Here is a 72089-nt window from a genome sequence, read left to right on the forward strand (position 1 = left end):
ATTAAAACTGTCTGAAATGCAAAAGAGGTAGCATGATCTTTGTATTTAAGCATTTTAAAATATAAAGTTCTATATGTCATATAAGGAATTATATATAAAATATTTTTAATTTGATATTGAATTGGCTATTATACTTAAAATAATTCATTTTCATAAGTAATAAACTGTTATGTAAAATTCATTTAGCTAAAATGATTATACCAAGAAATTACTTTAATAATTATTAGAAAATAAGAATACCTAGTTTTTGTGTGTGCCAGTCCTGGGGTTTGAGCTAAGGGCCTGTGTATTGTGTTTTAGCTGTTTTTGCTCAAGATTCTAGTGACAGATCCACTCTGGCTTTTTGGTGGTTACTTGGTGATAATGGTCTCTCTTTGTCATGCTGGCTTCAAACAGTCATGCTGAGATCTTAGCCTCCTGAGTAGCAAGGATTATAGGCATGAGCCACAAGTTCCAGTCAAGAACACCCATTTTTAAGAGCTTTTAGTTTTGAAAAAAAGGTTCTTATGATTAAAATGCATTTATAGGTTATCACTGGGAAAAGCAACCTAACTGTCCTACAGGTTCTTATAACGTATTAGATGTCAGAGTAGCTACTGACATGACTTTAGAAATGCAAACTGGGTTACTAGAAACTATGCAGTGCATCTGTAGTCTGTAGTGCAATGTAAGGTGTGACTTACACCTGTTAGCAGTAATTTTGTCTTTCCTGTCACTGTGGTTAGCAGCTTGTTTCCAAGAGTGGACAGGGTAGGGGCCCTTCTGGTGTTTTCATATGTGAAAGCACCCCAGCGGCCCTTGAAAAGTTGCACGGGGAAGCCCATCTATCTGCAAAAAAAAAAAGCCAAGGCTTCATAATAAAAATGAATATCTTTTTAGCGTTTATTCAAAGCATTCTCTATTACTTTAAAAGTTCATAATTCAGTTTTGTCTGACACAAAAAAGCAGTTTTCTTTTTTTAAAAAACATGACTACATTGTTTCTCCATAAATGTATGCAAGTATAGGAATGTTATTTAAAATCAAATAGCAGATGAGAAAGATTTTTCCTAGAGATGAAAAATACACACATTTTATTCTTTACTTAGTATCGAAGAAAACAAGCCTGAAATATACGATATCTTTTGGAACTAAGCAAAAATAATTCCGTATGAAAAAATATTACAGACTGAATTTATGAGAAGAGAAAAACTTTCAGAGAGAATCCAATTTATAAAAATTCACATCTTCGTAAGGTTGACATTTAAGACACCACCATTATTTTATTTGAATTCTGCATAGAGAAGGGCTGACAGGGGAGTAGAGACCATGTCTATTGTTTGTGATCACTCAACTTTTAACTATGGGAGGAAAATGCCCACTAAATAACACATGGAGGGTCACTACTCTTCTGTCACAGATGATTTCCTGGATTTCAGAGCAAGGTCTTTAATGCATAGAGAAAGTTCTTGAAGCTCTTTACGAGTAGTATTGGTGACATCCTGCTGTTCTTTGTCTAACTCATCATTGGAGGGATCATCTCCCTGCCCAGTCTTCTTATTTTGACTGATTAACTGCTTCACAACCAAACCTTGATACTTTACCAAAAGAGTATGCTGGTCCTATGAAGAGCAAGGAGAAGAAAAGTCATTAGCAAACAGAATTCAAGTTTCTACTGACTAGATAATGCAGTTTTTTTAATCATATACATTGAATACCTGATCTTTGTAAGACAATGGCCAGGTATGTTGAAAGCTGAATCTAATAAGGTCCCTGATATCAAGAAGTTTACAGATTGGAAAAATAAAACAGCTATGCAGATCCCGTTAAAAAGTGACTAATCTAAGTTTTATCAGCCAAAACAAAGGGAGGTTCAAAACAGCCAAATTACATTGAACTGAGGAGTTGGGTTTCTGAGAAGAATTTGTACAGAATAAGACATCTGAACTTGTCTTTGAAAAGTATGGCAAAATGAGAGAAGCTGAAATAAGACATTTTTTTGGTCTTTTCTGAAAGTATTACCATGGATTTAAATTATTTTTAAAGATTCTTAAGAGCCATGCTAAACTTTAAAAATCAATGTCCTAATTCACTGTTCACATTCTTGGAAGTAAAAAGGCAAATGTTAATGTTTTGCATCTGAGTGTTGACAATGATTCATATCTACCCACTCAAAATATTCAAAGTTGAAAAGCTTCAAAAATTTCAAATGTACTGAAAATGTAATACCTCTGGAATTCTATGATTAAGAAAAGCTATGATCTGTGGAACACATCTTCCAGGTGCATGGAGCATGCTGTGGGTTGAGAACTGAAATAACAGGACTGATGTGAGGTGCAAAATAAGAGCGGGGTCTTCCGTGACTTTCAGTTGTTCAGCCAGTGCTTGTCGATGCTGGAATAGTATTTGTCTAAAACAAAATAAAACAAAACAACACACACAAACAAAAATTCAAAATTACCTCACAAAATTCAATTCTTTCCTTTCACACTTTTATTTTCTTTTATAGTTTCCCTAGATTAATGATCTACTTTCATAATAAAATTTTAAGGAATCTTTAAGTATATTTATATATTTCTATACAAATATATGTTAATACTATTTATTCATATTTATATAAGCATATAAATATGTATGATATCTATAAATATGCACATATAAATATATATACATATACAATACTACATGGATAGTGGAATACAATAAAAATTACAGAAAATGTTATAAAGCAGGAATATTCAAAGTATGATTTTTTTTTAAGTTGCTAGGAATTAAAAAGAACTATGCCCATTTAAATAAGTTTTCTTATAAGGAAGGTCCAGAGCCAATAAAAAGTTCCAGGTTTAATCAACTATGGATTTAAGAAATTCTGCTATGTTATCATGACCGTCAGAGACGACTACCTAGCTAGCTATATTAGGATTCTGAATATACTTGAAGATCTACAGACATTTAAATATACTTCTCTTTGCAAGGTTTAGATGGTAATATTCAAATTTCAAGAAATGTCTCATATATGAGTATTATTAACAGATTAATTCAATGTTACCGTTCTCTTTTCTTGTCTCCTTTTTTTACCATAATATCACAAGCTTCTGCTGCAGAATCCAGACAAGACAGAAAGTCTTCTATGCTCTAGAAAGATATTTACTGTAATTGATATTTTTATACAAGTACTTAAGGAAATATAGCTATCTAATGCTGTTGTGTAGTTTAATACCCTTAATACACTTTTGAAAAGGTCATTTTGGCATTAAATTAGAAATTGTGATTTAGGACAAAAAAATGGTAAAATGCATCCAGCTGCTTCTCTTTTACCTTTGAAAGTAACTTGGAGAAGAATATGTTTTAGCAATTATTCTTATAAAAATCTGCTTAAAGATCATTATAATACAAAGCTCTAGCTGTGATAACTAAGGAGAATAGACTTACTTTTTCATTAAGAGAATTGTGGAGTTTTGTGAGAGCTACTTTGGTTTCTTCTGACAATTTACTTAAAATTTTTTTCCTTACCTATAAAGAAAACAATGGTTTTTGATAAATGACAGGTATAAAAATCAGACAAAAAACCTCCATATATTTACTACTATAATACTGAACAGAATTTATCTTGTTTTTAAATATTAAATCTCAAACTAGGGATGAAAATATTCTACTTGTACTCCAAAATCAGAAAACTAGCCAAGAGTTAGCTAAAAAAGCTAACACAGCTACTTTCATAACCCACTCCAGCAATAGAAGAGGAAGACTAGAAAGAATGTCACTGGCTTTGTGGGAAGTAGAATACTGGGGTAAGAGGCAATTTCCTCTCCTTCCCTCTAGGGCAGGGAAGAAAATACTTTTCCCAGGGCAGTGCCGGCTGAGAAGAACCTCACTCACAGAGCTCAGGGATGCTTGTTAGGGTGGGGCCTGGGATCTTGTTCCATGATTAACCTGCTTGTTATGCTGACATAAGGGGCTTTCAGACCTTTCTCCCAGTTTAAGTGCCTTGTGATGTTTGCTGGCACTCTTGACCAGCCAGATAGTTCCTTCTGGTGCAGGGTTTTAGGAAATGGCCTGCTGAAATGGCTCGGCAGCAAGGCCCTAGAGTATATTGTGTCTGGGAAAACTAGGGCAACATAGTGCCTCTTTATCCCACCTCACATCAATCCTACTGTAGCCTTTAAGGGCGTGGGATAAACTGCCTCTATTTCCAATGATGTTGGCAAAAAAGAAGGAAACAGAAGTTCTCATACAGAGGTGGACTTATTGCTTATTGAAAGAGAAGAGAGCCAGTACATTGCAGGGGCAGGAGGGAATAAGTGTGCCCCTGTTCTGGTCCTTACTATGAGAGAAGTTACATAAAATTAAACCTCCAAAAAACAACACGTCACCTTTATGTCTAGAAACCCCAGTGCCAGAGTCTGTAAGTAAAAATGTAGTTTGACCTCAGTTTAAAGTCAGTTATATTGAGTCCTACATATGAAGATACTTTTACTTCTCTCATTTTTCCTAACTTGACCATTGTAAGTGGACCAAGAAGGATGAGGAAGAAGAGGAAGAGGGGAAAGGACAGAGGAGAAACGTGTCTTTTGTCATCTTAGGGACACACAATACTTTCCGCCTCTAGGCAACTTAGGTTTCACCACTGTACTGACTCACACAGTGAGGATAGCTGAGAAGAGATGAGCTTGGATTTGAGTTTGAGAATCAATTTTTTAAAATGAACTGGAATTAATCTAAATATTGAAATGACATGATACCATATGAAAATGAATGCAAGGTCAAAGAAATTGGTCAGATTATTAAGGGGCTTACAGATCAATAGGAAAAGAGAAGATGTGATTATAGCAAGAATTATAGAAAAAACCAACCACCTTGTTTCTTAGAAATAATTAAGCATCTTTACTCTTAATATACAGATTGCATTACCATTCCTGTGGGCAACTATATATATGTTGTGCTGTACTTGAACTAAAATCCTTTAGCTTGGCCCTGGGTTCGAAGCCCAGTACTGAAAAAGAACTCGTTCCTATATTCTATTTTGTTTTAAAACTATTTCAAGCAAGAGAAAATGAAATGTGATAACCCAAGACAATCAGTGGCAGACAAGTCAGAACATACTTCACTTGTAATGGTTGCAGGGTCATCTACCGCCATCATCAAATCTGAAGCTAAGAAGTTGAAAATGAGGTTCGTGATGTCAGTACACACTGTCTTCAGCAAGTGCTTGGAAAGAGCAGATTGAGTGTCATCTGGAAAGGAAAGCACTTTGTTAACACTAACTTCCATCTATAACTTCAAACCCTATGACAAAACAGTGTTAAGTATACCTGCAAAATACTTCATCCCTTTTTCAAACAACCTAATATTATTGTATAGGTTTGAAACCTCTTCTTGTAGGTCTTTGATGGTGCGTTTTCTGCCAGCTCCAGAAGCAGAAGTTGAAGACATGAACACTGAACGTACCACTTCGAGATATGCTTTATTAAGAGGTCTGTGTACAAGATAAATGCAGTTAAATAAAATGTATTAGATTTATGTAGGTAAGAAATTTTACTTCTATTGAAATAAGGCTTCAGAAATGGCATCTATTTTTCAAGCAAATAAAATTAATTTGGGGAAGAGTTCATGAAAAATTTGTTTTCTGGTTCCAGGAATTATAACTCAAATGGACTATTTTTCTTAACGTACTCAATGACATTGCATTGAAAAGGACAAGAACACCAATAAAACTCTACACATGAAAACAGACTTTTAAAGTTAATTTGGAGAACAGCAGAATATAAATCCCTGATCCATTTCCAGGAACTACAACTTAAGGAACTTTTTGCCTAGATTGGTTTAGAACCACAATGTTCCTCCTCTGCCTCTGGGTAGCCAAGAGTGGTAAGTACTTATGCCCATCTAAACTTACTTCTTTGGAGGCCAACTAGTTACTTATGTCCTACCAAAAAGTAAACATTATTTTCTGTCAAAAATAAGATAGAAAATAATCTTTTCTTGGTTCTGTGTATTATTTTTATGCTAAGAGACAGTTAGTGATTAGTCCTGGTGTTTGTCTCCTCAACCAAGATTTATGATAGAGCAATAGCAGCAAACATTCCGGTGGTTCTGAGTTGTTAGTTTCCATACTACTTTTGCTAAAATATTTGTACAATGCTGAACTAAATTGCTTCTGTAGGCAAATAAAGTTAGAGATTTTGTGGCTAGATTAATGTCAAAGCTTCAAAAAATATATCTAAAATGTATGTGTGAAGTACACACTTCATAACCATCAAAATTCTATCAGAAATGTAAAATAATGTTTTCTACTTGCCTTACTAAGTATTCAGCAAGTTCAGAAATAAACTCCTCAGATGCATCTTGTACATGTTTTATCAAATGATCTTCAATCTCATCCTGGCACAGAAAAGAAATGTCTGGCTTCTTCTTTCCTATTACAGACAAAGCAGTGTGGGGGGAGAAAAGAATACATAAAAAATCCGAGTCAATAAGGTATTGTTATACCTAATAAATGGTAATTTATTCATTACCTATCATAAACTCTCATATTCATTTTTATATCAGTATCTCTAATATCAAATAAAATACCTAAAAAATAAATGTAAAAACTAGGATATAATAAAATTTCTTTTAAGTGATCATCTTGAACTTCATTTAAAAATTACTCATTTATACAAGTGCATCTGAAAATAAGAAAGCAAAAATTTCCCTTTGTTTCATTTGGATGATTCAAATAAGCTTGGATATTAAAACAACACAGTTAAAAAAGTATCTTTTGGAACAGGACAATAGATACTGAGTAGAATTTCTTTCACTATGAAAGTGATTACTTATTAAAACTAAGGTCCAAAACTCTAATAGAATTTTTAAGCTAAAATTTGTCCTTTTAGGAGGTACTGCTGACAAAAGTAAAGATAATAATTTTAGAACCATAATTTATTTTTGCCTTTACAAAATTATTTTTATTCAAAGAAAAATTGGAAGTTGCTAAAATAGTGGAAACTGTTTACAGTGGAAATATCTTACCTACCCACTTAGTATAGGTTGCAGGCAAAGAAAGCCAACAATATTCCAATTAAAATGATAAAGTTATGGTTTTTAAATAAGCAATTATTTCCATTCTACAAGTGAAATAATAGCAATAGAAATAAGTGGCGAAAATCACTTTTCAACATGAATGAAGAAGAATTAAGCAGTAGAACTCAAAGCTTTAAAGTAGATATCCAAGCACTAGTCTTCTTTTCCGAGACCTGTTTTCCTACTCCTAATGTTTACAATAAATAGTTTGGTTTTTCTGTTTGCTTCGTGTATGCCTTTTACCTGTTATTAAATTATATTTCTTCTTAGTAGTCTTTCACACTGAGTTGGTTCTATATTTTAGCCCAAAACCCAATTTCAGCATCCATTTCAGAGATTACAAGACAGCCTTTTTCAAAAGCACTCAAATGAGTTTTTAGGTAGAATGTTTTTGCTACTTTCATAGCTCTTCAATAATCTTTGCACACACAAAAAAATCACTTGCCTCATTTAGGATCACAGATATCAGAAAAGTTTTTTGTAAAAATGTCTCTTTACACCTCTATCCTGAATACATCTGTGAAACAGGAAAATTCATAAAGATATACAAATATATATGTACATATATATCTGTGTTTTTATATGTATATAAAACTATATATACATGTACAGGTATGTGTATATGTATATACACATATGCATACACACACATATATATAAACAAAAGAAAAAACAAAAACACACATGGGAAAATCTCATCACTTAATGAAGTAAAGGAACTTAGAGCAAGTAGTTTTTACAAAGAAATTTCCCTTTAAATAAATAACACTTTTATGTGTATCAGTACAGTAGCTATTTCAACTTTTCTTAGGACATTTTAAAGACAGAGCTTAAACAATTGCCCTATCTTGTAAATAATTGTGCATTAACACCAGTCACATCATTTGATATTTTCATCTCCCAGCTATAATTCATATGTAATGAACTCTGTGGAAGAGAAGAAATATAAATCTCACACTAAGATCATTTAAAGTTTGTTTTAAATTTTTGTTGTTGTTGTTGATAAAGAGAGCAGTATCATGGTTTTGTTAACATTTTTAAACAAAAATAAAAACCAAATTTATTTAGGAAAACAAAGTATGTCCTTTTCAGATCTAATATCTCTGTATACCAGCAGATCTAGAAAAGAGGCAATGGATTATCAGAATTAGTCAATTCTATCCCTCTAAATATAAGCAACCAACTACTTCTGCATTATTGTAAAAATTAAATATATATAAAACTCTGATCAGTTTTTCTTTTATTTATCCTTTGGCCTTTCACTCTCTTGAAGTATTTCAAATGGTTCATTTAATGTGAATGGTTTTGTTTTTTGCCTATTTCAGGTGTATAAACTCTATCTTCCCTGTTACAATCCCTTCCTCACTTCTGTCCACAAGTGCTTGTCAGCTCCGTTCCTCTGAGTGTGATCTGGGTTTCCTGGAGCGTTAGAAATCTCATCATTATCCACTTCTCTTATCACTCAAATTTCCTCTAGGAATGTCCATTTTTTGTAAAATATCAAATGGGTTTATCACTTGGAGACAGAGGTAACTCCGCTATATTCCTTTCCTTGTAACATGTGTATGAATAACAATTGGTGTTTAATAGTGATTATTTCCTTAAAATGAGTGACCTGACTTTCAGGGGCAATAATATTCACCTGTCATTTTCACCTGTCATTTACATGGTAATTTGTGGCCAGAAGAGTTAGCAATAGGTGTATGCTTTATGCAGTTATTCACAGTGAATATCCAAGAGCAACTTGGTAATTGAAATATGAACTGTGTTGAGGAGATTTTATTTAACCTAAAGGCAGTGACTGAAATTTGTTCCCACTGAAAGTGTGTATAAAGCACATCTACTTAAGCATATACATTTTAACAAATGTACTTTAAAAGTCATGAGCAAAGGAAAAGAAAGTAAAGCCCCAAACCTGTGTGAGATGACTGAGATTCATCATCACTGTCATCATCTTTTCTTCCTTTCTTCTTGCTTTTTTTAGTTTTGTATTCGCGGGCATTGCTCCCACTGCTTCCTCTCACACTGCCACTACCCTCTGGTAGGAATGACACTAGTTAGTCATTTAGAAACTGATGATGCTATATTGCTGTATTTAACTTTAAGCAGAAAAATAAAAAGCAAAATAATTAAGAAATGTTTTACTATTTTTAAAGCTTGGAGTTTCTGGACTCAAATAAAATTAACAAATAATAAGAAATCTCTTTAACTAAAGAATTCTTAGCCTGCTTGTTTTAAATGCAATCTCTCTACAATGTCATCTTATTTCTGTAGCTTGTATGGTATTTTCTTAGCCAAATCTATTCCATCACCTTTTCTTTTATCTCCTCAAAAGATACATCCCTTCAGTTGCTTATCTGTTATTACATACTATACTATATAGTATACTAGATTTTTCCTCTAGTATAACGTCACAATTCTACTTGGTTTTACCTAATTAGCATAAGGATCACTATCCATGCTCAGGAGATATCCTGACTCATCTACAACTCAACCTGATCATGAATTTCTTGAGACCAAGGAGCAGATCACTTTTGTATTCTTGGATGCAGCACTATTTCAAAGATAATAGGATTCTATAAATGTTGACCATGAATACTAATGATTTCTATAGAAAAATACCATTAAAATTAACTAAAGAGTAAAAACAGGCCCAGCAAGTTACTGAGTTTACTGAGGTATTTATTATTTACATAAAAGATTGTAATTCTATGAAATAGAATATTTACGTTAAAATGGGTTATGAATAGTGAAAAATACTGAAACTATTTTATTTCCTAAGTATTTTTCAATAAAATAAAGTTATTTTAATAAGCTGAAGATCTTCTAACTTTGTATAGAATTCCCTCAGATTTCATCATATTGTGAAATATACTTACCCTTTGTTTTATTATGGAAAAAATACTATTTTTAAAGGCACATACCTAAAGTGACTGAATTTTTAACATTTAGTAATGTTTCTTATGAAAGGACATTCACTTTTGACATGATCTCAGGCATTGTAGGTAAACTTTTGGAAGACAACAGTACTTTCACTGAGAACAAAATACCATATGACCCATAATATTTAGAAAGAAACAGAACAGATTATAGTTAGGCTGACACATCACCAAATAATTAAGGTGCATTTTAACTATATCATCAACTCACATAATAAAGTGTGATACATGATAATGATAAGATAAAATATATAATTAAAATATACATGGTTGTAAGCACTGCTAGAACTTACCAGACTAATATGCTATCATTTCCTGGAAGAATTGGAAAAAATTTTAAAATACCACTGCATGATTTTGCAAGAAAAGGTTTTAAGGAAGAATAAAACTATCTCAAAGAAACAGTGAATTTCCAGGAGAAGAATAAAGTTTTTATAGTATAAGCTCAACGTATCTGTATCTGTCAATAAAAATTGCAGATATCAATTTTTATTCTTTTTTTTTTTTTGGCCAGACCTGGGCCTTGGACTCAGGGCCTGAGCACTGCCCCTGGCTTCTTCCCGCTCAAGGCTAGTACTCCACCACCCGAGCCACTGCGCCCCTTCCGGCCGTTTTCCATATATGTGGTGCTGGGGAATCGAACCGAGAGCTTCATGTGTAGGAGGCAAGCACTCTTGCCACTAGGCCATATTCTCAGCCCAATTTTTATTCTTGAGATGGCATTAAAACTTATTCCTACATAAAAAGTATGAAAAATACATGTATTTTTCAAATACAAGTTTCCAGTGTACAAGTGCTACCAAGAATAATTTCCAGTGATTTAAAAAATTAAAAATGGCTCATTTTCAATAAACATTTACATAAATAAAAATATCAAATGGTGATTTAGGTAACAGGATTACAACATGAAATGAGACCAACATGGTTCCCAAACAATAAATATACTGCAGTGATTAGTGATGAAAAACTGCCAAGTTATTGAAAATGACTTTAAAAGTCAAATTCTAAATAAAATAAAGGAACCATCTACTGAAATTTGGGAGAGTGGGAGAAGACATTACAGGGAGAGAACACCTACTTGCAGAAGTCTTGAAGTGAGCATGCGTGGTATGTTCTAGTATAGAGGCCACAAAGCAAATATGAACTTTGCATGTTTGAGAATCTCTACCTCCCAGGAAACGAGTAAAATCATGAGATTAGGTTTATGCTTCTATTTTCCATGATTAAAACAACTTAGGTTAAAGGTTTGACATTAGTTCTCAAAGGTCAAAAATTCAAGAACAAGGCTTGTAAAAAGGGTAATGCAAACTTCACACCACAAACAGAAACTTTCTTTAAATCTTTTTCATAAGTAAAAATTAATTACCTGTTGCTCTCTTCCTGCGCTCATCCTTTTTATCCTTCTTATTTGCATTAACATTTTCTAAAATGGAGAATTGTTTCAGATCTTCTTCAGTGATTAAATTCACAGGATTATTTTTCATTTCCTGAAATAAACATGTAATTTTGGTAAGTAAAAATATGTAGCTTTCCAAAAAGCATAACATAAAAGTTGCTTGTATAATTACATTCTATTTCTTTTCCTTTGCTTCTTAGTTAAGAAATATAAAGCTTTACCACTCTAAATCTGTTTCATCTTGCTAAAAAAATTTGGCTTTTTGTACCTATTGCTAGGTTAGAAAGAAAGCCTTTGCAATCTCTGAATATGAAATATCAGATGTAATCCTCTTCGGGGCTGAGATGTAGCTCTATGGCAAATGCTTGCCTAGTATGTACAACATCCTGGGTTTGATCCCCAGTACCAAAAGAAAAAGAAAAGACAAATAATAATAATATAGATGTAATAATCTTCTTCAATGATTACCTGCAGAGCTTTTTGCCCCTTGTTTTTATTAAGAACACCAATGCTACTGGACAAGCCTATTTTTCCTTTGAATTCTTCCTTTTGTGGGGGGAGAAGACGGGGGGGGGGGTGGGCACTCCTGGGGCTTGAAGTCAGGAACTGGGCCTCTTCCTTGAGCTTCTTTTACTCAAAGCTAGTTCTACTTCTGGTTTTCAGGTGGTTAATTGGAGATAAGAGTCTCAGGGCCTTTCTTGCCTGGGGTTGGTTTCAAATTAGAATCCTCAGAACTCAGCCTCCAGACTAGCTAGGATTACAGGTGTGAGCCACCAGTGATTGGCTAGATGAATTCCTGATGCTCTCTACTTTTTTTTTTTTTTAAGTTTGGATTAACAACATGAACTATTTCCAAGTTCAAAAACTGTTTTTTTTTTCATGAGAAAAGGTTCTATAATTACTGTAACAAAAGCACATTTTCATGATAATGTTATCAGTTCTTTTTTTTATTTAGAATGTTGACAGTTTAACTGAGAAAATTGATAGCTATTGCATCAGACCATATATATATATCTCCCTTTATTTTCATTTATCCTCTCTAGAGTGCATATCATCTTTTCTTTGAAGATAATGAAAGTGGAGAGCCACTTGTCCAAAGTCATAAAAGAATAAATATGCTTAAAGTAAGATTTAGTCATATGAAATCTATCTTTTTCATCTTTTTTTGTTCATCAGGACAAGTTCATTTTTATACTACTATCTAACTTAAAAGGTGTGAAGCTAAATACACATTAGTTATTTATTTAATAAGTCTGCATAAAACCAGGTTCTATGAAGAGATGATGCTGGTAACTACAAATATGAATTAAAACAGACAAAGACAAATTTGGCATTATTTCTACTCCAATACTTTTACAGCAATTATGCTAAAACTAATTGTATTGTTTGTTTGAGACAGAATCCTGGTATGTAGTCCAGGCTGGACATAAACTGCCTTTTCTCAGGCTGTAGAATGCTGAGGTTGAAGCATGTTCCACCATCATTAACACAAGTAATCAATTTTGATAGCAACAGTAAGTTCTTTGTATACTCAAACTAGAAAAAAAATTATGCTCTGATAGATTTACTAATACTTGAGTGTATATACACATACCTTATGCTATGTAAAAACCTAGTTATTTTCTTGAGCTACTCAATATATGAAAGTTCAGTGTGTATTTATACAGATACTGCTATGTTCATTTCAATGCTTTAAACTTGGATCGATATCCTCAGGTGACTTAACTATATTATTTCATCTGGGCAAAGGTATAAATGTTTATAATCCCTCTTACTTGGTAATAAGGTATGGTTAGGAAGATCAAGGCCTAAGGCCAGCCTCTGGCAAAAACAAGAGCTACTATGTAAAAAAATAGCTAAAGCACAAAGAGCTGAGGCATAGCTCTACCTAATAGCGTACCTGCTCGGTAAGCATGAGGCCTTGAACTGAAAGCTCAATTTTGGTGGAAAAAAAAGTGTAAAATTTCACTTAGGTGATTTTTAACTTAAAAGGTCTCTAAGTTCTGGCATATGATCTAATAAAAATGTAAAAGAAAAATGAAAATGAGTGTAAGAAAGTAAATAAGAATAATTAAAGGGAATTGGGGTTTCATACAAAGTATTTGTTTTGGAATAGACTGCTTATGTCATTTTTCAAAACACAACAGATGACTCTAATGTACAAATTTTGTTAAGATTGGTGTAGCAAAGAAAATCTGGATTACCTTTTCAGCTTTCTGGTGCATTAGTTCACTGAACTGATCTATGCAGTCAGTTATAAACTTTTCACTGACTACAACGGTGTCACTAAAGACTGTAGCTGAAGCCTGTTTGCTGAACAGTCTCATCACCTGCTGAAGCAACATGGAAGCATCTTCAATTGATATAGAACTGGGAAGCAGGGGCTAGAATTATAAACAAAGTAAAAATGAAGTGAAAAGGCCATATAGTACAGATTGTCATATGTATAAAAATATGCATATGGGTTTAAGAATGTACATATATAAATATGCACACATATGTAAGCATGTATGCGTATTAGTATGTTCTCCTTATGTGGCTTTCATAACCATAATTAGCGTTAGGATCTTTCAAATTGTATTTCAGATTTCATCATCATGCTGAGCTTGGGAATCATAACCTATTTCCTATCTAATTTCCCTACTTGTAAGGGATCACAAACTGTCCAAAATGACACCTACAAATTGTACCCAGTTCCTCTCTCTCACAAATGCACATAGTCTCCCAGTAAGGCCTAAAAACTTTCCTACAAAATATATTTCCTTTAAGCATTTTCTGCTATCTCTGCATTATCTGCTATCTCTGCATTATCATTCTGTATACATATCTCTCCCAAAAAGTCTCCTTGAGAGTAGAAGTTTATCACATATCCAACAAAGAGAACGATGACTGATACACACAGAGTGCTTGAAATTAGTTATATATATATATATATTTAGCAACAAAATTCAAACAAACAACAAGAGAAAAACTTAGGAACTTTTGTACCCCAAACAGGGAATATTTTGCTTTTTAAAGACTAAATTAAAGCCCTGACTAAAAATTAATAGATTTAGCCCCTGTTTATTATCACTGACACTTTTCTTTTAGTATAATGGAGGGCAGGTCCACAGTGAACATGAAGTAAAACGCCATCAGTGCCCATGCAGCTTATGTTAATAAGTTAACAGAGATTAGTAGATAAGAGACAAACAAATGCTACAGGATGCTCAACACCAGCAGAGTTCTAAATGTTATAAAATGTGAAAAGTCTCATCTGTGTCAGTATCAGGATATGTGTTGTACATTGTTTTCTTATTTGTTTTGAGATTAATGGAACTATGGATATTGTTAATATACATGAAAAAGATTAGTTCAAAAGCTGTATCATATACTTAAAGTAATTAACATTAATGTTTTAACCACAACCATTTGAAGTTACCACTAAAGCCAAGATTATCTTTGTGTATAATAGCTTTTCAGATGGCTATATTAGTTAGCAAATTCTTATTGATCACTGGTTTAAAGAAGAAATAAAAAAGACAAGACATACTGAAATGTCAACCCAGGTTCCAGAGCTGATGGCTTCCTCCACTGATGCTTCCACCTGATCCACAAGACCTTGACCAACACAAGCTGTCTTCAAAAACAGGAGCTGTGTAGTCTTATATCTTTTTTTTATGTAGCTAACAGCATCTGGGATTCCAAGTCTGGACAGAGCATCAAATTCTAGAAATATATCCCAAAGTTGGAGAACTGTCACTACTTTCATTTTTTTAGAAATCTTAGAATAAGTTAAGTTCTAACAAAACCTATGCTTTGACTATAAAGGTACTGACTTATAGATTATTTTAGGAATGAAACATAGAGCTGTATCATAGCTTGTTCCCCAGTTATCTTCTTAAACTTTTTTCACTATAAGTCTTTATTAGAAAAATTGGTACTTTTTGAATATCAGCTAAAGAAAAACTTGAGACTACTGAGCAATCAAAGCAGAAATAGGGGTAGAGAAGGTAATGATTTAAGAAACAAAGTGAAGTTAAATTTGATTATTTTAGTTAAAATAATGTTTTCTCTTTGGACAATGTAGAACAAATTAAATCTCTAGTCTCAATTAACTAGAAAAAGTTTTAGCATAAAAAAATCCTCAAATGTACAGACAAGACAGTTACTGAAGATATCTACCTTCTTCACTACAACTTTCACTCAAAATAACCATAATTAAGAAAATGAGTTACAACAATGCTTTAATATAGATCTTGGGTTGAAGAAACAACAAAAAGTACATCCCAAGAGATGAAGAGAACATAAGTAGGGCAAGTATCTTAGCTTACTTGTTATATGTTTCCTACTAAAAAAGTAATCTGCTATATAGTTATAAAGTTGATCAAACTATTATTGTTTTAATGACTAAATTTAGTCAATCTACTTCATCCAAATGATGGTCAGAATCTCAGAAACAAAACTTGAAATAACCTCAATGTTTTAGAAGAATGACAACTGATAAAAATGAACATTGGGAAGATGATAGTCCAAATATTTCGAAGAGAAAGTAATTGAAAACTGGGCAATTTCAAAACTATACAGTGAATGTAATCTTAGTTAAAATACTTGTAGTTTATCCTTTTTATATAGTGGAAAGATTATTAATAATCAATATCAGCTTTTGGCAGTTTTACATTACAGTTGGTAGAGTAACTCTGGAATTAAATTCATATCTAAGACCTGCAGAGGACTACAATATGATTACTTCTATAAATCAAGGGGAATAATTGTAATCTGGCAACAGCAGGAAAGCAAGGTTAGTACAATACTTTCTAAGAATGTTTTAGTAATAAGAAACTCTATTCTTAAATAAAAAGTTCTTACCTAAATATCCATTCTGCCTGAAGAAAGAATCCACCCAAGTACTCTGTGTTCTGGAATAGATGTCAGGCACAAACACAGCTTTGTCTTGTCTCCCACCAATCACAGTGCCTCGTAATCGACCACTAGTAACAAGCTCTTCGAGCACAGCTTAAAACAAACCCATACAAATGCAAATAAGTCAGAACAGGCAGAAATCTTTTAAACATACTGCATTTTATCATTTCATTGTCTACATGTTCTTTCCCCTGTGAAAAATTAATTTGAAATTTAAATAGCATAAATCAAGTACTATACACATATATACACTATACATACACACACTTCCTTAATCCTACAATTAAACCTCACTATGTGTATGTCCAACAATGTGTGCATATATTCTTTTCATTTTATTTATAAATTGTTTTTCTTCTCAAACTATTTCTCTGGAGGTGGATAATATTTAATGTTTGGTAGTACACTTGACAGATATATATGAGCATTCATAAAGAAATATTCTAAAACAGAAAATACATTAGAGACATTAAGATTCAAGATTAAACAGGATAAAACATGAAAATAGTTATGTTTTGCATTACTAGCCTATTAAGCAGTGCTACAGTTTGGATGCTGGCTGTCCCCTAAAGGTCCATATATTAAAGCCTTAGTGCCAGGGAATTGGGCTTAGTAGGAGGTCTTTGGATTACTGGGTTTGTGTGACTCAAAGTTCTTTCTCTTTGTTCCCTGGCTCCTGAAATAAATACTTTTGCTCTTGAACTTGTTGTACAATGGGCAGTAAAGGCTCAAAGCAGTTAGGCCAACCAATTTTAGATTACAGACTAATTCTAAGTAAAAAAACAAAACAAAAACACTGCCCACCCCTCATTTTGCTTTTTAGGACTGAGAAGTGAAAATCTGTAAATTGGGTATATGCATAATGAGCAAACACTCTACCCCTAAACTACTCTTAGCCTGAGTGATACTGATTTTAAACAAAACTCACAGTAAAGAAGCTGCTCTTGAAATCCGTACTTTGAAATCAAGGAATTCACTGCTGTGGGCCTGTATGGAAAGTGAAAAAAGGAAAAGAGGGAAGAAGGAAGAAAGGGAGGAAGAGAGTGAGAATTGAAATTGATTCACTATATAGTTACATGTGATTTAACAAAAAAAAAAAAAGGATAATTGGTTTAGGAAAAACAAGTTTTTAAATGATAACACATTTTTAAATGAAATTTTAAATCCTTAACTGGAATTTCCCTACTGAAACATCAGAGAAACCAATGTATCATTTCAATCCAGAATTGATTTATACTATCATTTTACCAAATATTCAATTCTGATTTCTAGCACATTTGCCTGTGCCTTTCCATTCTCCTGTATATAGTCATCCATATACAAGATGAGAAGTTGGTTTTAGAATAGCCCTTCATTCAGAGTAAAACCCATGAATGCTTAAGTCTCTTATTTAAAATGGTTTAGTATTTTCCTATAACCTGCAAACCTTAACTCATTCCTAGATGATTAACAATTCCTAGTATAATATTTATAAACAGTTGTTATGCTGTATTGCTCAGACGATAATGAAGAAACAAACTCTACAAGTTTATTATGGATGCGAGTTTTTTTCCTGATTATTTTACTCCATGGTTGAGTCTATGGATGCAGAACCTGGCTTTGGAAGGCATAGTGAATGTTTTTCTCCATTTCCTCTTCCTTCACATGGATAGATCATATTTTGCTTACATATCCACCAATTGATACATATTTAGATTTCCTTTAATATTTATGTTAATGTTGTGAGGGCATATTTGTGTGTGGGGGGGGGTATGTGTGTATGTGCACACATGTGTTGACAAGATGTGCTGAGAGAGGACTGACCCATGGTTTCTGCATCCAAAGCAAGGTACTCTGATATCCTGAGCTGTATCCTTAGCCTTGAACATACTTTTATTTCTACTGGGTAGATTCCCATGAGTGTACTCCTTCTATAATAACTATAATTTGCAAGTATATTGTGTTCCTATGTACTTTAAGCCAGTATGCTTGTTATCTAGTTAATGTTATTCTAAGTTTTTATTGTTTTGCATGTAATTGAAAAATTTTTAAAAAAGTAATTCTAAGTTTTCAGTCTCCTACAACAGACATGGGGAAGCTGAAATGGTTTCAGAAAATGAACTGAATACTTAAAACCCTGTGTTTGGAGAACTCCAACTAAGTTATTATTTCTAAATAATTATTTGTGTGAAAAAATTATCTTATCAATTGTTTTTACCTAAAACTTTCAGCCAAATTATCTAGAACTCATAAACCAACTAAATCAATTCAGGTGCTCTGTGAAGTCTTTATCTGTTCTTCATACAGTAATTATTACAACTTTCTCATATTTTATTTTGATGTTTTATATTCCATTTACCTAAGTATATCCTTACAAAGAGTGTTCCTTAAAAGAAACTCAAGGGAGTTATCTAGTAATTTATCTGTAAGTTTCACATTATTTAAAGATAAAAAAGAAAATTATCCCATCAGACTATAAGCTCTTCCCTATAATATTGTAGTCTTTTGAACCTCTAGTGCCTTATTATGTACAAGGAACTCACTAAATGAATGCTAATTTGTAAAATAACAAAAATATCACTTTTGCTGCCATGTGAAAACATATCTGCAGTTAAATTACCTGTAGTTAAATATTGCTGTAAAGCAAAATAGAGATAGAAATAACCACTGGATTTAATGAGTATAACATTACTGCTACAGATGTGGTTGAAGACAGATAAGTGAGGTGAGAAATAACAGATCACTGAGCCAGTAAATGCACATCTTAATCTCAAGGTTCATTTAAAGAAAATGAACCATTTCAATAGTATGTAGAATGTGGAATATGGAATTCACAATTCCTTTTTTGTTTTGTTTTGTTTTTTGCCAATCCTGGAGCTTGAACTCAGGGCCTGAGCACTGTCCCTGGCTTCTTTTTGCTCAAGGCTAGCACTCTACCACTTGAACCACAGTGCCACTTCCAACTTTTTCTATATATGTGGTGCTGAGAAATCGAACCCAGGGCTTCATGTATACGAGGCGAGCACTTTTTTTTTTTTTTTTTTTTGCCAGTCCACAGGGCCTGAGCACTGTCCCTGGCTTCTTTTTGCTCAAGGCTAGCACTCTGCCACTTGAGCCACAGCGCCCCCTCTGGCCATTTTCTGTATACGTGGTGCTGGGGAATTGAACCCAGGACCTCATGTATAGGAGGCAAGTACTCTTGCCACTAGGCCATATCCCCAGCCCACGAGGCGAGCACTTTATCACTAGGCCATATTCCAAGCCCCCACATTCCTTTTAAAATGAGACTTGGACATTTTTTGGTGGGTCACAAAGTCACTGAAATGATAATGATGTCATGGAAAGAGGAGATAACAGAGAATGTAGGTTCTAAATCTATTCTATATAACATTCAGAATGAACATAATTACTTTTCAGCATTGTAGACTCTTACTTGGTAAGGATGGATCTTAAAAATCATCTGTCTCCATGATATGTCCAAGTAAGTTAGGAATATGTTTATATGGTTATTATGTGACATGAGCTCAAATTCTTCTAACTTTGTAAACTGCATGGTCCTTTCATGAATTCAGGGTGACCTTAATATAGTGATGTGGACAGTGGTTTTTAAACTGAGAATGTAGAAGCATTTTAAGGGTCCTAACGGTAAAGGTTGGAAACAGGGCAAATTCCCATTTGCAGAAGCTCCTTTTCTATTGTCTAATAAACTGTGGTCCTCAATTGGACTTTGTTTCAAACAAGAAAGATCCAGCTGATAGGGTTAAAAAAGACATATTTAAGTAAGGTACAAGTCACTGTGCTTCAAAGCATCTCACCGGGTAATAGCACTGAACAGTCCTCGGATGCGTGCTTTATGGCGAGATACAAAGGCTTCAGTAAAGATTACTCCTCTGTTATCAAGATCAATATGCCCATTGATAATTTTGCCAAGTCGCTGAGTTAATGCCTAAAGATACAGATGAATATTTTTATTAATTCAAAAGACCAAAATTAATTTTATGAGTTTGTATTATCCAATTTATACTGATGTATCAATCATGACTGGGAAATTTCAGAAAGCATAAAAAATATCTCACCAATAGTAAAGGTTCAGGATCTTAGAAATTTCATTATCATAGCAGAGCCAACAATATAGTCCAACTGTTTATAAGGAAAAAACTTAAGTGTCCTAATAGCTTTTACTAATGAAGTCTATTTCTAATGTAAAATGAAAATGACTGATTGACCAGTTTTGTAGATACAGCAGTATCCAAAGAACTGGCAGCCAAGGCATATGCATGCGTATCAGAGAAAACCCTCCCTAGACCTTCAAACACTAATAGAGAGAAATAAATTTTATTTCAAGATTCTATAACTTAGAGAAGCATAAGACTTAAAAATGATCTTCTCTGACAAAAATATGAGCAAGTTATCTTTGTCCAGATTTGAACTGGAAGATAATCTGGTTTCTTGGTAACCTGCGTTCAAAAGTATTTCTACACAGCTATCCGATAGCTGGGGTCAGGTACTTGTGATGGATGTCTGAACACATTTCACATTTCAAAATGAGTTAGGTATACTCAAAACTACTTAATATGGAAAAATAATATGGAAAAGTGTTTTAACACCTTAATGACCTTTGAAAATACTTGTAGGTAATGTTGAGAAAAAATAGAACTAAAAAATAGCATATAATTGTATATTTCCAAGACAAAACAAATTTAAGGGGAGAGCTTTATAAGAAATCATTTGGAACTGAGCTTGTTTTTGTTTTGTCTTTTGCTTTTTTGTCATTGGTGTTTTTGCTGATCCTGAGGCTGGGTGTTATTCTGGAGCTACTTTTGCTCAAGGCTAGTGCTCTACCACTTGAATCATAGCTGCACTTCAGGCTTTTATGTGATTAACTGGAGACAAGAGTCTCATGGTCTTTCCTACCCAGGATGGCTTTGAACCTCTTTTTTCGGATCTCAGCCTTCTGAGTAGCTAGGATTAGAGGTGTGACCCACTGGTATCCTGCTACAGCCTGATATTTTTCAAATGTTTGTAAGAAACACATGCATTGATTTCCTCTGGTAAACATGTACTTGCTCATGTAAAATAGAACTTAGATCCTAAAATGCTATGAAAAACACATCTTTAATATACATGCTATTTTTAGGGACGCTCATTCTCTTAGTATAGATGAGTAAATCACCACTACGAATTTATCTCATATGTTATGGTATGATAATGTTTTATAAGCTGGGGTCTTAAAGTGATTTATATTTAAAAGGAGATTCTTCTGTCCCTTTGAATCAGTATATACCAAACAGAAACAATATTTATTGAATGTCTCAACTCTACCAGAATTTTACTATTCCTCAATGAATAAAGCCTATGAAAAAGCTGTAATTATTCCTCCTTTACAGATATGTGACTTGAAGTACATGGCAGATGAAATATTCTTCCTAATGTCAAATAAATAAGAAGTGAAACAGACAAGATTCAAATTAAGATCTGTTAAACAGCAAACCCTATTAACCATCTATAGTACCAGACAGACTTTTATGATTCTAAAATGTCAATCTACTTTAAAAACAGGGAAAAATACTAAGGATATGCCTGTTTTCCAGAAAATGTTGTTATATATAAAAATAACTAATTTAAGCACAAATGTACACAAATATGTAACTTAAGAGAAATATGTGAGATTGAGAGATTGAGAGTTTAGAGGAAGAAAAAAGAGGACATCAAAAGCAGTATCACTGTTGACATCATGGATACAAAAACTTTTTGCTAATGAAGCTGCCATACACACTATAGGGTATTTCACAGGATCCTCAACCTTCACCCACAGATGACAGTGGTAACCCCTCTGTTATAATCTTCAGCAATTATTTGCTAAAATATAATTAGGAAATTAAAATTATAAATACAACTGGAAAATTAAAATGATAGATATCTTGATTAAAAATTCTGTGCAGCTGATATGAGAAGTATTAAATAAATCTATATGTTTGTGGCTAGGGATCAAGTCTAAGAACTTAATTTCTTTTCAGGATGTCATGTAGCTCATGAAGAATGTAATCATTTTAAATGCCTCCTCAGAGCCATCAACAAATAGGAAATATCCCTGTACAATATACTGCTGCAGCATATGTCAAGTAGGATACTTGCAATATACCAACTAGTGAGAAGAAAATGTGGTACTTTATTCCTCTCATTAATATCTTTTAAAACAATTGTTTGTTAAAAACAAAAGAAACCATTATACTATTAAGAAATAGTACCTGTGTCAGGAAATTTCCAGGAAGGTCATAAGTTTTACATAATTCTGATATGGTTACTTGACCACTTTCTTGCAGCTTATCATTTACTTCTTCTGCTAATCGATCCAAATAGTTTCTAATATATAAAAAAGAAAATAGGAAAAAATGAGAATTAAATGCTTTTCCTCTATATTCTCCATGTTTTACATCTAATTTCTCTTGAGGTACAGTACAAAGTTACTACAGGAAAAAACAAGTTATAATTTGTATTACTTTCATAGAAAAAAGTCAGAATGTACTTATAAGTATATTACTTCATATAATTAGTACTTTTAAAGTGGGATGATTCTTGTAATCAAAAGAACTCTGCAAACTCTAAATACCATGTCTAACGGTTAGCCTAGAGTATCTGAAAGAAAAAAAAAAAGGCTCTTTAATTATACTTACTCATCTATCAGTTGTCCCAGTACTAGCTGGACATGCTTTTCTGATTTAATAATGTCACCAATTCTATTTTCAATATGAGTCAAATCCACATTAATAACCTAGGAAATAAACAAAAATTATATCAGTAGTAATTCTATACTGTCATATAAGATAGAAGTTATATATTTAAAATAATACTTTTTAAGAAACTCCTTAATCTCAGGTGAATTTTGAATTTATTTGCAATTATTAGAAATCTTGATCAAATAAAAGATTATAGAGACTTACTGCCTATTTACTTTTTACTTGAAAAAATTACATTTTTACTGTCCAGGAAAATTTTTATTAAGCAACAAACTATACTTTCATATAACAGATGACACTTCAGACAAGACTTTTGGGCTTATATAAAGTATACTTGACAATCACATGTGTTTATATTTTGAAAATATTTTCTAATTTTTATTATTTACAACTTCTTACTACAACTATAAACTGAAACACTAGTGATTTTTATACCATGATTGCATAGAACTTACAACTGTACGAAATATTGCACAAAATATAATACTAATACTAGTGAATATGTGTGTGTGTGTGTGTGTGTGCGCGCGCACATGCGCATGCTGGTTTTGGAGCTTGAACTCAGGTTCTGGATGTTGTCTCTCAGATTTTGTGCTCAATGCTTGCCTCGTATACATGAGGCCCTGGGTTCAATTCCCCAGCACCACATATACAGAAAATGGCCAGAAGTGGCACTGTGGCTCAAGTGGCAGAGTGCTAGCCTTGAGCAAAAAGAAGCCAGGGACAGTGTTCAGGCCCTGAGTCCAAGCCCAGGACTGGCCAAAAAAAAAAAAAGAATAAAAGTGGCGCTGTGGCTCAAGCGGTAGAGCGGTACCCTTGAGCAAACTAGCTCAGGAACAGTGCCCCAGGCCCAGAGTTCAAATCCCAGGACCAGCACACAAAATAAAACAGGAAGAAAGAAACATAGCAGTCAGATTTTGTGCTCAACACTAAAGCTGTACCTCTTGAGCCACAGCTCTTGGTTAATTTTAGATAAGAGACTCATGGACTTTCTTGCCAAGACTGGCTTCAAATAATGATCCTTGTATATCAGCCTCCTGAGTAGCTTTATTAATTAATGAACATTTTGAAAAGCACTGAAGATCAAATTCATAATATAAAAAATTGAGAAATCAAAAGAAAATTTTATAAATTTAAAATTTACCTGTTGTAGATCAACAATATTTACTCGACCTTTAAAGAGAAGATATTAATTTTAAAGTACATGTAAGTGGAGAAGGTAAATAGTGCAAACTGTTACAGAATTAACTTCAGATAAGTTTAAGTCCACAAAGTGACAATAATTCATGTCTACACACACACACACATGCACACATAATACACACACACACACACCATTTGCTGAATAGGTCATTAAGGTTTATGCTTTGGCAGTAACTCAGAATTGTCTTCATCACATCAGAACAATTATGAAAAACAAGTGACATACAAGTTGGCTAGACCTATGAAGAGTATTCAATTCATTTTACAACTAAGGCCAAAGACATAGTGACAACTAAAGATGATTTTTTTCCATTATTTGAAACTGAAAGGTAGGTTTGTCAGCAAAATATTACATAATTCAGCTCCTATTCTATTAGTACTATATATAAGAAGATAAATAAAACAAACACCAAGGTTAAATAAATAACTCAGAAGTTATTAGAATAAAGAGTTGCTTAAAGTGCTGGATGGGGTGGTATATGTCTGCAATCCCAGGACATAAAAGGCACAGGTAGTAGCAGACAAAAATGTGAGACCCTATCTGAAAGCTAAGTTAAACCAAAAAGGGCTAGATGTTTGGTTCAATTCAATCCTAGTAAAACCAAAAAAATAGAGGAGGTTCAAGTTGGTCTATTTTAATCAAATTTTGCTCAATTAGATCAGTAGTTTGTTCAACTTTTAAAAAAGACAAAAATTGCTATTCTTTGGGGGTTGATAGTAATATGATGGGTATGGAATACTGCCTGTAATTTCTGAGAACCTACAATCTTTTTAATAGGAATAATTGAAAAGAAAGATATCCTATAAAATATAACAGCTATTACTTGGTTATGACCATTTTTAAGAGTTTTCTGTCCAAAAATAAGGGAGAGTTGGGGAGGGGATCCTGAGAAATTACTTACCACCTCGGACATGTAGTTCATCTCTCATCTCTTTAATAATTTGGGCTGGAGTGACATATTCCTTTCCATCAAGTGTGTGAACTACTTCTAGTTGTTTCTGAGCAATTAACTTAGTCACAATCTCAATGCAGTTCCGCTCTGACAACCTAAAGGAAAAGAGAAACATTTTAGGCATATGCTTCACATATTGTTGCTCAATGAAACAAACACAGACTTTCAAAAAGTTTGAAAACAAGCTTTCAGAAAGTTTGCACGAAAGGCTACTTTTACATTACAAAATGTGTATCTTTCATTAGTACAACATACTGACCCAATAATTTTAAAAAGCTTGGGAGTGAGCAAGTGTACACTTAAAACCATGTGCTTCATTGATAAAGCTATCCCTCAAACTCAGACTTCAAATGTGCTCTTTTCTAAACCTGCTTTAGGGACTTCAAATCCGAATAGAAAATGGAGAATACATATTTTAGGTAAGAAAAATATACTCAATCTTTTTAATCAATTCTTTTCTCCTAACTTTAGATGTATGAGTGGCGTAAACACTTGATGCGTGTGTGTATGTATATACATATAATATGCTGTATAACACATCTGTGTGTTCAATATTATTCAACACAAGAGGTTATTCTGGACACATTCCCCCACGGTGTGCTAGGTTTGTATTAAATGTCAGTGGCCTGCAGTTCCTAGGAGTGACAGATGTACCAAGTGTCCGGTGTAGGTCTGCCAAGGCGGACAGAGGGGCGCAGAGATGGGGATCGGCTCGCGGTCTGGGAGGCCGTGTGTGTGGGGACTCCCTTCTGAAGCTGCCTGCCGGGGTACGGCGTCGCAGGGACCGGGCAGGGGTGACAGGTCTCTCGGGCTCGGGGCGCGGGCGGCGGGCGGCGCCGGGGCTCGGGGCAGGGACGACGCGGCAGCGGCCCGGCCTCGAGACCAGGCGAGACCCGCTGACCAGGGCCAAGGCTCGGGGCCCGGGCGCTAAGGCCTCAGCTCCGCGTGTGACAACCCCGGGCCTAATTAGAGCTCCACCAGGAAGAAGGAGGGTCTGGCACCTCTGCGTGGCTTCGGCGAACTGCGCCCGCTGGAAGTCAGCCGCCAACCGCCGGATCTCTTCCCAAGCGTCCGCCATCGCCGCTGGGACAGCTACACGTCAGCTCCGGCTCCGAGAGGCGAGCCGGCGACGGGCAGCGCGGAGGGACAAGAGGCCACGCCCCCGACGACGGGACGGAACGCGCGCCCCGCCCACCGGGGGCGGGGCCTCAGGAGCGCAGGCCCGCCCCCCAGCAGGTGTGTGTCTGTGTCTGTGGTCAGTGTCTGTGTCTGTGTCTGTGTCCCTACTAGGTCGACCTTAGGGGCCTCTGGTAGGGTGGATGGGAAAGATACAGGGAAAAAATCGAGCTATTAAAGTATTTTCTATCTTTGTACTGTTCCTGTTTCTTTAAAGTGATAATTAAATGGATGCTTCTTTTATCTTTCTTTTTTTTGGTGTGTGTGGGGGGGGGGGGGTGGAAGCGGGAGGGAGTACTGTGCCTGCAGAGATCATCCTTTTACTAACTTGGAGCTGTCCAATACTTGTAGGGAAACTTGGGCCCAGAGCCAGGTACCTTTTGGGAGATGCGTGGAGCACACTACTGATGGTAATCATCGCGCAAAGGGAATACACTTGGAGATCATAACTGCTGTGAGCCTTTCTCCTCTGGAGAGTAGCTCCTTCAACTACGAAGTGTGCATGGTAGAAGGGAGTGAGGGAGCAAGGGGAACATGCGTTTTGATTCTCTGTGCTGAGACTGGTGAAGAGAAGATTTTTTTTTTGTTGTTTTATTCTTTGTGCCTGTACTGAGGCTCAAAGTGTCCCTTAGCTTTCATCCTCAAGCCTAGCCTCTACCACTGAAGCCACAGCTCCATTTCAGGCCATTTGGTTATTTATTAGAGATAAGAGTCTTATGGGCTTTTCTACCTGGGCTAGTTTCAATCTGTGATCCTCCCATCTCAGCCTCCTCCAGAGTAGCTAGGATTACAAGTGTGAGCCATCAGTGTCAGGCTGAAAATAGAGTTTTCACTCTGGGGTATCTTTCTCTTAGCATTTTATCTTTAAACTCATTCTCTACTTTTTTTTGGCCAGTCCTGGGCCTCGGACTCAGGGCCTGAGCACTGTCCCTGGCTTCTTTTTGCTCAAGGCTAGCACTCAGCCACTTGAGCCACAGCGCCACTTCTGGTCGTTTTCTATATATGCGGTGCTGGGGAATTGAACCCAGAGCTTCATGTATATGAGGCAAGCACCCTTGCCACTAGGCCATATTCCCAGCTCATTCTCTACTTTGTTGAACAGATTATTTTCCTTTTAATCAGAAGCCCAATAGTGGCAATAACGTGTTATTTTCATAAAGTTATTTTCATTCCTTTTCCATCTATGTATATTATTCTGGATAACTCATATCCAGTGTCACAAATGGATTTGCCTATTAAAGTTCCTAGTTTATTTTAGACAAAGTCATAAAACCTGTCACTGAGTTTTATATCTAACAAGGATATTCCCTGGCATCTGAAGTCAATGTAGTAACCCAGAACATGGCAGATAATGGGGTTCTCGAGGGCATCAAATTTCAGACAAACAGAAGAAATATTTATTCACAAAACAAATAGTGACTCTCTAGTAGATGTCATGGAGTTCAGTTAGATAACAGACATGGCCTCACCATAACAAATCATAAGTAAATTAAGTAGAAAAGAAAAAAAATGCTTCCAGTACAATGTAAAAACTGTATCTGTAGTGGATTTTTGTGGAACTATTTTGCACCATAATACTCCTATTCTTCAAAATCCTAGGTTTACAGATGTGAGTGCTTGATACTTGATCCTTTTATAGTTATTTTGAATAGGGAAACAACTTTTGAATGGGTGATATTTTAATGTTGGCCAATATGTAATATAATATAGAGGAATTAATCAATATGGTACATGAGAAGAGTGAGTAGTACAAAATCCAAGTCGCCATTGTACAGAAGCTGGAAAATTTCTCTGATGAATGGGCTTTGGGTAGATATTGGGAGTGGGAATTAAATTATTTACAAAGATTTGTTAAAGCCGTGACTGTGTTTTGAAACTGAAGTTGAGTTTTTATATGGAGGTAAGATGAAAATAACTGATTGGGTCTTCAGGTACATTCGGTTCATTATTTGTGACACACTGTTAAACTCATTTTAAAATTTGTTTTTAGTTGATACAAAAGTAAAAAATAGGGCTGGGGATATAGCCTAGTGGCAAGAGTGCCTGCCTCGGATACACGAGGCCCTAGGTTCGATTCCCCAGCACCACATATACAGAAAACGGCCAGAAGCGGCGCTGTGGCTCAAGTGGCAGAGTGCTAGCCTTGAGTGGGAAGAAGCCAGGGACAGTGCTCAGGCCCTGAGTCCAAGGCCCAGGACTGGCCAAAAAAAAAAAAAAAAGTAAAAAATAAAATCCTGGTCATTATAGCATTGTTTACCATACCTATGATAACCCAGATGTCCCTTAATGGATGTATGGATGAAGAAAATGTGGTATACATACATAATGGAGTTCTATGCTTCTATCAGAAAGAATGGCTTTATCCTTTCATAAAGAAATGGAAAGACTTGGAAAAAGTATACTAAGCAAAGTAAGCCAGACCTAAAGAAACATAGGCTATATGGTTTCTGTCATTTGTAATCATTAGAATGCATCTATAAACCTACATGTAAACCCAATGGATAGTAAAAGACTAATAATGATACTTGGAAATGATTAGTTAAGCAGCACTCCAAACATTAACATAGTGAGACCAAAGGAGGATATTCTTAAGAGAGGATCATAAGAGCTCAATAGTTATGTTTTCATATGACCATATAAAATGATGCTTATCAAAATGAACTTGAAGAAATGGAAGCAAGAAGATTTCTTTTTTATTATTGTATTGTTTGCGGGTTTTCTTTTCTTTTTCCTTTTGTCACTGTTGATTCCTCGATTCTTTGTCTTGTATATAGGTCTATCTGCTTTGGGGAGGAGAAAGCGGAACATAGAAATGGTGGGACAAAGGTCAAACCAACTCAGGATTGATACTCACTGAACATGTTGGATAAACTATACAACTTGGGAGAAGAGATGAGAGTGGAAACACTTGAGAGAAGATGAGGGAGTGGGTGACACTGTTCAAAAGGAACTGTATTCATTAGCTGACTTACTGAACTGTAATCTTTCTATATATTACCTTTACAATAAAAGTTTTTAAAAGATTTAAAAAATAAAGACACCAGCCAAGCACTGTTGGCTCTTGCTAGTAATCCTAACCACTAAGGAGACTGAGAACTGGAGGACTACAAACTGGCAGTTTGAAGCCAGCCTGTGCAGAAAAATCCAGTAGTCTCTATCTCTAATCATCCAGCAAAAATCCAGACTGGAGGCATGGGAGAGTGCCAACTCAGCAAGCAAAATGAACAAGTGTGCAAGACCCTGAGTTGAAGTCCAGTATCAACAGGAAAGTTTAAAAAGAAATCTTAAAAAATTATACATATTACTATTTACTACATGATGTCTAAATATATGTATATACCTTGTAATGTTTAATCATTATCTCTACTTCAATCACTTATTATTTATTCATGGTGAAAATATGCAATATTCTTTATTTCTAGATACCCTAGTACTATATGATAGCTTAGTAGTGCTTCCTACTCCCTACTTCCTATTACCTAGCTAGGATTACAGATATGATCCTGACAAACTTTTCCCCCATCCTTCCCCATCTTTCTCTGTCTTCTGATAATGATGAATCATTATCAGGACTTCTGGGTTATTATCTTTTTGGATCTCACATATGAGTAAGATGATGTGTGACTTGTCTTTCTGTCTGGTTATTTCACTAAACCAAATGATCTCCATCTAGAGTGTTGCAAATAGCGGGGTTTCATTCTTTTTGTAGGGATGGGTTATGGTACTCCATTCTGTATGTGTACCACGTAGTCTTTATCTTTTCACCAGTGGATAGACAATTAGCAGGAATTTAGCAGGAATAAATGAAGGCGCTTTCCCTTCCTTGCCTGCTATTCTGGTTCAGTGATGCCTCAGGGTTAGGGTCTCTATTTCTTGGCTTCTATTTCTAGGGTTTCTATTTCTTGGCTATTGGGAAGAGTGTCACACAGGAATGACACTGTCAGACATGTTATGTGCAAATGCTAATAACATTTTCTAGTATCTATAAAGTAGCTGGTGTTTCCATTGACAAAATAGCAAATATAAAATATAAAATACAAAATTCAAATATGATGACTTTATGTACAAGGAAAGTAAAACCGTAAAACCTGAAATCTTTTCTCTAACTTATCTAGAATGTTAATTACCTAAATACCCACAAAAATGATTTACAGGAGGAAAGATTAATTTTGGCTCGCAGTTTTAGAATTTTCTGGGTGTAGTGTCTAGCTCCATTGCTTTAGTTCTGAGGCAAAGCAGAATGTCCTGCCACTACGAGCATATGCAGAAGGAGGCTGCTCACCACATAAAAACCAGAAGAGAAAAGAGAACAAGAGAATGTACCAGGGAATATGGCCTTCAGAGGCACTCCCTCAATCATCTAGTTCTTCCAACCAGGCCTCGCTGTCTACTAAGCACGGAGCTGGGATTCTGGCTCGGTGACAGAGAGCACTTGCCTAGCATGTGCAAGGTTCTGCTGTTGATCCTGCAGCATTGCAAGGAAAAGAAGGAGGAAGATGAAAAAGAAAAGGAGGGGAGGGAGAAGAGGAAGGGAAAGAGGAGGAAAATAATGGGCTAGTATAAAGATAGCATGGACCAGGTATTGTGTTGGAATAATATAAAACATGAAAAGAGATTTTCTGACAGCATTGAAGATGGAGACCCTAACCCTGAGGCATCACAGAATCAGAATAGCAGGCAAGGAAGGGAAAGCGCCTTCATTTATTCCTGCTAAATGTCTCACCTGACACAGACATAATTGTTCTGCAAAGTCCCTGGCAAATTAGTTAGCTCTTGCTTCAACTGTCAAACTGATGAGATGTTCCTTTCCCTCATGGTAGACTCATCCATTTTGGATAGACCTAAGTGTTAGAAATTCCTTCTTTGTACTCAAGATCAGTTTCCCTGTCGCTTCTGGGTGCTTTCCTTGGGTGAGACACCACATGGGTATAGTGTATCTTTCCTATGACAGCTCTCCAAATATATGAAGCATGTCTCTCCTGTTTTCTTTTACCAAGTTAAAAAGTCACAGATTCAATTCATCTGTTACTTTCCTGGTTACAAGATTAAGATAGTATAGATGAGCACTACTTTCCCATTGTCAATTTTATACAGTGATTTCCATATAGAATTTAGTATTTTACACATAGAATGAGTAGAGCAAATGACAGCAAGATTCATTTGGCTAAATATTTTATGTTTGTTAACTGGACTTTTAGCTTTTAAATAGAGCTAGTAAGGAATCATATCTGGCTGGCATTTATCAAAATTGCAATCAAATCAGATTAAGTCTGTTTGGTACCTCAATGAATTAATTTTATTTGATAAGTTTTAGCTTATTGGTTTTCAGTCATCAATTCATTTACTCATTATTTTGTCTTCAACAGGTAATTTTGAGGTCTAGTGCCCTGGGAATACTATGGAGAACAAATTGCTCTATTATCTAGTTGAGATTCTTAAAAGTAATAATATCCACAGTTGGGAGCCCGTGGCTCATGCCTGTAATCCTTGCTACTTGGGAGACTGAGATCTGAGGATCAAGGTTGGACAATAAGCCTCCATGTCTTGCTTGTATTAATTGAGGTGGGGTCTAATGAACTGTTTGCCTTTGCTGCCTCAAATGACAATCTTCTGATTTCCACCTTCCAAGTTAGTTGGAATTACAAGCATGATCCACCATACCTGCCTCTATTTTCTTAATGTAATTCCTATTGTGTGACCCTTTTAATAACTTGTTAAACCAAATACTGCTTGCTTTGATGTTTTATTTCTTTGAACTCCAAACCAAGTAGTTTTTGATATTTTTAGGTTATCTTGAAGGCTGAGGAGCTGGTTGTGACCTTAAACCTTCATTAGTAAAACAATGACTAATAATCACTTTGGGTTCATTATCATCTATCATTTTGAATGACATCTTTGTAGCCTGACTTATGAAGCCAAAGCTATGTAAATACTTTTTAAAGTATAAAATTTTTCTCCATATTTCTGCCTACACTTAATCCCTAATAATGCTATTTGTGATGGATTTTAGCACCATGTCTTTTTGAAAATTGTGCTGTAAATATATTTTTTCCCCAAAGCACTAAGTATTCTTTTGTTTCCAAGGGAACAGAGTCTATATTAGTCTCTTCTGTTTTTTTTCCTGCCCCTTCACAATGCTGAATTCAGAGCCAGATTTATTAGCTCCAGGCTTTACTTGCTTTGCTGTGTATTTCTCCACAGTCTAACTCTGAGGCAAAAATGACAAAAAGGCAAATCCACCAAGGAACAAGTTAGTGTTCTTGTCATTGTTGGAGTCCTATTCTCAGAGGAGCTGAACATTCTCCTATTTCATCAACAAAATGTGACTTAAAGGGATATATTGCCAGCTTGTATTACTGCTTGGCATAGTGTGTCACTGTACAGCTTATAGTCATAGGACTCATTGTAAAGAAATACAGCCTAGTACTTCCTGTTAAGCAAGGAAATCCCAGACTGGTTCATATCTCCAGAAAAATCATATCCTCCTTCTTTATTACCTTACCCTCTCCTTTCTCTATTTTATCCTTCTCCATCACCTTCTCATTTTCCCCACACATTAGCTATCAGTCACATCAATAAAATGATAGATTGTAAAGAAGTGCACACTTGTAGTAGATGCCATATTACAGGAATAGTAGTAACCATGGGATGTTATCAAGAGCCACACATGACATTCTTAAAATTCACCTTCCCAGATTCTGTTCCTGAAAGAAAGATCTGACCAAGACTCTCAAGGTGACAATAGCAAGGGTAATTGGTATTTCATGTGAAAGATAAAAAAGCATCTTTAATATTTAGATTCTTACTTCAAAGCTTCAAGGCAATTCTTACGTTTTAGGTATTTGTTTCTTTGAAACACAGAAACACATGCTTGTATTTTAATCAGATAAATCTGTTTATGAGAGGCATTATTGTGGATACCTGGCATTGTACATCATAATAGAGTTCTGTGCAATGTTTACCCAGATGAGACATTTTTTGGCCTTGCTCTACACCTGCTTTAGCATAGTATGATTTTATAGAGTTAGAAAATATACAATACAGAATTTAATTCTCTTTCTGGAGGTACTCAAAGTAGACCATTAATCAATCATGGTAATTGTTTGCCAGGAAATAACTTCAGAATCCTTCTCAAAAACTATTCCAGCCAGCAGTTAACAATATACATTTATCTGATCTGGGGAGGGTGAGGGGAATAACAAAATGGTGAGACAAAGGACAAAGCCTGGACCAATGCAACAATAATACTCAAGAGACAGTATGTTGGAAATAAACTTTACAACTTTGTTGAGGGGGAGAAGAGTTGGCGGCTGGGAAAGTGGGAGAAAATGTTGGTGGAGCAAAAATGTTTGGCAAGACATGTGCTCATCACCTTACTTACATAACTGTAGCCCCCTCGGTACATCACCCTTAAAATAAAATAATAAAAAAGATCAGAATTGGCCCTTTCTGTGAAATATATTGCCATTTCAGAGGAAGGCTATACCTTGGAGAAACAGCATCATGTAAAGGGACCTATGGGCAGTAGCATCAGAAATGTAAGGTTCACTGATGAGCTCTGTCAACAATCTCCTGGAATGGGGAATAGTTCCAGGAAATTCAGGTAGGGAAGCATTCTGAGAAGCTAGGAATTGTCAGGAGGTAACTCTGGATTGGGCTGGGGTGTGTGCTTCATTCATTGTACTTGAGTCATGCTCTAGTCATAGCCATGTTTTGACAATTGTGTATAATGCTGTAGTGAATTGTTGAGTGTAGACACATCATTAAGATGCTGATTTCAGTTCTTTTCTGCATCTTTTCTGCAGAAGTGGGATTGCTGGGTCAGTGGTATTCCATTTCTAATACCAAAATTATTGATATAGAACTTACTGTTTTATCAAGCACAATTATAAATGGTCATGAACCAAAGAAATGCAAATAAGAAAATCCAGGTGCAGATATTCAGACTATAATATTAGCTCAGCTATTTAAAAAACATTTTTAAAGCGCCTGTTTTAGACAAAAGGAAACCTATGAATGTCTAAGATGACCTCCGTTTTTATCTTCAGGAGATTAGGTTGAAGCCCTGAAACCTATATCCCAAATGTATCATTATTTACCGAAAATACAAACAAAACTCAAGAAAACAGATATATCAGTTATAAGATTATCATTGACCCAGAGGTTAAAAGAAGTCTTTAGGGAAAGCAAAGATTTTTGGAGATGTACTAAATAATTTTCCTGGCGTGAATACCATAGTTGACTGTAAAACTGTCTCTTATAACCAAAAGATATGGGTATGAGAACCAAATGCCTCTAAAACTATACTATAAACTGCTTTTTGGGAAAAGGATAATCCATTTGTTACCAGTATTCTGAGACTGTGATGCAAGGAGGATATTATATTCTTTTTACATATTAATATTTTTCAAAGTACAACTTCCTCCTGGTCTTTCAGAAATGTGGTAGTGACCATGCAAAATTAGGCCTAAGGTTCCACCTTATAGCTCGAGAGCTGAGAAATGTGGAGAAGCACAGGAAACTTGGTGAAATGTACATGTTTGACACAGGTGGTTATTTGAAGGCCCAATTCTTTAGAAGGCAAGTGTAACTATTTGTCTTTATCATTGGGAACAGTGGTATGACTTTTGGCTGAATTCTGTCCTTTCAAAATTTCTTTGTTGATGTCCTAGTCCCTAGCTTCAGTGTGTCAGTATATTTGGAGATAAGGCAATTTAGTTAGAATGATGTCAATGAGTGATCCAATAGTTTTGGTGTCTTTATAAATAGAGGTTAGAGAACAGGCACCTTCAGAGGGAAAAGCATGTGTGAACACAGGAAGATTCCTATCTATAAACCAAGGAGAGAGGCCTCAGAAGAAACTAAACTCATCAGCACCTGAAACTCAGGCTATAAGTTTTAGCATCATATGAAAACAAATTTCCACTGTTTAAGTAACCTAATCTGTGGTTCTTTGTTATGGCATCTCTAAGAAACGAATACGGTGAGATTCTATAATGGAGAAGAAAGAACCACTGAAAAAAGAGCAAATAAAGACACAAAAGGAAAGAAGTTGGGCAGGGAGAAGTGAGAGAATCAGACAGGGTGGTAAAAAAGTCTGGAATAAATTGCTTAGGTGGATGGGGTGCCAGGATGAAAAATAACATTGAAAGTCATCTATGTCAAGCTGGGCATGGTGATGAAGACTTACATCCCAGACATAATAAATTTAAGGCTGTTGGAGCAAAAGTTTATCTTCAGTTATAAGAGTCAGGCCTAAACTCTATTGAAGAAATCCTTATAAGAGAGATGCAATGATTGTTTAGAGACAGGCACACAGGAGACATGGAAGGAAGACTGAGAAAGGGATGGATGGGGTCTCAACCAGGGAACACTGGAGTCAACAGAAGCTGGAAAAGACATGGGGGAGGGGTCTGTTGTTTGAAGCCATCAAGTTCATGGTAATTTGTTCTTCAGCAGCAACAGAGAATGCATACAGGTCAACTAAACTTGAATATCCCGAAGAATTTTTTCCTTCATCACACAATGAACAAAAGTAAAGATGGCTTTACATTACAGTGATTAAGTAGCTGACTAACTACAGATTGTTCAATTTATAACTAAGGCCTTGATTTTTCTGTTTAAAGATAATCTAGAGTTTGGCTTGAACCTCAAATATAGTAAAAAAAATCACTTAATTATTTTAAACTTATAATTTATGCAAACTTATTTCATATCTTTACATATTTAAGGAAAATTATTGAATCATAGAGTGGACACATTTTCAGCAATGACATACTAGGTTCCTCAGTTTTCATATAGTTTCATAAGTCATTAAACTTTTTAATTCTTTTTCCTGAGATTGAAATAACTTTCAAAATGAGATTGCTTCTCTGAAATACAGTAGGAGCACAGTGTTCTAGATTGAGATACATTACAATATATTAAAATCAAATGGATTTTTCTAATAAAATCTGTAATGTTGCTATGATTGAACGCTGCTTCTGAAATTTACAAATACATTGTCTAAAATCTTGTTTTATCATACTTATTCTGGCAGGTGGGGGAGATTTAGGTATTGTTTGTTGTTAATAGAAGGATGAGTTAGTTTTGCAGCAAGAGTTGGCAGTCATAAAATTCCATTCACAAAATAATTACTTGCTGGAGTTTTTCCATCATGATGGTTGAGAAAAAGAGACACATCTGTGCTCATTGCCATATGTGACATTCATCTTTCAGGCAATAACAGGCACTGGAGTAGATACAAAAATAGGAGATGAAAAGATGTAGTATTTCAATTTAAGCCTGGGATTGTAACCCAGGAGACAGAATGGAGTCAATGCTATGAGAACAACATACAAGGCCATAATAATGGTTGAAAGTCTCCACACACTACTTTCTATCAATAATAGCTTACTTGTGGCTAATTTGTTAGGAAAAGCAACATGAGCAACATGAAACTTAAAATCCTTGCCTGTTTGCACATGATACACTGTACTAAAATGCCTTTTCCCTCTTCTTCATCCCTGGCAAAGTCAATTTTCCCTCCTCACTTCTCCAGCATAGTTTATCTTCTCTCCACTTGAGCAATATAAAGGCCTTAGAAAACTTTAGGTTTCCCTTGTAGTTGATTTTAAAATTTATTTCACCAATTTTCCTTCCAAGAGTAGTCATTAAATTTATTATTTTTTATCATTTTATTTCTTCTGCGTTTCATCTTTCATCCATGTTTTCTTTCTTTTAAAATGGACTTGTTAGTAGTTCTTCCTGCAAAGGACTAGTACTAATGCAATGATTATAACCTTTACTTGTATACAACCAAATAGCTAGGACTAAGAATGGAGGTTCCAAGTATAGGTGAATATGTTAAACATTGCTGGTGGAAGTAGAAGTAGGTTAAACAATTTAAAAACACTGTTCAACATTACAACTAATATTAATATAATTAATATAATATACTTAAGCAATTTAATTACAAGGCAAAGTACAACAGAAATGCGTACATATTGTGGTAGGCTGGTTAACAACCTTCCGAATGTGCTCACACTGAAATTCCTGCAGTATGTGACTATATCTGATATCACAAAAGAGATTTTGCAAGTGTGATTAGAGATATTTGAAATAGGGGAATTATCAGTGATTATTTGAATGGTTTCAGGGTAGTCATAGGGTCCTTGTAATAAGGCTGCAGAAGGAGTCTGAGACTGAGAGAAAACATTCTGATGACTGAAGCAAGCAGAGCAGAACGATAGCCTACAGCAATGAGTGTCAACAGTCTCCAAAAGCGGAGAAGGTCAAAGAACATATTCTCCCTTGTGAAGAAAGCAGCTCTACTGACAATCTTATTTTTGCACCATGAGCTTTATTTCAGATTCTGACCTCCAAGACTGTGAGAATAAGGGTTTTACTTGCTTTCAAGAGTATTATTTTAGGGCTGGGGATATGGCCTAGTGGCAAGAGTGCCTGCCTCATATACATGAGGCCCTGGGTTCGATTCCCCAGCACCACATATACAGAAAATGGCCAGAAGTGGTGCTGTGGCTCAAGTGGCAGAGTGCTAGCCTTGAGCAAAAAGAAGCCAGGGACAGTACTCAGGCCCTGAGTCCAAGCCCCAGGACTGACCAAAAAAAAAAAAAAAGAGTATTGTTTTAGACAGTGAAAATACTCAGTGATTGTTGAACTGTCCAAGTAACAGTAAAAATGTGTGAATAATGAACATACATTCATATTTCCCTCTTATTTTGATGGGTAAGTTGGCATGGTACAGAAGTTTAGGTGAACAATTATTTTGTTCCAGCAGTTTAGAGACCTAGGGCATATCAGTCTTTTTCTCAGTTATTATCTCTAAACACTGTCTCTTCAATTCTTTTCAAAGTCTTCCCTTTGGTAGTTTTTAATGGCTTTTTAATGGTTTCTATTGCTTCTGCTGCTTTCTGGATGGATAGCTTTTAAACCTCCTCACAAAGGTAAGGTATTTTTTATTATTCGTGGTGTATTTTTCAAATTATTTATTTATTTTACTAGAGCTTGAAATCGGGGCCACTTGACTTGTTTTCTTGGCTAGCATGCTAACACCAGAGCTGCGCTTCCAGCTGTGCTTTTCACTAGATATTTTGGAGGTAAATTCTCACAGACATTCCTGACTAGGCTAGTTTTGAACTTTGACTGTTTGAATTTTAGCTTTCTGAATAGCTAGCACTACAAACATAAGCTACTAGTACTTGGCACAAGGGTAAATCTTAATGATTTATTACAAAGCCATACCTCCTGGTACAACAAATTAAATGCTTCAGCACGCATAAGCTCTTCATATTCTCTCCCAGTCACAATGACTTCCTATTTTTACCAAAAGGTAACCACTATTCCTTTAATGTTTTCATTAGCAGAATCTGTTGGCCAGTCAATAGATCTACTGCAATACATCTTCTGACTTTGGTTTGCAAACATCCTGATTGAATTTCATTCCTCAAAAACATTTGCTTTGAATCTCAGTGAGAGCTCTTGATCACTAGGAGTTTGGGGGCCAGAAAAAAGAAATCAATGGGCATTGTTATTCAGATTAAAATATATATCAGAATATTCATGATACCTGAATTATCATGGTACCTCTTGGTACAATTAATTCACACTACAAAAATGAATGATGGAAAGTAAAATTGGCTTTGTTGAGGGGCTGTTGGGTACTAGCAAGGGGAAGGAAGGAGAATGGAGAGGATCAACAAGGATGAATATGTTAAAAGTTGTTTATTTTAATATATAAAATATGTACAATTATTTTAGAAGTAGAAGAAGGAAGTGAGAATGATAGGGTGAAATGTTACAGTAGGTAAAGTTCTCTCTTGTACAACTGATGTATGCTAATAAAATTGTTAGAAATCATTTGCATTGAGAGAATTGGTACTTATCTTATTTTGGTATTCAGAAAATACATTTCAAGAACTTTGAATTTCAGTGCTTTGATAGAAAGTTGACTAATGAGTTTTGTTATGCATTTTATAATAGGAGGAATTGGTCCTCATTCCTTCCTTACAGACAATTTAATTATTTTTATTTTTTCATGATTCCTCATTGATTTCACTATTTATGTGTCTATGTGACCCATTTTTGTAAAAAATAAAACAAAACAAAAATGGAAGTGGAGGTGTGCCACCAATAGTAGAGTGCTAGCCTTGAGTAAAACCTGAGTATGAGACCCTGAGGTTAAGCCACAGTACTTGTACTTAACCACTTACCCCCAACCAAAGAAAACTAAATCTGTCCTTTTGGGGATTCCCAGTGTTACTAAATTCCATGCCTTACTCTCTCTTTTGTTAAATCTACAGCCATGACCTCTCCAACTATCTTTCTGCACTATTTTCTTGGATTCATTACAGAGTTGTTGGAATTTTCACTGCATTCTTCGTGCATTGCCTTTTGATTTTCCCTATTGTCTTTCCTTTTATGTGTCTATCCTTTATTCTGGGTATATTCTTCTGATCCACATGAGAGGTGATAGTTGCTTTATTTATCTGTGACTAATTTACTGTAAACACATGTGTTGAGATATTTGTTTCATAATTACACCTTTTCAGGTTAACAGTTCTCTTTGGTTCTTTCTTGTGATTTTTAGATGTCTGTCAATTTTTTTTTTTTTTTTTTTTTTTTTTGGCCAGTCCTGGCCCTTGGACTCAGGGCCTGAGCACTGTCCCTGGCTTCTTCCCGCTCAAGGCTAGCACTCTGCCACTTGAGCCACAGCGCCACTTCTGGCCGTTTTCTGTATATGTGGTGCTGGGGAATCGAACCCAGGGCCTCATGTATACAAGGCAAGCTCTCTTGCCACTAGGCCATATCCCCAGCCCAGATGTCTGTCAATTTTCATGATATATGGTCTCAGTATGTAGTTCACACTGACCTAAAGCTTGCCATGCTTGTGTATTCTAGGCTGTATTGTGATGCTATTGACAGCCTTCAGAGTGATAGAATTATTCACATGTGACACCACACCACACCTGATTGTCATCCAGTATTTTTAATTCTGTCTTTCATTTATTTTGTATATATTATTATTTTCCTAATGACTTTCATTTCATGATTTTTAAATCTTTTGTACTTTTCTTTGTACAGTTATATTATGTTGTTGATAACAAGTAGTTATCTTGTTATTTTTTTCATATATACTGAGAATTTCATACAAAGTAGTAGAGAAAATTTAGGTAAATGAAGATAATATCTTCCATCCGAGAATTTGTATTTTCTTCTCATAGTTGGAAATGAGATTCTAGGTCACCTTATTTCAATCAAAGCTTGATTTAGTTGTTCCAAACACCCCCCTTTTATGGTTAACCCTCATTCCTATGGGTATTCTTTGTGGTCTCCAATGAAAACTCATCATCTACCTTGAAGGATGTCCTGGGTCAGTAGTAAGTTCAAATATCTACCTTTGGCCCCAGGAATTGGTTCAAAATAGATAGAATGAGAGATATAGCTCAATTAGATCAAATAAGCTAGAGATAGGTAAATATTGCAAGTTTTTTCTCATAGGTGAAATCTAAATTAAAAGAAAGGAAGTATAAGAAATGTGAAGCAGGATTCCTTTGAATGAGGAAGGGAGCCAGAGGCAAGGAGGAGTGGAGATATACAAGATTAAAGAGGGGGAGGGAGTGAATCTTCTCAAAGTATATTATCCATGTATAAAAAGGTCATAATGAAACCTATTAATTAGCAAAAATAATATGCACTAATTTTAAGTAGGGAAAGAAAGTTACACTAAGCTCTTGATTTTCTTAAAGGCCTTGGAATGGCTGGGGCAAGGCCTAGTAGGGAAAAACATCACCAAACAACAAGCATCTCTGTATTTTTCATTTCTACCCACAGACGCTGGTTTTAAAATTCAAGTCTGCCTCTTTAATCCTCAAATAGTATCAAATAATTTTAAGGAATGCATATCTTTCCAGCTTTAGTAGCTGTTCTTTGTGTGACATTTGATCTGATTTACTTTCTTGATACGATCTGGTAATGGAAATCACCAGCAATTTCATATTTTCTGTGCTTTAGTTTCTATTTTGTTATTTCAAAATCTTGTTTTTTCTATAAAATCACTTTCAATATGTCTTTGGATTCCATTTTCATGTCATCTATGTTAATTTTAAAGATAGTTATTTCATAGTGTCTACTCAAGAATTATAACAGTAAAAGTTCTTGGCATCTATAATCATGATTTATTGTTAGGTTGTTATTTATTTATTGTTAGGTTTGGAAAAAATGAGCTCTCAGCTTAGTTACAACACTTATACTTTATTATTGACTTACTTTACACAATTTGCTTATATTTTCAAACTCAACTTTTTCCATCTTGTAAAAATGGAAATTATGTTAAGTATTACTCCCATAGTTAACGGTACAGTATAGTTTTAAGCCCACTCTTTTAATATAAATGGTGGGGAAACTTGTATTCTTTTTTTTGCCAGTCTTGGGGCTTGGGCACAGGGCCTGACCACTATCCCTGGCTTCTTTTTGAAGGCTAACACTCTACCTCTTGAGCCACAGTGCCACTTCCAGCCTTTTCTGTTTGTGTGGTGCTAAGGAATAGAACCCAGGGCTTCGTGCACACTAGGCAAGCACTCTACCAATAAGCCACATTCAAAGCCCTCTTTTCTCTTCTAAGAGAAAATTAGCTAAAATATAAATGTCCTGTTCCACAGTTGTGCAAGACAGTATATCAGAACTATTTGTAAACATAGTGATTCATTCCAATCCCACTTTGACAGGCAGGATTCCAATCTTTATTGAGAGAAAAAGCTAAGGATTTTTTCTTTTAGCAATATGGAGGGTTAAGCCACAGATTGTGAAATCTACTGCTTACAATAAAACAACCTGTTAAATGTCATAAGGGGACTCCACATTGCTTAGAAATAAAGACAAAAAAGGCAATCTGGTTGGCAAGCCAATATTTTATTTGTAAGTACATGAAGGTCCTTGCTAATACTTCATGACTTGGGTTTATATGATTTAGTAATACCTATGCCAGTGTAAGAAAGTCCCTATAATCAGTTGCTTCAAGGAGATAGTTTTTCAGTAGAAAGACAGACTAGGGAAAATCAAGGTCTTTTCCCTAGCAAAGACACAACAAAGTTATTGTGAGACTTAGGTCTAGCAAGAATAATGTATTTCTTAAACCAGGATACAGTAAAGACATCAGCACAACCATGTTCATTTTAGCGTTCTGCACTATTGTATGGAATCAACCCAGATGGTCCTCAATATGAATATATACACAATGGCATTTTACTCATCTATTAGAATTATATTGTATCATTTACTAAGCAATGGAAAGACCTGGAAAATTTACATTAGTCAAAGCTTGGCACAGAGAAACAAAGAATTATGTATTCTCTTATATGTGAATGCTAGAATTATCTTATAAACTTTAAGTACATTGAGTAGTTTGCAAGTGTGTATGAATGTGTTAACTGAAATTCTGTACATTCAAGGGAGAACTCAAATAATATAATTCCTTGGAAAGAGATAATTGTTCAACAAAATAAACAAAATAAAGAGGTGGTAATTGGTCAAGGGGTCAAGGGTAGAAGAATGAAGAGAAGAGGGGAAGGATGCAGTTAAGAATTCAATGTATGTCCTACAAAATTAAGAGCAAGGGAATGTATGGGTAGGGGAGGGATAGGTGAGAATGTTGAATGGGTGACTCTGATCATTGCATTTATAAACTGCTTTGATAAGTGGAAATTCCTTTGTATAACTACTTAAAGATAATAATAATAACAACAACAATAATAAAAGAAAACATGCACAGATGAGAAAAAGGGAAATTATTGCTAAATCTCATTCCTAGCTTTTGGAAATTGGAGGATTACCTTCAAGGCCAAACATAAACAGATTTTTCTCAAAACCCAACAATTATAAACAAATAAACAACACACACACACACACACACACACACACACACACACACACACACACCCAAACAAGCATACAAAAGAAGATTTTAAATGAAGCATCAGAGAATAACTGAACTCACTTCTAGAATAGAGTAGAAAGGAAACCATTAAGAGCAAAAGATACAGAAAGATTTCCAAAGAAAGAAGGAAGGCTACTGCTGAAATGCTGTTAGGAACAGATAAGAACTTAAATTATTTGTTTCTATTTTTTAAATAAAATAGGAAATATGAAGTAGGTGAGAGGAATTGAACTGGAAGATTAAGGCGTGGTGAAAGTTAAGGATCTGAGTGTAGAATCTAAGGAAGAAAAAGAAGAAAATGTAGGGGGATAACTGATCAGTGCTCACAGCTTCTCCATAGACATTCAATGTCAAACAACATTTTCTTTTATGAGTCTGTGTAATTTTCTTTTTTTTATTCAAATTTTTATTATCAAACTGTGTAATTTTCTTTCAATCAGAGAATAATGGGGAGTTTGTATCCATATTTCAATTGAAGACACATGTAGGGCAAAAGGAAAGAAGTAACTGGAACTCTTACATCAAGGAAAAGATAACATTCTATTTAATATTCAAAATTTAAGGATGGGATTGTATACAAGAATTTTGAAAGTTTTAGTGAAGTTGAAATTATTACATAAAGTCTTCATATTGTACAAACACTGAGAAAACACACTTTTATGGAATCTCTATATTTTTATTGATTAAACTGATTGTTAAAGAAGGTCTCTTTCTTTCATGAATGTACAGAGCAAAGGAAGAAGCCAAAAAAAGAAAGAAAGGTGAAAGAAAGAACATAAAAAGAAAAGACTTAAATTCAAAGAGCATATTTTGAAACTAGTTAGGCACTCTGCATGCTAAAGTGAAATCCTGACAGCTCCAGAGCAAGTGAAGGTAGGAATTTTAAGTGGCCTCCTGTATCATCTTTTCAATGACACTGGAACAATTCACTGCATTAGGTGTCCTAATCATTTATTGATCTGGTAAGTAGCTTGGCAGCTGCAACAAAAGCCCTATCATGTTTCTGTCCAGAATCACTGCTGTACCACAGCACCTGCTGTGAAGAAAATTAAGTATGGATGAGTGATCTTTGTTGATTTCACTCCCAGCAGTTTCTACAAGAAAAGAAAAAAAGAAAAGAAAAAAATAACACCTTGGGTTCATGCAATCCTGAAACACAAGAATAAAATAAGGAGAAATGATGATAGATCTGGAACAATAAAACTGAAACAAGTTTAAAAAAAAAGGTGAAAAAGGAAAGGAAAAGTATTAAAAAATTGTGAAATTCAAAGACTACAGAAAGAAAACTTTAAAATCAAGGGAGTTAGATTTGAAGTGCCCAGAGTCCAAAGGAAGCAATAGCTGATTGGATTGCACTGTCTTGGCAACTCTTAGAGCTATCTGGCAAGCAGCGGCTCTTCTGGAGGCTGCTAACTGCTGGATACCCCTCAGGGGGTGCTTACAAAGAACATTAGGCAATATCCAACCTTATTTAATGTTGCTGCTGTCTTTCATTTTTTTAGAACTGAAGATTTTGCATGTTACCAATACTTCTCTTTGGTTATTTTATCATACTAGTGTTTGATTTGGAAGGCAATGAGAATTAGAATGAAATATATTTTAGAGCTGACTCAAACATTATCAAGGCCAAGAAATTGGATATATATATATATGTATATATACATATATATATACATATACATATATATATATATATATATATTTGCCTGCACCCCCACCAGAACTCTAGCTTAGCTCCGTTTATGTTTTTTTTTTTTTTTTTTTTTGGCCAGTCCTGGGCCTTGGACTCAGGGCCTGAGCACTGTCCCTGGCTTCTTCCCGCTCAAGGCTAGCACTCAGCCACTTGAGCCACAGCGCCGCTTCTGGCCGTTTTCTGTATATGTGGTGCTGGGGAATCGAACCTAGGGCCTCGTGTATCCGAGGCAGGCATTCTTGCCACTAGGCTATATCCCCAGCCCCTTAGCTCCGTTTATGAAGACCAAGAAAGAGAATACTTTACAGTTAATCTCTTGATAGCAGGCTGCTTTGGTCTTTATCTACCTCTTGTTTCTGTTTGTGTCTTAGAGTACAGAAACACTAACACAGGGTAACTGAAAGTTGTCAGCAGAAATGTTCACTGGAAATATGGGTTGTAGAATGTAAGCTTTTTATTTATGAATAAGACAGTTTCTACTGTTTCTTATACAATGGAGGGGCACAAATAAAAGCAGAGACTCTAAAGAGAAAGGAAAAATGAATACCATAGTGCATAAATCATACATCATAAACATTGCACAATGGCAGGAAAGCTCTGCAGGTCCTGATTCAGAGTTCCTGTTTTTATCATGTAACATTTCTACAGACCTGGTTATCTACTTTTCTACCTTAAGATGGAGTATGGAATATATATGTGTGTGTGTGTGTGTGTGTGTGTGTGTGTGTGTGTGTGTGTGTGTGTGTGTGTGTGTGTGTGTCTTATTCAGTTTGGGATTTCTAGTGCCTATTAACTGCCTACCATATATTAATAGCAGCACAAAGAATATTTGCTAAATAGATGAATGAATGGAAATTAATTGGGTGTGACCATGAGCTCTGAAGGTAGTCTAGGAACCACATATGTGATATGTGACTTGGATACTAAAAAATTCCTTTTAGAGATAAAAATGTGGTACATATACAGAATAAAATTTTATGCCTCTATCAAAAAGAATGACATTGCCCCATTTGTAAGGAAATGGAAGGACGTGGAAAAAGTTATACTAAGTGAAGTGAGCCAGACCCAAAGAAACATGGACTCTATGGTCTCTCTCATAGGAAATAATTAGCACAGGTTTAGGCTAGCCACAGCAGAGGTTCACACGAGCCCTTATGAATGCATAAGATGATGCTAAGTAAAATGAACTCCATGTTATGGAAACGATTGTTATATCACAGTTGTAACTACTTTCAACATCCCATGTGTATCTGTAGCTACTATTATTGATGATGTTCTTGTATCACCTTCCCGTGGTTGTACCTACACTATCTCTGTAATCTTATCTGAGTAAATTAGAAACCATGGATACTGGTATTAGAACTAGGAAATTGAAAGGGAATACCAAAATTGAGAGACACAGGGTAAAAAAAGAAAAAACAACTACAAAAGCAATACTTGCAAAACTGTTTGGTGTAAGTGAACTGAACACCTCATGGGGGGAAAGGAAAAGGGGGGGGAAGAGTAGGGGGGTATGAGGGACAAGGTAACAAACAGTACCAGTAATGTATCCAATGCCTAATGTATGAAACTGTAACCTCTCTGTACATCAGTTTGATAATAAAAATTTGAAAAAAAAACCCCAAGTATAAAATATTTTGGTTTATTCTGAGGATCTTCCAGCTCTCCCTTAAGTGACTTAAGGTATGAAATTTTTTTTTTTGCCAGTCCTGGGCCTTGAACTCAGGACCTGAGCACTATTTCTGGCTTCTTTTTCCTGAAGGCTAGCGCTCTACCACTTGAGCCACAGCGCCACTTGTGGCTTTTTCTGTATATGTGGTGCTGAGGAATCAAACCCAAGGCTTTATGTATGCAAGGCAAGCATTCTACCACTAGGCCATATTCCCAGACCAAGTGTGAAATTTTTAACTGTAACTATTGGCAATTACTTAGATCAAATACAAAACTCAAGTCTGGGTCTGGCTCACTTCACTTAGTATTTTTTCCAAGTCCTTCCATTTCCTTACAAATGGGGCAATGTCATTCTTTCTGATAGAGGCATAAAATTCCATTGTGTATATGTACCACATTTTCCTGATCCATTCTTCTACTGAGGGGCATCTGGGTTGGTTCGAGATTCTAGCTATGACAAATTGTGCTGCGATGAACATTGTTGTGCTGGTGGCTTTACTGTGATTTTGTTTGTGTTCTTTTGGATAGATACCCAAAAGTGGGGCTGCTGGATCATAGGGGAGTTCTATATTTAGCCTTCTGAGGAATCTCCATACTGCTTGCCAGAGTGGCTGAACCAGTTTACATTCCCACCAACAATGAAGTAGGGTTCCCTTTTGGCCACATCCCCTCCAACAATTGTTATTGTTAGTTTTCTTGATATAGGACATTCTTACTGGGGTGAGATGGAATCTCAATGTTGTTTTGATTTACATTTCTTTTATGGCCAGTGATGTAGAGCACTTTTTCATATGTCTCTTGGCCATTCTCATTTCCTCATCAGAGAAGTCTCTTTGTAGGTCTTTAGCCCACTTGATGAGGGGGCTATTGGTTCTTTGCGGTTTTCTTTTGGAGGAAGGTAATTTTTTTAGTTCTGCATATATTTTAGATATGAGGCCTTTGTCCATTGAATGGCCAATAAAGATCTTCTCCCAGTCTGTGGGCTTTCTGTTTATCTTGCAAGCTATGTCCTTTGCCCTGCAGAAGCTCTGCAGTTTGATGCAGTCCCATTTGTCCAACCTTTCTTTGATTTGTAGCTTTTCTGGGTCTTTGTTAAGGAAGTTCCGCCCTGTGCCAAGGAGCCCAAGTGTTTCTCCTACTCCTTCTTTTAGTGTTTTCAGGGTGTCTGTTTTGATTTCAAGGACTTTAATACATTTGGAATTGATTTTGGTACAGGGTGATATATAAGGTTTTAGTTTTAGTTTGTTACATGTGTTGAACCAGCTTTGCCAGCACCATTTGTTAACGAGGCTATCTTTCTTCCAAACTATTGCTTTAGCTCCTTTATCAAAGATTAAGTAGGCATAGTTCTGTGGGTTCATTTCTGGGTCTTCAATTCTGTTTCATTGTCTTCAGGTCTGTTCCAGTGCCAATACCAAGCTGTTTTTATAACTATAGCTTTATAATACAGCTTGAAGTTCGGTATTGTAATTCCTCCAGCACTGTTCTTTCTGCTTAGGATTGTTTTTGCTATTCTAGGTCTTTTATTGTTCCATATGAATTGGTCTCCCTTATTGGGAGTAATTAGTACAGGTTTAGGCAAGTCACAGCAGAGGATCACAAGAGCCCAATAGCTATACCCTTATGAACACATAAGATGATGCTAAGTGAAATGAACTCCATGTTATGGAAACAATTGTTATATCACAGATGTAACTACTTTCAACGTCCCATGTGTATCTGTAGCTTCTATTATTGATGATCTTCTTGTATCACCTTCCTATGGTTGTATCTACGCTATCTCTGTAATCTTATCTGAGTATATTGGAATCCATGTATACTGGTATTAGAACTAGGAAATTGAAAGGGAATACCAAAATTGAGAGACACAGAGTAAAAAAAGAAAAACAACTACAAAAACAATACTTGCAAAACTGTTTGGTGTAAGTGAACTGAACACTTCATGGGGGGAAAGGGAAAGGGGGAGGAGGGAGTGGGGGTATGAGGGACAAGGTAACAAACAGTACAAGTAATGTATCCAATGCCTAACGTATGAAACTGTAACCTCTCTGTACATCAGCTTGATAATAAAAATTTGAAAAAAACAACAACTCAGGTCTGGGAGGGAGGGGATAGAACTCAATAATGGAACACTGCTTACTTAATGTGCTCCATAATTTAAGTCCAATCTCTATCACTGAAAACAAATAGATCTAAAAAAATCCACAAACAAATTCATTCATATTCAAAATAGTGACCTTTAAGTAGGAGAATAATATTCTTTTATTAGCCCATTGAACCAGGATTATTGAAAAAATATCCTACAACTTTAAAGCAAAACCCTCAAGCTAGGAACTTGTGGCACACACCTGTAATTCTACCTACTCAGAGGCTGAAATATTAGGTTCTTGGATTGAAGCCAGCCAAGACAGAAAATTTTGCGAGACTCTTATATCCAATTAACCAGAAAAAAAAGGCAGAAGTGGGGGTGTGAATCCAGTGGTAGGGCACCATCTTTGAGTGAATTAGCTAATCAAGAGTGCCTGGCCCAGAGTTAAAGCCTCAGTATGAGGACAAAATAAAATAAAGTAAAAATAAATAAAACAAAGTCTTTATCAAACTGAACTCTGAGTTTTGATATACCTTACCTATACATTGTCTCAACCAAAAACACTTTAGAGACAAAGCAAAACAGTTTTACTGTGTAGCTTAAGCTGACCTTGAATTCTTGGTCTTCTTGCCTCAGCCTCCTGAAATTATAATCAGTGTCAACCAAGAAAAATTTGATCAAAGCATCCATCTACTCCTAGGAAATTTTAACTGAGAAGACATAATATGATGAACAGTAATACAAAATGAAGTCATAGGCCAATACCCACTAGGACATTTTGAAAGTAGGGTAATATTAATCATATCAAGAATTTATGTCATTAATTAAAAGGCAGAGTTAATAACAATAGAGATAAAATTGAAGGGACTCAGTAGAACCCTATTAATAAAATCCACCTTGAAAGCTGGGAGGGTTGGTGGTTTATGCCTATAATGTTTGCTACACAGGACACTGAGATCTGAGGACTGTGGTTTGAAGCCATCCTGGACAGGAAAGCCCTTGAGACTCTTATCTCCAATTAACTACCAGAAAATGGGAGTGGTGTTGTGGCTCAGAGTGGTAGAGTGCTAACCTTGAGCAAAAGAGTTTAGGGATAGTGCCTAGGCTCACAGTTCAGAGTTTAAGCCCCAGGACAAAAAAAAAAAAATCCCATTGGTAAAATTTTCTGTCTTTCTTTCAATATTGGGAAAACTGATACAAAGTGGTATTGCTATTTTGTATATGTCAGAATGTTTATAGTTGCAAGGCTGATTTAGAACCCAGACTAGAACTCAGTATTGCCAATGGTTTATTTCCTTTCCTGAATTCACTAGAAAGTATGATATCCTTGCAATCCTAAATTATATCTTTCTTTTGAATGTGTATAGTCTGGAGGGCATGGAAACATTTAAAGAATAATGGAATAGGAAAGCTAGAGAGGTATCATCATGGTTATTTCTTTCCTGTATTATTATTTTCTTTTATTCAATCTAGCACAAAATAACATGTATCTATTTTTAATGATACCCAGGGGATCAGAATCTTCTTGGCAACTCAAAGCAATGGGAAGAAATGTTTATAGTTAGAATGAATCCTGTATATCGCTATTTGAATTTGTATAAATACATTTGGAGCTTGTTGAACACCTGCTATGCGCAGTTCACTGGGGTGGGGGAGGGAAGGTCATTCAAAACAAAATAATATTTTGTAAAATATTATCTCTATCCTTACTAACTTTGAATATGGATGGGAATAGTTACATTATTTTTGAAGCAGTTAACTAAAAGTACAAGGAATTGGATAAATACTAATTAGCTAGCAACAGAAATAAATAGAAAGTCTAGACACTTGTAATATGGATTAATGAAGAAAAGTTTCAGGAGAATATCAGACTTTCATTCAATTTGGAATCCTGGGTAGGATTTGGACTGCTGAGTGGAGCATAAGAAAGCTTTCCAAGTGAAGACAATTTGTGTTTGATGCTATAACATAGTCTACATAGTGTGCTTTAAAACAAAGGAGAGACAATTCAGACCAGCATAAAGGATTTGAGCAGGCTTGAGCCAGGGCCTTAAAAAGTGAAACTCAAGATGGATAAAGCTTACTAGACACAAGTTACGTGGTTTTGACCGTTACTAAGAAGCCATTGGATAAGGACAAAAACAATGTGTTAAAATAAGTTGCAAGGAAGAAGATTGCTTTAGTGCAGCCAGATAAGCATTTAAGTAAAACACAGTGGATATGTAAGTAAAAGAATATGAATATTTCTTAGTCTATTTTTAGAAAGCTGGTATGGCAATGCTCACATTATTAGTGATGGAGTTATTTCGATGAGAAAATTGCATGTTGCCAAGTATTTGAGAATTTTCGCTCAAGAAAATATGTATGACCTTAACTATGATCTCTTGGTAATTGTATAGTTCAATCTTTTAATAGCCAAGTACCAAATTTGCATAAATTGCACTAGGTCCTCAGGAGAAAGAACATGAGCTTTAAAAATCTGTCAGTGGCTTACTTCATTAGCTCTTCTTTGTTCTTAGGAATAGCTTTTTATAAAAACCTAAGTCCTTTATTAATAAAAATTAATAATGCATTTATAGAGGGTCTCATTCTTCATTTCATTTGGCTCCAGGCTTATTTCAACCTTCTTGTGATGAAAATCTTTATCTTTATGTATTTTCTATGAAAGATATATGTAACTCAGGTACAAAAATACCTACTTACAGTGTCTGCTGGAAATTTTATAGTGATAGTAGAACACACCAGAAGATAAGCACAATAGATGACAGTTCTAAGAAATAGCAAGTATTCATTTACTTTCCTTTCTTTTTGGTGGTAGTGTATAGTGTGGTGGGGAACAGTACTGGGGCTTGAACTCAGGGCCCAATTGGCTTCTTCATGCCTTTTATATTAATTAAATTTTATTGACAAGGTGTTGTGCAAAGGGGGTACAGTTAATAAGGTAGTGAGTACATTTATTGTGATATCTGTTACACCCTCATTTTTCTTTTCCTTCCTTAGTTCAGATAGGCATATATACAATATCCAGTGTACCAAAATCATATACAATAACTTCTTCATGCTTTTGTCTGGTTAAATGGAGATAAGAATCCCATAGACCACTTTACCCAAGCAGACTTCAAACTGAAGTGTTCAGATCTCTCACTTGAGTAGCTACTACTATAGGTGTAAGCCATTAGTGTCTGGCTTTCTTTTACATTTTTTTGATAACAACATTTTTAATATATAATGTTGAAATTGGAGTGGAGATTGAATTGGAAAATATATTATAATATGGAAAGATTCTTTGGAGGAAATTGTGTTTTGAGCTGTGTGTGTGTGTGTGTGTGTGTGTGTGTGTGTGTGTGATGTTGGATAATGTAGTCCTATGATGCAAATGTGCATTACAGTCAGTGGAATTTCCTATAAAATTTATCCTTTACCTTCCATATCTCACACTGCCAGAACAAGGAAGCTATAGTCATGAAATGAGATACAGGGACTAGTGTGAAATAGCATATTGTGATCTGGGGACAAAATAACCCCTGAACCTTGCTTTGTTTCTTCAAATCATTCTAGGGGCAGATTTAATAACATTTATGCTGGGATTATTTTTTTTTTGTAATATTATGGAGGAAAATTGTGATTTCATTCACTTTTAAGATTCATAAAACTGTTTTGTGTGGAATAGGTTTATAGTTACCTATAGATATTAGGGATTTTAAATTTGTTATTGTAATGGATATACAGAGGATTTAAAGTTACATATGTCAGATAATGAGTGCATTTCTTTTTGGACAATGTCACACCTTCCCTTGCTCTCCCAGTGTTTTCCTCCTGTATCCACCCATAAATGCTAGTATAATTTTGATGACTAAAGAGGCCATACTTTTTATTGTCTAGAATTCTAAAAGCTCAATCTCCTTTAAATACACCATACAATGGTTGGAATTGCTGCAAAAATACATACGCTGTCTCTCTTTCTCTCTCTCTCTCTCTCTCTCTCACACACACACACACACACACACACACACACACACACACACACACGGCTCTGTGTTTAAATTGAGGGCCACAGACTTGCCAGATTTCTAGTGCTTTATGGTGGTACTATGCCTCTAGTATTTTTTTTTCCTGGAGATAAGGTTGCACTTTACCCAAAGTCCATGCCTGGATGGAGATCTGTTTATTTTACATTTTCTCTCATTCTTGTAATGACAGACCTGTGCCACCATGTCATGATTCTGTTGAGATAGAGTCTCTAAGACTTTTTGCCTTGGCTGTCATGAAACTTTGATCCTCTATAGCTCAGCCTCCTCATAGGTGGAAGGACAGGAATGAACCACCAGACCCACATATTCAATGCTAAGGGATCTGTATATGCCTGGACTGACTTTCCAGACATGATCTTCCAAGCTTAGCCTTCCAAGTAGCTAATTACAAGTGTGTATGACTGGTGCCCAATGATTCAGCCGCAGTCAGTCAGTCGCAGGGCTTAAACTCTGGGCCTGGGAAACGTCCCTGACCTCTTCAGCTCAAGGCTAGTGCTCTACCACTTGTGCCACAGTGTCACTTCTGATTTTCTGATGCTTAATTGGAGATAAGAGTCTCATGGAGGTTTTGATGTGGTCTTGCTCGTAATCTTTTGGGAAGATGTCCAAAAGTGGGGCTGCTCTATGTTTAGCCTTCTGAGGAACCTCTGTACTGATTTCCAGAGTGGTTGAACAAGTTTATACTCCCATCAACAATATAGTAGGGTTCCCTTTTGGATACATCCCCTCCAGCATTTGTTATTATTAGTTTTCCTAATAATGGACATTCTTACTGGAGTGAGGTGGAATCTCAGTGTTCTGATTTGCATTTCTTTTATGGCCAGTGATATAGAGTACTTTTTTATGTGTCTTTTGGCCATTCTCATTTCCTTTTGAGAGAAGACTCTTTTTAGTTCTTTAGCCCATTTGTTGTGGGAGCAGTTGGTTCTTTGAGAATTTGTTTTGGAGGAATTTAATTTTTTAGTTCTATGTATATTTTAGATATGAGGCCTTTATGTAGCAAAGCCAACAGCACAACTATGTTCATTGCAGCACAATTTGTCATTGTTAAAATATGGGACAAACCCAGATGCCCCTCAGGAGATGAGTGGATCAAGAAAATGTGTTACATATATACAATGGAATTCTATGCCTCTTTGAGAAAGAATGACATTGCCTCATGCAGAAAGAAATGGAAGGGCTCAGAAAAAAGTCATACTAAGTGAAGTGATCCAGACCCCAAAAAACATAGACTCTGTGGTTTCCCTCTTTGGGTACATGTCTAGGATAGTCCTAGCAGATCATGTCGTTCAATAGCAATGCCCATATGAACACATAAGATGATACTAAGCAAAATGAACTTCAAGTTATGGAAACAAGTGGTATATCACTGTTGTTGTAATTTTCAGCATGCCACATGACATTGTGCCCTTTTTCTTTTGTATTTCTTTCCCATGGTTTTACCCCTGATATCACTGTAACTAATTTTAGTACCCTGGATATGGTATATGTGTGTATTGGAACTAGGGAAGGGAAAGAGAATACCAAAATATAGAGACACAGGATAAAAAGACAAACCAATGCAATAGCAACACTTACAAAGCTATATTCTGTAAACCAACTGTACAACTCATGGTGTGGAGAGGGAAATGGGGAGGCAGGGGCAAGGGGGAATGAGGGAGGAAGTAACAAGTTGAATAAGGAACGTACTCACGTCCTTATATACGAAACTGTAACCCTTCTGTACATCACTTTGACAGTAAAGAAAAAAGAGTGTCTCACAGACTTTCTTGCCTAGGCTGGCTTTGAACCATGATCCACAGATCTCAGTCTCCTGAGTAGCTGGGATTACAGACGTGAGTCACAAACACCTGGTGGTGTAGCCATGTTAAAAGCATAGTTTGTTTTTTTTTTAGTATTTACCTGCTCACATTCGGAATGTACATTTAGAAGATTTACTAAAAGAAACAAGAAAAATTTACCTGTTAAAATTATAAAATTATTATTAGAATACAGACCAGTTTTTGTCAGGACAAACTCTTCCCATGAATTAGTAAGTTATAAGGTAATTATAAGATAACTATTCTTGGCTCATCTCTAAGGAATTCAGAGATGGTAGGCATTCCGAGAAGGAACAGATTATATTGCCTTTTATCTTTTCCTTATTCAGAACTTCTCATAAATCAAGTTTGTAATATCTGTGAAATGAAATCTTTCTATAATATATATGTAAATATGATGAATATAGTTATTTGCACATTAACTTTTTGTCTGTATGTTTCAGTGGTGTAGAAATGTGCTATTGGGGCATACATCTGTATTTATCCTTATTTTTAGTCATACATTGTTTGGAGACAGAGAGACAGAGACAGACAGAGACAGAGATGGAGAAAAATTTAGGGAGAAAAAGAGAAAGACTGATTTTACATTTTAACTTCAGAAAATTTGTTGTGTTGCCTTATGCCAGTCCCCTTTGTCATGTTATGTTTTATTTGAAGTAGAATATTAATGAGGGGCATTCAGAAGCATTATTCATAATAGATATTGTAAACTAGCTTTAAATATTTAACTAGATATGACTGTGAGGAACTAGAGCATGATTTGTGTTGTCTTTAAAAGAATGGAATATTCTGAAACTTGATTGTAGCAGATAAAATTATGAAATAATAGAGCAATTTTTTCATCATTTGTTCTTTTCTTAACCCTGATTCAGCCTTTCAGAATCCATTTAATATTGTTTTATCTTGATGCCTTTTACTAATTCCAATCTATGGTTATATTTTCCACTTAAATATTTAATTAAATGCTGCTTTGATATGAACATTGAGATCCATGTTAATATCTTACGTCTAAACACCCATGTGCTTTCCAAGAGTCCAATCAATTCTTGATATAAGCTGACAAGTTGTGAAAAATCTGGGCAGTGGGCTTTATTTGGACCAGTATATAATGAAATGCATACTAGCTTTTATTTCTTATGTCTTTCCTAAGTAAATGTTGAATTGTTGCTAGAACATTGCTTATGGGTGGATTTTATTTTTAAATTTTCCCCAAATGTGGTGCTTTCTATCAAATTACTGGTTTTCCACCTGAAGCCAAGAGATGAACAGAAATTGTACTGAAGCAAAGGGAAGAGTTAATGGGGGAAACATTCACACCAAAGATTATTTACTGAGAACTCATAGTGGTAATAATCTTTAGAAGCCACGTTTAAGTAAGAGAGAGTTAAGGGATGAAACATATGCATTGGTCCTGTGGTAATGAAAACCATGGAAACACTCCATGTATTTATATTTAGTATTTCTTTTTTGAATAAGAGGAAGTGTTACCAAGACATCTTTCTTTCTTGTGGAGTGAATAAAACTTTCCCTTCACATTTTTGTCTTCAAATGCACATGAAATTTCAAATTATGATCAAAGAACTTAGCCTCTCATGCCACTTCCTTCACTATGGCTCCCCCCCTCCACACACTACTAACACATCTACTAACACATCTTTGCAAAGACATGTTCACAGGCAGAAATTCATGGAAAAGTACAAAAGCTGTACATTAGGCTCTGTTAACTTCTGTGAAAACATCCTCAAGATGATCTGGTTTAAAGCAGTATGTGGTTTACCAGTTCTCAGCAGGTGGGACCTTCCCATACCACATTGGCATAGATGATGAGCCAGAAGGAAAGATGTTCTGAAATCCTATTCTGTTCTAAGCAAGTGATTACTCCACACAAAAACAAAGGTAGGACTTTGCTTGTGTTGGATCATTAGTTTAGATGTATGAATGATGAGGACTCCTGTTTATTTAAATCTTGAATTTATTTCTCATTTTGCTTCATTGTTTTTGTTATGATAAAATATAATTTACATTATTTTAAAGAATAAGGTGGAATTTTTTTTATTGGTTCCAACTTTTATTCATGTCAGTAGAAGATGTTGGTATTGTCACAGAAATTCAAGGGACAGAGATTTTATAAGGTTTAATAATTTTCTCACATTATAGTTCCTCATAATTTAAGTTTTATTCTAACAAAACATAAATAAATAGCAATTTCTTTATAAAGACAGATCGATGTGAAATCTGATGGTAAGGGAAAGTCTCTTAGGCCCACCATAGGGGGATGTGATTAATTACACCATACATTTAGCACTGAAAATTTTGTATGTATATATATATATATATATATATATATATATTCTCAGAGAAACTAAATGCAAAATATTAGTGAGCCTTTCACCAACATGATGCGATAATAAAGAGGCCCTGTCCTCATTCCAGGCAGAATACTTCAGGAGGCCTCCCTGTATTTGGCAGTTGCCTTAGTAAGTGCAGAAGTAGCTCAGGGCTATGTACCAGTGTGGTGAACTCGGCCCAGCCACCTAAGTAAGGCTGGAAGATGAGTGACTCTACAAACCAATCATATTTTTTTTTTATCATAAGCATTTCAACTTAAGATCACATACTTACTAAGCCATTTGACCCACACCTTTAGCCCTTTGTGTTTTAGCTTACTTTTCAGATAAGTTTTTGTTTTTATCCAGGGTGGTCTCAGAATGCAATCCTCTTTTCTCTGCCTCCCAAGTACCATATCCTACTTTTTTTTTTCAGTGCAAGATCTCGGTTTATTGAGGAAGTTCTTACAACTAAATAAGGCACGGGAGCCAATCAGGTCAAAGATCAGCAGGAAGGGGAGGGGTGTACGTGCACCTATCTAGGGACTGTGAGGGAAGGCATGAGCTGTTCATCAGGGACCAATCCTAGAGGCGGCCTAATTTTTCAGCACAGCCCACAGAACTGCCTCCGGGTTCACCATCAGGTGCCATCTTAGCCACACGTGGCCCCAGGACTGGGAAATAGGCGGGGCCAGCTAGTTGACTTCCTCTTTCTGATGTAACATATCCGGCATGTCCCACATCTCCCCTTTTTTGTTTTATTAACAGGTGGCTGCCTTACTCGAGAGTGTGCCTGTCTTAGGTTGTCCCCTTCTGAGGATCTTACCCGTCATTGACTACGACTCTAGCTCTTCAGGCAATCCTACCTGCCAGGCCTGCCAGCCCAGTAGAAGGATTCGGGGGGAGGGATTGACACTCAAGAGGAAGCCCTGTTATTTTCGCCTCATGCCTTTACATCCTGGTAGGGGCCGTAGCCAACCTCATAGGTTCCCAATCAGTGTCTTGTAAGGCAGCATATTGCTGTCGAACCACCATTAACTGAACAGCTCTGGCTTGTTCCTTAAGAAATTGAAGAAGCCTATTAACCACGCAAGGGCCAAATGTAAACACAAGAATTATGGTAACCAAGGGGCCCACAAGGGGGAGAAGGTAAAGGAGCCACCCATTTAGCCCAGTCCAGAGAAAATTGGAGTTCAGTTCGTTTTGGCGCCACTCAAGATTCTCTTGTAGCTTCTTTACTTTATCATGGACAATTCCAGAGTGGTTAGCATAAAAGCAGCATTCCTCTTATAAAAACAGGTAGAGTCTCCCTTCTCTGGCAGTAAGCAGGTCCAGGCCTTGGCGATTCTGGAGGACCACAGCAGCCAAGGAATCAAGTTGAGATTGCAGATCTAGGATAGTGCTAGCAACTTGATGCATATCATTAATCATTTGTTTAGACAGTTTATCATAAACATGAAGCGAGGTACCAAGACCCCCAATGCCTGTTCCCAGCCCAGCGGCAACCCCTAAGCTCAGCAACAAAGGAAGGGGAAGGGCAGCCCTAGGTGACCTGTTAGCAATGTGGTCTACAACGGGGATAGGAAAAGACTGATTATTGGGGACGACATCAGCGTCCAGCAAAAGGAAAACAATAGTACAAACTCCATTCCAATTCTTTGGCAATAAGCTGTAGGTGGTATCACCACAGAGAAACACCGTGCCATTCAGGGGGCATAAGAACGTTGAGGCAGAGTCATATAACTTATTATCATTGCAAAAGGCAGGGTTCAGACCTCCTACATCAAGGGTACCATTTCCAATAAAGCAAGTAACATTTAGTAGAGAAAGGGTAGGGGTGGATACCCCCAAACGAGGGGGTAGGGCTGGGCAACTGGAAGGAAGGGAGCAGTCTTGTACCTCATTGCCAGGGGCAAATGACTCCTCTTCAAAAGCTGCTTAAAAACACACATTACTAGTCCTTGTACAGGTCCTCTGGCTCAGGGAAGATGCAAGCAGAACAGGCACTCAAAGTGAGTGACGCTGGGTCAAAATCATGATCCTATCTTGACAGGGTAATGGTGCACACAGTGAAGATGTAGATTCTTCCAGATGACTGTCAGGTAATCCTCCATCTTAACCCAGGGGCCCTGGTGGCAGCAGGCAGCAGTGTCTCCCAGTGGCTCCATAGAATGTCACACCTCCTGCTGGGTTGCTTGTAACTTTCTGCATAGACTGGTTAGAGAAGCTTAACCTAACACCTGACTTGAGCAAAATCTAACATTTTTCTGGTTGCCTTTTTAAGTACACTGGCTTTTGCAAGCTGGCGCCCCACTAAATTCCAAAACAGGTTTAGGCAATCAATGGCCCTTGGGTAATTTTTAGTAATAAATAATTTTTATTTTTAGTAATCAGACATTTTTAACAAGGCTAGGATTTTCTAGGCCAACATAGAAGGTTTGGCCTATAGCCATCTCTCACAAGTGCAGTCTCTACTCTTGTACACTTGTTAGCACTGCTTTCTATACCTTTCATGTCCTACTATTAATGTAGAATTTTGAAGTAACATTTAGGATACATATCCAAGTTCTATTTTATTTGTCTTTCAGGATTGTATCCAAGGTTGTCTTTATGAAATTATAATCTCTAGATAGCATCATTTCAAGTAATTAAAGTACTTCCTTTCTTGGATAATAATTAGTATATATCTAGGATAATCCTAGCAAAGGATCACAGTAGCTCAAGAGCTATGTATATATGGTCATATAAGATGATGCTAAACAAAACGAACTTCAAGACATGGAAACAAAAGGCATTTCTTTCTTGTTGTTAAAGTACTTTGTGAAAATTTTTCTTTTTTTCTTTCATTTTACTTTCCTATGGTCTAGCCCCTGTTGTCACTGTATTTGATTTTGGTACCCTGGGTATTGTAGATATGTTTATCTGAATTAAGGAAGGGAAGAGGAATATCAAAATGGCAATACAAAGGATAAAGGGTGAAGCAATCCAATAGCAATATTCACAAAATAATATGTTGGAAATTAACTGTGCAACTGGGCGGGGGAGGGTTGGGGGAGAGGAAAGGCAGGGAAAAAATGAGGGAGGGGGTAACAAGTATGAAAAGTAATGTAATCACTACCTTACTATGTAACTGTAACCCCTCTGTATATCATCTTGACAACAAAATTAAATAACAATAAAAATAAAATGCATGCTTTAAAATATATGAAATGAAATGCTCCTGAATATAGCCAGTGATGAGTCAGGGAAGGCTAGTAAGGCTGCTTAATTTATTGAAATAAAAATAAAGAATTTATTTATCAATATTAAAAACAAAGTGCCATTACTGGGGCTTGACTTTAGGAGCAGGGAAGCTGTCCCTGAGCTTTTTCACTCAAGGCTGGTGGTACTCTACCACATAAGCCATACCTCCATTCCCAGCTTTTTGTGATTAATTGGAAATAAGAATCTCACCCTTTCCTGCTTGGGCTGTCTTTGCATTTAATCCTCAGATCTCAGCCTCCTGAGTAGCTAAGATCATAGGGTGATCCACCAGTACCCAACAATGACAGGGTTTTGGTTCATCAAAAGGCTTTTGAAGGATCCTACAAAAGTCCTAAGGATTTTCTATACACCACACTGCCTAACATCTGATGGGATGAAGATCCTCATTTTTTCTTGCAGTGTGTGAGTATAGAAAGTTCTCTGCTGCATCAATCTGTTTGGCTTCCTGAACAGCCTAGCAAAGGGACATGGGCCTGGGCTGTTTGCCAACACTGATTGGTTGCCTATCATTATAATTGACGTTAGTTGACTGCTTATTACATACTAGATCCAGTATTCATATTATAAATAAATTTAGGAATGTATTCCTCACACCAATCCAAATGTGTTGCCATTGCTGCTTTCCATCTTGAAGATGAAATCCTGAGATACAGTAAATCTATCCAAGGTAATGCAGGTTTTGAGCTCAGGCAGTCTTGCTCTTTAGCTTTTGTTTTATATTCCATGCTATAAGGCATAGTCTTAGAGTGGAAAGGCCTGGGTAGAGAGAGAAGAGGGAGAACAGTATGTGGCTTTTGGGGAGTCAAGAAGAAACAGCTTTAAGCTTCAGGCTCTGCAGAATATTTTTCAGAAGCTTTGGAGTCTACATTCTGGCCTGGGAGCTAATTCAGTTTGGCAAACATTAATCAGGTGCCTGTAAGGGTCGAGGAATGAAGCAAGCACTGGGGACAGAAACACAGGCAAGATACAAATACAATTCTGTATTAAATCCCAGAAGGGTGTTATAAGTGAGAGAAGTGAAAATGTAAAGCTCCAAATGCATGCATGTTTTTGGCTAGAGGTCAGCCTTCTCTTTCTATTCACTGCTCAAGTCATTCAGTGAAGTACAGCTCAACTCGACAGTATCAGATGAGTCTGATTCATAGCACCATCCCTGGCTATCTGCAGCAGACCCTGGGTCATAAAGCTGCTTATCACCTCTCTGGCTTACTGATGAGCTTCCTGCAGCACAAATATGCACTAACTTGGATGGGAGTAAATTAGCCAACGATCTCCTTCTGTCCCTGTAATTTACATCTTCTTCACCTCCTGTCTTGTTTTCTAAATGAACAAGTATCATGATGAAAAAGCTACCATTTGAAAGTCATTCCAAAAAAAAAAAATGACATAGCAAAACTGCTATGAAGGTATTAGGTATGAAGGTATTATTTGGAAAAATACTATGGAATATCTTTAATTGAACATAATAAATCCATGAAGATATACATATGCATAATAAACCCATGAAGACTCCGTGTTTTGCTTTTTAGTGGGAACTACAAGTCTTCATTCTATGATCATTTGTTGAGCTGGAGGATTAAGACATTAGAAAATGCAAAACACGACAGTTGAAATTCTAAAGCAATTTAGTCACAACATAGACTTAAAAAGACTTATTATTTCATTGCTTTAAAACCTGTATTTAAGAAGTTACCTAACCAGTAGATATTATTGGGAACCATACAATGTGTGACAGCTTAAACATTTTGTGATAATAAAAATAATAGGTGAATTAGGCCAAGTGCTAATTTTTAAAATATATGCCATGTTATTTGATCTTTCTAAGTTTGTATTTTACATACAAGGAAACTAAGGCTTAAAGATGCTATCTTTCCAAGATCAACATCACTGGTTGTAGCAGATAGGGCTACCAACCTAGGGGACTGTCTGACAAGACTGTGCTAGTGTTACCATTCTATACTTTCTGACAAAGTCACTTTACAATTTTTATTGATCACAGTGTCCACTCATCCAGAAAATGGTAGCTGGAAGCCTTTCCTGACTCCCTAAGTTGTTGTGATTTTACTGTGAAGAATGAATCCAATTTTTCATTACAAACATTCAGTGTTCCCATTACCTAATCATCTCATAACCTATCCTAGTCAGCATTTTACATTTGTTGGTGTGATGATTTCATTGGTGTCTCTGTTAGTTATTGACTGGTGTTGAAAATCACTGCAGAACTCTATGATTTAAATAAACAATAATTGCTTACTTTCTCCTGTGGCTTCTGTGGGTCAGGAATCCAGATAGAGCGTAACAGGAATGGCTTGGTTCAGATCCATGATGCTTGAATCATCAGTCTGGACTGGAAATCATCCGAAGGGTTATTCACTCAAGTTTCTGGTAGTCAATACTGGCTGTCAGCTCAGTATCTAACAGGGACTGTGGTTAAATACGAGTTCTGAGCTTTCTCACAGCATGGAAGCTGCTTCTAATGAGAGAGAAGGGGTAGAGTGAAGAGGAAGAGGACTGAAGGAGAGAGATCCAAAATATAAATTGCATTACTTTCTATTATGAGGAGAGGAAGGAGATAATTTTTTTGAGGCATAATCTGTATGCCATTCAATTAAGTCATTGTAAATACAATATAGTTTCATGTATTTTAGTAGACGTTTACAATTGTGTATTTTAACACCATACAATATTAGAATATTCCCATCAACTCAATGTACACCCACAAGTATTCATTTGCAATCAATCTCTGTCACTATTTGTAGACTCAGCCATCACTAGTGACTTCCACAGCTTTGCACTTTACCTTTTTTTGAAATGTCATGCACATGGATTCATACTATATGAATGCTGTTAGGATTTACTTTTATTTTTCCATTCTGGTCGTGGGGCTTGAACTCAGGGCCAGGGAAGTATCCCTAAGCTCTTTTGCTCAAGGCTAGTGCTCTACCACTTGAGCCACAGTGCCACGTCTGGTTTTCTGGTGGTTAATTAGAGATAAGAATCTCACGGACTTTCCTGCCTGGGCTGAACCTCAATCCTCAAATCTCAGTCTCCTGAATGGCTAGTTTTACAGGTGTGAGCCATGAGTGCCCAGCTCTAGGTACCATTTTTTACCTAGTGTAATGTTTTTTTTTCCATAAAGAAGAAATATTTATTTACATTCTCAGGGCACTAAAGGAGGTTTGAAACTGTCACAATTAAAATTTTGTGCTTTCACAAATATATGATCAATGTACTTAGTTTAAAACTTCAGGTATTAATAACTTAATTTAGACATAAAAAACATCATAATGTGTCTGAGGTTCACCTTTGTTTTAAATTTTAGCAGTAGTTTGTTGCATTGTATTTCACTATTGAATAGTATTTTATGGTATAGGTTTGTCATCTTTGATTCATCCATTTATGAGTTATTGGGTATGTTTTCTCAACTGCTGGCCAGTATGAATAATGTTGCTAAGTATGTATATTATCTATTGTATTATACCATATGCTATACCATATGCTATATATTTGTATTATACCATATTATATACCATATACTATATTATATACCATATGCTATATATTTGTAACAAAACCCACAATGTGCTACTTGTAAAAGGGGAAGAGAGGGAGATGAGCAATGGAAATATGTTAAGGGAAATAGATTTTTTTCAAGTGCATTCTATGCATATTAGGATAATCACAGAAATCCTCCTACGGTGCAAATGTATATTAACTCAAAAATTAAAACAAATTTTCTTTTGGAAGGATACATGGGGGTAAAACACCAATACCATATGTCTGTTATTATTATTTAACTAAAATTTTCATTGAAGCCCTTGGAAATAAGCTTGAAATATAATTCTAAGTGTTGCATTTTATTTAATTTTAACAAAATGTTATTGAGAAAGTATTACTTGTGCTTCATTCTCTGCCAAGTGTGACTTTATCCATGTGAGTTAAGCTGGTGTGCACAAAGTTAATGTTTCTCCTGGGTGGAGCTTGATGACTTATCTGTGAATTTTCTGTGGCATGTCTGTCACAGCTCTTTCTCTTTCATTTGTGACTACTGACTCTTATTTATTTATGTGTCTTATCATAGTACAATGATTCTGCAATTTCTTTTACTTCCTGGTGCTCACTTTTAATCAACGTCATATTTTGGTCTCTGGATTTGTGGTACTCTTCTGTCCTTAACACCCGGTGCATATCAGAGCCATTGCCCTGATTTAATCTCTGAGTTCATTTTTGGGATAGCACATCATTTAAATATGTGAATTCCAGCCTATCTTTTCCCCTTTCAATCAATGCTTCTCTTCTGTTTCTGTTAATGCTCAAGATCTTAGATTTTGTGCATTTTTTTATTGTAAAGGTGATGAACAGGGGGCTTACAGTTACAAAAGTTAGGTGATGAGTATATTTCTTTTAAAAAAAATGTTATTGTCAAAGTGATGTTCAGAGGGGTTACAGTTTCATAGATAAGGCAGTGAGTATATTTGTTATCCAACTTGTTACTTCCTCCCTCATTTTTCTCCCACCTTTCTCCCTCCCCATTTCCTCCCCCCATGAGTTGTACAGTTGGTTTACAGCATATAGTTTTGTAAGTATTGCTGTTGCATTGGTACATCTTTTATCCATTGTCTTTCCATTTTGATATTCTCCTTCCCTTCCCTAGTTCCAATAAATGTATATACAATATCCAGAATACCACAATCAGTTACAGTGACATCAGGGGTAAAACCATAGGGAAGAAAGACAAAAGAAAAAGGCACAATTTCACATGGTATGTTGAAAATAACAACAATAATGAAAAACCACTTATTTCCATAACTTGGAGTTCATTTCTACATGTCTTTCTAAACGCAGTTACCCTCTCCCTCATTTTCTCACACTTAGATTTTGTTTGTAAGAGTAAAAAAAAACCTGAAAGAACAAGAAAAAACCCCAGAATATACAGAAGCAATGTTGGAAGGTATGACAGAGGTTGAGATGCATTGTATCCCTAAACTGCTTTGCTAAATGGCACCTCCTTTGTACAATTACTTAAAGATAATAAAAAATTAAATCTACATTATTGGTATGTACTTGAATAAGTGAATACTTTCCTGCTAATATTAGGATTGATGATATTAATTTAGTGTTCTGAAAATGTTCTTTTAGAACACTTCAGGTCATTTTCATACCTTTGGATATCATGCCTTATTTGAAGATAGTCTTTGATTACAATAAAAGTATGTCAAATTTCTGGACGCCACTGTCCTGTATGCAAATATATCATGTTTGTCTAGAACTTGATTTATATATGTGACTAACCCAAGAGTAGTCTCATAAAATACCTGATAAATGTTACTGTGTTGTGGTAAAGCAGGCTGGCTGGCTGTTCTGTCCTCAGTCCTTTCACTGCACTGCAAATGAAACTGAACGCTTTCAGATCCCTAACTGAAGTGTTAGCAAGGAAGGTGGAGTTTCCCTCACAACTTCTAGATAGAGAAGAGATGATCAAGTAAAGTCTCAACTCGTCCTTTACCTGTAAAGAGAGGTAGAGTGAAAGCAAGAGGCTAAAGGAACTACAACTATTTGTTAAGAGAAGCTAAGAAAGCAATAAATAACTCACCTGAGAGTGCTGGCATACTCCTGTAGCTAAATCAATAAACTCTGAAATTTCCTCTTAGTCTACCTAAACTTTGTTACCTGAAGTTCAAGTCCTCCTAAATGACAGAACTCTTAACTGTGAAAAGAACAAATCATATTTATATCTGTTGATGACAGAGTAATTAATTATTTACAAAAACTTCATCTCATTAACAGTCTTGCTTTGAACTATGAAGCCATCTTACTATGATTATAATTTTTTCTTTCTTTTGGAACGTCAGTACTAGTAATGTTGTATCTGGGGGCAAGTAGACCACAATGAGTATGTACAAGAAAAATAATAAATATAGATGATTACTGAAAGCAACTCTCCTAAGATTTGAAATTTATGGTTCTGAAGGTCTGAGGACTTAGGAAGAGAGTTCTAAAGATCTGAGTGGATGATTTAGGAAATAAAGAAAAAGTTTGGAATTAAAAGCTATAAAATATCACTATGGAAGGGGCCTAGATTGGTAGGGTAGAGATCACTTTGAGTTACTGAGTTGTGTGCATGTGTCCCACTGGAGTCAATCAGAGTGATGTGTAAAAATCGATGGCAGGATCTCGCCCTGGAACTGTAAGCGAGGAAAGCTGAAAATCTGAGCTATTTCTTGATAAATGTCTTCAAGTTCAACAGCCATTGGGGAGGTCAGATGCTTGATTAAAAAAAGGTTTCTGAGACACTAATATTACTGGATAAATTAAAGAAAGAGGGAATCCCATTTACTGTGTTTCTTAAAACCTGGGATGATTTATTTTTTTAAACCCTTCAGCACTTCTTCAATTATTTTTTTTCCAGATGGTTGAGTACTTTAATGAATAATACTTGGTCTTTGAAGGAATGCTATAAACTTAAGACTGCAATAGTCTTGGTGAAATTCCTTTCTTTTGGGTTGAAACTAAACCTGTGGGCCAGAGAGCAAACCCTATGTACATTTTCCCCCCTGAAACATGAGGTCGTCTTGAAATTTACTATGCTAACTTTTTGCTGGGAGACTGGACATGGTGAAGAAGGTCAAGCAATCTTTGGAAATGTCAACAATATGAATGTCAACCTTCCAAGTATTTTGTCACTGTAGAGTCAGGCAATCATTATAGATCTTGTCCAATGTCCTAACATAATTCTGTAACCCAAAAAGATGTGATTTATTATTGAAAAAAATAGCATTTTAATTAGCTAAGCATCTGAGTAACCAGTAAATAGATTCTTACTTGCCATGTGTGTTGATAAAAAACTGTTCTTCTCAGTAATAATTGGGGAGAGAATTCTTAAAAACTCATTATTTGTCTTTTTTTTATTATTTTTATTGTGGAAGTAATGTACAGAGGAGTTACAGTTTTATACATAAGGCAGTGAGTATATTTGTTATCCAACTTGTTACTTCCTCCCTCATTTTTCTCCCACCTTTCCCCGTCCTAATTTCCTTTCCCCGCTCCCCATGAGTTGTAGAGTTGGTTTACAGCATATAGTTTTGTAAGTATTGTTGTTGCAGCTCTGTTGACAAATATTGACGACCACAATACTATATTTGAGATAATTTTGATAAAAAGTCATAGAAGGGAAGATAATCCAAGTTTCCTTTGTTTAAGGTGTGCGTCATAGGATATGCTTAGTAGATAAGACTAAAGGTGCAGGCAGTCTAATATTTGTCAACAGAGCTTCTCATGGATTTGCAGAAAATGTGATTTCCATAAGTACTGTGTAGAATAGGAAGCTTTAGAGATCTCTCTCTCTCTCTCTCTCTCTGTCTCTCTCCCCCCCCCCCTAGGGATTAGTGACTTGCTTGAGATGGCTATTATTTTGTTCAGTACTATACTTATTTTTAGTGAAAGAGGAAAAGAGCTTGAATCTTCTATCTTCTGACCCTGTACTCAGAGGTCTGTTGACTGTCACAATATCAATTCCAAATAGCAGCAAGTTTCCCTCCTAATCCACTGGAACCATTGTTTTCTAGTTATCTAATGCTTGTCTTCCAATGACATTTGCAGGGCTATAGGCTCAGTTGAATTAACACATCAGTACACACATTTTACATCTACTATATTTATGCTAAAATAAGCTCTTTAAAATTTCAAGCATACTTTTAGCTGCAGAGTCTTGGGATTTGGCCATTTAATATGCATTATACTTATGTTCTCAATAATACAACCACTTTGCTTTCTATGGGCTCATCAGAAAATGAAGGTCTTGCTATAATTAATCTCCAAGGTCTAGCTCTAGAGTTCTGTTAATCTGTATACAATTTCTTTGGGTGAATTCTCACTGGTATTAGTATTTTATTGTGCTTCTTTTATTCGGGGAATCAAGACTTTCTTTGTATATACTAAACTAATGTTAGGCATGAATGCTTAGAAATATTTTTTTTTGGCAAGTCTTCATTTCATTTCAGAATTAAATTGGGTTTAAGACTGACCCTGAGGATAAAGTAGCTGTAGTGTTTCAGAATGCTAAAGAGCCTGAATTCTAAGTATGGTGTCTGGGCTGGGGTTTGTCTTTCATATTCTTTTAAACAGGTCTCTCTTGTCTGCTCTCTCAGCTCTTAGATTCTCAAGTGCTAGCATTGCAGGAGCATTTTTCATTCTATCTCCTCTGATTCCTCCACCTTCATAAATATTGACATCTTGGGAATATCAACTGTAGTTTCACTCTTCGAAGTTTTTAAAGTCCATAAAGTCCTCTGTGGCTCAGATTGTGGTGCTGGACCTGCACTGAGGAGATATGGACAAGAATGGTATCAACTGGGAGATTTATTGGAGCAGAGCCTAATTCTGAAGACAAGTATTAACTTCTCCCTTCTGGCTATGATAGATGGCGTCTTCCAATAGAGGGCTGCTTCATGTATCTTGCAAACCTGTGGTTTAGTGAAACCACCCTCCTCAGCCACTTTAGCTAGGTCTTCTGAATATCTTGCTATGGCTTTATGTCAACACTTGCTGTTTCACCTTGAACTTCTATGTTATGTAGACATCTTTCCTTAAACTGCATGAACTAATCTCTGCTAGCTTCAGTCTTTCCTTCTGTAGATTTTACCTCCTGTAGCCTTTATATATTGTATATATACCTATATAGGTATATAGTATACCTATATACTACTGGCGGTTCTGGATGAGGCTTTATAGGACTGTTGTAGCTGGTTGAATCCTTCAATCCGGGAACTATCTAACACTTGTTCACATCAGCATCACATATGTCCTGTTTTCTTGTAGTTTGTGCATTCTCTGGAAGAGAACTTTTAATTTCTTTCCAAAACTTTTCCTTTCTTTTGCAACTTAGCACCCATGTGCAGAGGTTTAGCATTCTCCTGTTCCAGCTTTTCACATGCCTTCCTCCATAAGCTTTATAATCTTTTAGAAAGACGTTCAACTCTCATTCACTTAAATACTTACAGGCATGGTAGGTTTATTAATCTGTCTAATTGCAGTTCCTTGTGTCTCAGAGCATAGGAAGACAGAGGGGGGGTGGAATGTGAAGTCTGCTAGCAGAGCAATCAGAACATGTACATATTTAGCAACTAAGTCTTTTTTATGGGCATGATATGTGACACCTTCAAAAAAAAGTAAAAAAATTACTGGTCATAGATCTTAGTGATGGATATATTAATGAGAGCATTTAAAATACTTTAAGAATTAAGAAAAGATAATGCAGATACAAAACATAGCACATGCTATTGAAAGTGGCCATGACAGACTTGTTTGAGGCAGTCTTGCCACAAATCTTCCATTTAGTGAAAGCACATTATCTACAAAGAACAGTAAAGTGAAGCACAGAAGAACAAGGTGTGTCTGCTTATAAAACAGTTGTTTGTGTATAATCACACCAAAGGACGATAAGTAAGAATTAAATTTCAACATAAGCTTGATGATTCTTTAACATACACACATTTTTCGTGTATAATTACTCTCAACAGTGTATTTTATTTCCACTTTAAAATAGCAACTTTCCTCACTTTCAGTGCATTCATAAAAAGTGAGCATACTTTTATAATTAGTCTCCCAGGTCTAGCATCTTTCCTACTCTGACTGTCTGTAGTTTTCAAAATCCTTATCAAATTTCCACTTATTTCTTAGATAAAAGTTGCATACCAATATAGAAATTATTTTATCCTTCATATTTAATCAGGTAAAAAGTTCATAACATTAAATATTACTCAGCAATATGATCTCAGAAGACTATATTGTTCTATTACTGTCTTATATTTTTAATCAGGAATTTCATTGTGACATGTCCACACATATATACTGTGCATCCCAGTCAATGTCTATTTTATTCTCTGAACATATCAGAATGCTTTTATTTTTTAAACATTAAGAATCCCCCCCCCCCCAACTTTCCAGGGTTACATTTTAGACTTTTATTGTTCTCTTTGTAAACTTACACACACATCTGACTTCCTGTTACAGGGATGTGGCCTTTTGGCTTCTGCTACCAAAGCACCTCTCAACTGAGCTCTCATCTGTATTCCAGGCCCTCTTGACCACATTGTTAGGCTGAGCATGTCCTCACTCAGTTCATGCTGGGGTTAGGCTCTCCCTATAGGGATAGTAGGCAAAAGAAAATGGGTAGTTGCAACATGTGCCTATTGCTTTTCATGGAGAAGTCGGTGAAGTGTTGCCAGGGGAAGGAGAAATGTTTCATTATTCCATGGATCCTTCTTCCTTAGGTTCTGGTGATTTCCCCACTGTCCTGACCTCAAGACAACAGGCCTTCCTTGAAGCCAGGTACAACCCCGAGGAAGCTCTAGGATTCCATCTTCAAGTTTTCAATCTACAGTTCACTGATATCTTTCCTTAGGTTTTGTGAGTTCTTAAACAGGCCACTGGCTTTATGTGCTTAAGAGGTTTTAGTTTCTTTATTACAAATAAATAACTTAAAAATAACTTACTTTATTGTTATTATAGAGGTATATACAATTATAGAGGGAATTACGATTATTATAGAGGGAATTACAATTACATGAGTCAGATTATGAGTACATTTCCTTTCGTACAGCGTCTTCTGCTCCCTCATTCTCTCCCTGTCCCTCCTCCGTTCTCCAACCATGAGTTGCATAGTTCACTTTCATCAATGTCCAGTGAGCTCCATTGTGGCACTTTTTCACCCTTCTCATGCCCTCTGTGCCACCCTTGAAGATATACATGTATACATGTGAATATACCATTTATAAGACAAAAAAACAGAATCATAAAAAAGTCTTTTGTTTCCATATCTTAGAGTTCATTTCAGTATATATATTCTTTTACATAAATACACTTAGGCATTGAGCAATTGTGTTTTAAATAACAGTATAATTCCTATACAATTTAGCAGTAACCTGTCATCTCTGTTGTCTTTGTTGTATTATACTCCTAGATAACAAATAAATGTCTTCCCAGCTCACCATTGTTGGCCTTTAGTTTCTGCCTTATTCCAGGAACTGTTTGTCACCCTAAGACCTCTAAGTGCGATAGTCTCTTAAAGAGGTAGTGAGTGTACTGAACCTCAAACCCATCTTATTGTTTTTTTTCTGGGTGCCATTTGTGTTATTTCCTCTCACTAACCTGCCACAAATCCTCTTGAAATGGCATCCATGTGACAGCCTTCTAAATGTTCTTGTTGTTTGTCTTACCTCCTCTTTTTAAAGTATTTACAACTTTTGCTTCTTGATATCCAGGTCTAATTAGTGGATGTCAGCCACTACTGTGTGCAGTGGGAATGTCAGACTAACCAGTTCTCAAATTTAAGCTCAGGCCCAGAGTTCTTTGATTGGCCTTGAGAAAAACATTGAACATAACCTCCAAATGGCTAGCAAAACCCTTTCTCCAAGCTTTTCCCAGGATAATACACGACATGTTACATAACTTATCCCAACGTAAAACGAAAGCACCATAACTGTGTATTGATAAATAGAAAATACTTCGATATTCCAAAGTTACAAGATAGTACTCTAAATTTAACCCTGGAGACCTGAAATGCTACCTTGGTCAAGCAATGAGATTGACCTAACCTGACATTCTTTGGGCTATCAAGCAAACAGGGTTCCTTTGGGACATATTAAGACAGAGTTGGAGAGCTGAAACAGTTCTAAGTAAAAAGAGTGAAAGCTTTCTTTCTTTCTTGGCATAGAAAGAAAATGGTGGGTCAAAAACTACATAAGGAATACTACAGGAACTCAGATAATTCACTTCAGTGATGTGACTACAGCTTCAGTGGTAGTTGGAATTGGCATTGCAACTGGTTATGTTTATAATTCACAGGTATCCTTTAACATAAATTTTCCACTGGCAAGATATGTTAGGATATCACTTCTTTTGTCTTCAACGTCTTTGATGGTGGTACTAATCTCTGA

At 35.8% G+C, this 72089-nt stretch overlaps 1 protein-coding gene across 1 annotated transcript; it reads right to left on the bottom strand.

Moving 5' to 3' along the window:
- Window positions 1–493: 493 nt before the first annotated feature.
- Window positions 494–26298, bottom strand: Ufl1 (UFM1 specific ligase 1). The gene is made up of 19 exons (XM_048353810.1): window positions 26151–26298; window positions 25099–25244; window positions 24138–24166; window positions 22931–23028; window positions 22505–22619; window positions 20072–20202; window positions 17206–17264; window positions 16224–16370; window positions 14908–15083; window positions 13580–13759; window positions 11346–11466; window positions 8956–9078; window positions 6277–6394; window positions 5291–5454; window positions 5082–5212; window positions 3411–3491; window positions 3028–3113; window positions 2208–2388; window positions 494–1600 (listed from the first exon to the last, which is right to left on the bottom strand). Exons 1-19 carry the CDS (start codon window positions 26225–26227, stop codon window positions 1382–1384), a joined length of 2382 nt encoding a protein of 793 aa, XP_048209767.1. The 5' UTR covers window positions 26228–26298; the 3' UTR covers window positions 494–1381.
- Window positions 26299–72089: the final 45791 nt, after the last annotated feature.

This window comes from Perognathus longimembris, chromosome 9 (assembly GCF_023159225.1).
Source record: "Perognathus longimembris pacificus isolate PPM17 chromosome 9, ASM2315922v1, whole genome shotgun sequence".
In the NCBI taxonomy this organism is placed as follows: domain Eukaryota; kingdom Metazoa; phylum Chordata; class Mammalia; order Rodentia; family Heteromyidae; genus Perognathus; species Perognathus longimembris.

What these genes read in the sequence shown, in the direction of transcription:
- Ufl1 (XM_048353810.1), bottom strand. Translation starts at nt 26,227, where the DNA reads ATGGCGGACGCTTGGGAAGAGATCCGGCGGTTGGCGGCTGACTTCCAG. An exon ending in ATATTGTTGATCTACAACAG is followed by an intron (nt 23,029 to 24,137) that starts GTAAATTTTAAA and finishes TTTATTTCCTAG; the next exon opens with GTTATTAATGTGGATTTGAC. An exon ending in AGGGATGAAGTATTTTGCAG is followed by an intron (nt 5,213 to 5,290) that starts GTATACTTAACA and finishes TTTCCTTTCCAG; the next exon opens with ATGACACTCAATCTGCTCTT.